The 72089-nt window shown below is 35.5% G+C and overlaps 3 protein-coding genes and 1 pseudogene across 4 annotated transcripts; 2 read left to right on the forward strand and 2 right to left on the reverse strand.

Moving 5' to 3' along the window:
* The first annotated feature begins 969 nt into the window (after nt 1-969).
* Nucleotides 970-1899, forward strand: LOC124959978 (olfactory receptor 149). Its single transcript, XM_047518484.1, has one exon. It carries the CDS (start codon nt 970-972, stop codon nt 1897-1899), a length of 930 nt encoding a protein of 309 aa, XP_047374440.1.
* Nucleotides 1900-11151: 9252 nt separating this feature from the next.
* On the reverse strand, nt 11152-16892 carry LOC124959689 (superoxide dismutase [Cu-Zn]-like; annotated as a pseudogene).
* A 10747-nt stretch (nt 16893-27639) lies between these two features.
* Nucleotides 27640-28572, forward strand: LOC124960029 (putative olfactory receptor 10D3). Its single transcript, XM_047518552.1, has one exon. It carries the CDS (start codon nt 27640-27642, stop codon nt 28570-28572), a length of 933 nt encoding a protein of 310 aa, XP_047374508.1.
* A 21172-nt stretch (nt 28573-49744) lies between these two features.
* LOC124960166 (olfactory receptor 150-like) lies at nt 49745-54596 on the reverse strand. 2 transcript variants are annotated; one of them, XM_047518736.1, is made up of 2 exons: nt 54574-54596; nt 49745-50654 (listed from the first exon to the last, which is right to left on the reverse strand). In XM_047518736.1, exons 1-2 carry the CDS (start codon nt 54594-54596, stop codon nt 49745-49747), a joined length of 933 nt encoding a protein of 310 aa, XP_047374692.1. The 2 variants fall into 2 exon arrangements, with proteins under 2 accessions (XP_047374692.1, XP_047374693.1); XM_047518737.1 differs by lacking the exon at nt 54574-54596 and having other exon boundaries at nt 49745-50686.
* Nucleotides 54597-72089: the final 17493 nt, after the last annotated feature.

Below are 72089 nucleotides of genomic sequence, written 5' to 3' on the forward strand. Positions count from 1 at the left end.
CTTCCTAATTAGTGTTTTGCTTTGCTAGTTCTACATTTTGTATTTTCCACTTTCTCACAGTAACATGAATTTGATGCTTTCCTTTTTGTTACTATTTCTTTGGTTAATATTTCTGAGTTAAGCTTCTTTTTCCATGTAGAAAAAACTTAAAGCACTGGAAGGGCCAGAGCAGTATCTTGTGATAGAATTGGGGATCTTAGCACTCTCAAATACAGAGTAATGTAATCTGAAGAGAATGTGATCTAAGTCTACTCAATAGTACTATTTAATAAAACATTTGTTTGAAAATAATTACAGAATACCAGCATTAATGGAAAATACTTAAAGAAATAATTTTAAGATATGTAAAATGAAGGGAAACTTTTCCTTAGAATATAGAGATTTGCCAGACACTTCATAAACTTTACTGTGATACCAGGATATTTTTGTGCAGATATTGCTGTTGTAATAATTTTGGTTTCCACATAGGAGGCAATAAAATCAGGCCTATGGAAGACATTGTGCCAGCTATTTTTAGTAGTATAGACAATAAGAGGCCAAATCCAGGATTCATATTGAGTGACTGCTTACTAATACAACCATTTTTTTTATTTGCAGAGTGTAGTGAATAGTTGGAGTTTGTTGCTTAAAGATATCATTAGAGTTCAAAATATGAATGTGCTCAAAGAGAATAAATCCACGAAAAAAAAATTCCTAATTCAAGGATATTTTGAATATATCTTTAAGTTTCTCCTCTTGTCATAGAAAATAGCCATCGGCCTTTATGAAATATTCCTTCCAAGATTGGATTGACTGATTCTGAAATAGCCATGTCTTATTAAATGAAATTGTTACATAGATTTCGCTCTTGCCTTTCATAAGAAGGCAGGTTGTTTCTTCTTAAAAACAGAGTCAAAGCTTGATAATGTGACATTGTTGTCCAGATTTTGGTCTTTCAGACCCTCTCTCAGGATCAGACTCCTTACAGCTATGAGGAATCGCTCAGTGGTGACTGAGTTTGTCCTGCTGGGCATCCCAAACACAGAGGGTCTGGAGACCATGCTCTTCATCCTGTTTCTGTCCTTTTACATCTTCACCCTCATGGGGAACCTGCTAATCTTGCTGGCAATTATCTCCTCCACTCGGCTTCACACCCCCATGTACTTCTTCCTGTGCAAGCTGTCTATTTTTGACATATTTTTCCCATCTGTGAGTTCTCCCAAGATGCTGTTCTACCTGTCAGGGAACAGCCGAGCCATCTCCTATGCAGGCTGCGTGTCCCAGCTCTTCTTCTACCATTTCCTGGGCTGCACTGAGTGTTTTCTGTACACAGTGATGGCCTATGACCGCTTTGTTGCCATATGTTACCCTCTACGCTACACCATAATCATGAGCCACAGAGTGTGCGCCATCTTGGCTGCAGGAACCTCGTTTTTTGGCTGCATTCAGGCCACCTTTCTGACCACTCTCACCTTCCAGCTGCCCTACTGTGGCCCCAATGAGGTGGACTACTACTTTTGTGATATCCCAGTGATGCTGAAGCTGGCTTGTGCAGACACCTCAGCCCTGGAGATGGTGGGGTTCATCAGTGTTGGTCTCATGCCCCTCAGCTGCTTCCTCCTCATCCTCACCTCCTACAGCTTCATCGTCTGCTCCATCCTGCAGATCCGCTCTGCAGAGGGTCGCCGCCGTGCCTTCTCCACCTGCAGTGCCCACCTCACCGCCATCCTGCTTTTCTACATGCCAGTGGTCCTCATCTACCTAAGGCCAACCCCAAGCCCCTGGCTGGATGCAACTGTTCAGGTCCTGAACAACCTGGTCACCCCCATGCTGAACCCCTTGATCTATAGTCTGAGAAATAAGGAGGTAAAATCATCCTTGTGGAAGGTCCTCCACCTGCTGGGCTTCCTTCCTGAATAATTGTAAAGAGAGCTCAATAGCTAACACTTTAACCACACATCATAGCTGATGAAATACTTTTATTTGATTTGCATAAAATTTTCTCCATTTTACAACATGGGGGACTGAGATGTTGAAGAGCTGAAGTGTCTTGTCTCAGGACATACAATGAGCAAATGGCAGAATAAAAACTCCAGGGCTGTCTTCTGACGCTGGGATCCATGCTCTCTTATAGACATCACAGGGCTCATAAAGAGGAAGGGAACATCTCCCAGTAGATAGAAAAAACTGGACCTTCTTTTTTTCAATCTTAATCATTTTCATCCTTTTTCATCCCTCCACCTCGTCTTCTCACTCTGATGCTGTTTTATCTTGGCTACAGTGATTGTCTTCTAGAAAGTCTATATTGGAAAAGACATCACTTTATTGGTCTAGAGGTTGTTGATCAAGTGAGAGAGATGCATCCTTATGCATCCTTTCAAATAACATCCTGGTACTTAAGAACCATAAAAAATTGTACAAAGAGAAAGACTTCTGGCTAGGACCTGAGACTGGTCTCTCAGTGAAGCAGAGGTACCAATATTCTCTATCACTTACAAATACTGACTTTGGGAATTGAACCTGGAAACAGGCATTGACTGTGGAAATGCAGTATGTGAAGGGAAAGCTTTTCTGTTTACTGAAAAGGTTTGATTTTGGTTTACCTTCCTGTGTTTTTTGGTGTTTTTTTTTCTGGCTCAAATATCCTACAAATGAGAAATGTGTCATTTCAATCAGGACAGCTACAATTTTCATGACCAAATTTGTTAAATCTTATGCTTGGGGAATAATTTTGTTGTGAAGTTTTTGAAGTGTAAGTTTGCAAATTATGCTCTATGCATATATAAATATGCTGCAATAAAACCAAATATTTGTATAATTAATATGCCAAAATATACAGTTATATCTGCAAACAACTGAAATTTTTAAAATAAAAGAAAGAGATACGGAGGAAAAGACACCATGACCCTGGATAGAAGATGATGGAAGAAGAGGAGGGAGAGGAAAATGTCAGTGTATTTCTTTTGTCTGGCCCTTCTCAGAATCAGCAGCAAGAACCTGTCACACCCAACCAGCAGTGCAGGGTCTTTGCTGCCACGAAGGTAAACTGACTACTAGAAGGTAGGTAAAATTCTTCTGTAGCTACCCTTGGGTGCCTAAAAACCTTCTGTCAGTGCTGTTTTCCCCTTGCTTTTTAGTAAGAAAGAATCTAAAGGGCAAGTGGAAATTACTTAAATTACTCCACTTTTCCTGTATTGCAAACCCTTCTCATTACTCTCAGGGTCCACTCTGACATTCATGAGGTAGATGTACAACTAACTAGAACATCCTAGGGTTCATACTAAGACCAAGATAAATATAAAGCAAAGTAAGGAGTGCATTTTCTGGGCTAGAGAAAGATCTCATAGAAGTATTGAAGATGTGTTTGCTTGCTTACTTTATCCAGAGGAAGGAGATCTGAGTAGTATTATCCAGGAAGAAAGAGCATACTTCTCAATCTTTCCTATAGGGATCTAGGAGGAGGGTCAGAGAGAATTCCTCAGGCTGGCATCTCTTAAATATGTGCCATTATAAGGGAATGTCTTTGCAGTAAGGTCGAATTCAGCATAGCTTCTGATTTCAAGATTCTTCCCTAGTTCTTGGATTCGGGGAATGGTATACAAAAGGACTCCATCTGTATCTCCTTAAGCAAATTAACCTCTCTGCTTGTTGCAGCAGTTCTGAAGGATACTTATAGATCTTGTGGTTCCAGATAGAGCCTAAGTTCTCTCCAACTAAGCAGGGGCCCAGAATGCCAGGCCCGTGTAAAACTTTTATGGGTTCTATCATTTAAGGGACACTATCAGAAGCATTTGAGAAAAAGTTTCAGTGGAGGAAACCTCAAATCAGGTATCCCACCCCACAGACTATCCAAAGGACAGATGAAGACAGAGAATCAAAGTTTAAGATCAAGGAGACCAGAGAAGAACAGGAGTATTGGAGCAGAGATTCAGAGGACAACTTTGAGCAGGGTTGGCTGCAGTAAAGCACTTCCTGCAACACTGGCTTCAAGCATGACCCAGGGGCCATCCAACACCTAGCACCCCCCATTTCTAGATTCTTTAAAGGTTTCTCCATTTACCCCAGCAATTTCTGCAAGATACCACAGTACTCTCCACTCATGCTTACTTTTTGTTCCTCTCTACATTCTTTACAAAACCAAAGCTTGTTCTGACTTTGACCTGTGTGTTTTTTTTTTTTTTTTTCTTTCCTGCAGCACCCAGACAGCAAATTGGTGATGTGGGTGCCCATGGAAACCTGTGACACAGACACTAAAAATGAAATGCAGATGATGGTACTGACAAGGCAGAGGGAGGCCATGGAGAGAGCCTTTCAAGGGAGTATCCACAGGGATCCAGGCCTGCGCTGGTCATTGCCTGCTCTCTCTGGTGATTGGTTCCCCATGAAACTGACTGAAATTAATGAATAAAAAATCAGAAATTAATGTTTTAAGTCACTTGCTCTGCTTTTTCTTGGTGAAATGCTAATTTTACCTCTACCAGAATAATCATTCAAGCTAAAAGAATATCACCGCTGTGTAGCGTACCAGTTGACTGAATGTCGGAGGACAATAATACCTGTCATTATTGGAATGCTAGATGGGTGAGAAACAATCTAGCCTATTCTATATCATTCCTCTGTTTCACAGTTCAGCATGCAGAACATTATTTTAGTTCTTATCTCAGTGATATCTCAATGACAATATCACAGAGCTCTCTGATATTTTCATATTGATCTTTTAAATGTTTTATCAGATATTAAAAAGTTGGAAAATAATAATGGAAAACCTATTTCAATGAAAAATAGCTTAAGTGTAAAGAACTACGATACAGTCAGTGCACTTGTCCCTCTACTTACTGTAAAGAAACGAGTGATGCCATGGAAGTCCCAGGAGGTCCTGGCCGGACCCCAGCCACTCTTCTTCCCCTAGATAACATCATTCTCCTGAATGTTTTGTTCTCTTTGAGTTTTACCTCATGTGTTTGTGTCCCTAAACACAATATGGCAAGGTTTTCTACCTTGTATTCATGAAAGTCTACTGAAATTTGCTTTTTTCATTGAAATATTACTCTTTAGGTTTTTTGTATTTGCATACCCGAAATTATTTCCAAAGTGTAGCAGCCCATTATAAAAATATGTCAACTTTGCCACTATGTAGTATCACATTATATGAATATATCAACATTTATGTTTTTATTACTAAATAAATAAACATGAATCTCCTAAATGTAAGAACCTCTGCCTTTTGAATAGCCACTATGTTTTATTGAGTTCTTATGCCTATCATATATATATGACACAAAGATACCATCACCAACCTCTCTTCAAGATTTCTTTCCACAAGGAAAAAGAGAAAACAGGAAAAACTATTTAGTTTGGATTTTCCCAACAATGTACACTGATCCAAAGCTTGGATATAAGCAGTTTATTTTGAAGTATTCTCCCAAGAAGCATGGTAAGGGAGTAAGTGATGTAAGAAAGGACGGTCAATGAAGCATGTGTTTATGGTTCACTTATGAGAAGGACTGGGGCTCATTCCCATTGAAAATCCTCTGGAAGACAGTATAAAATCACCTCCCATTATTTGAAAAGAAGCTGGGTTATTTTTGTATCAACTATTGCCCCAAATTTGTTAATGGATGGTCTTGGAAGCATTAATGATCAGGCACTTCTGGCCTGCTCCACATATATAGACTGAAAAGTCTTCCTTGGCCAGAGACTACTTCAGGCAGAAGATATAGGGATCCCTCAGCATGCGACTGACGCTCTTTGAAGGTGACCTTTGTAGTGGGCTGAGTGGAGGTGAATAGAAATCTTAAGATGGGTTATGGTCATAATTTAATTTCTAAAGTACTATCTTTCTACAATGTATACCACATGATACTACTCTTTGTCTTTAAAATTTCAATAAATGTTTTTATAGTTGAATTAAAATAACATTAATTTAGCATAATACCTGTGGATTTAATAATCCAACCCAATCTACCTCTTTAGACTCCCCCAAACTATATAGTACTCCAGAAAATCATTCATCTCTTGCTTCTTTGACATCCTCTAAAGAGACCACCTTGCATTTTTTTATTCACCAGCTAACTTATATAAACCATTATCTACGAAGTACTTAGTATGCTAAGTACTGGAATTTAAAAAATTATGGAATTATGAATATCCATAGAATAAAATTTATGGATATTCATAATTCACAGAAAAAAATTTATGGATATTCATAATTCCACAAATTTTATTCTTAAGTAACTCATAACTCAGCATGGGAAGCAATTAATTAAAAGGTAGATAATATTTAAAGAAAATATATAAAATATAGACTAGTAAAATGAAAGCACAAATGATTACTCCTATTGGAAATGATTGGAGATGTTGAATACAGTTTTAGAAAATATTTTAAATGATCCATTAACAATTCTGTGTCTTTAAAATTTTTGTTTTCCCCTCTTGGAATAATTTTCCCTAATTCCTCTGCTAGATAAACTTCTCTTCATCTATCCAGACCCAAGTGGAAAGGTCCTTTTCTTTGTAAAATTTTCCTACCTCAAGCAGTACTTAAGCTCCGATTTCTCTCTGCTTCAGTTTTATATCATAGCCCAGATTATCATCTCATTATGTTAAAATAATATTTGCAAAGTTACTTGCAAGAGTAAGAGTTAACTAGGTATAGGAAGGTGAAGAAAAGGGACAGATGAGTTATCACAGTTCAGAACTGTCAGATCTTTGTTATTGACATAATACATGGAAGCATGACTTCTGGATGGCATTACTTTGATGGTCAGGACCTCAGTTTATGCATTTGTTCTATGTTATTAAGTGTCTGATAGTAATGGACTCAGGCTTGGCTTTGAGAAAGATAGTGATGGTCTTGTTGACAAAGGTGAATGAATCAGATGGTCATTTTAATTTTGATTGAACCTGTACGCATGTTATGACTGTTAACAAGTTACCCAACTGATTTAAATTGCTGTATTTTGATAAAATAGAAATATATGAATCTACTTTGTTGAATTGTAAAGATCGATTTAGTTCTTTAATGTACCTAAAATTACATTTTGAAAGTAAAAATGATTTGATAAATACATTATCTTCCCTATTTTCTATTTTCCAAAAATACACTTTAAGTAAAATATAAAAATAAAAAGCAATAGAAAAGCAGTGTTCAATTGACAAGATTTTTCTTTGGAAACAATTCTTCTGACATACAAGTGACAAAGAATAGTTTATAAACTGTGTGTGCCAAGCTTTAAAGTCAAACAAACAGGAGTTTAAATTCCCAATCAGTCACATCCCATTGGTGTACCTTTAGATAAGATCTCTGAGTACAGTCTTATCAAATATATTAGGAGGATGAAAGCAGCTAAGTCACAGGGTTGATATATTAAGTGATGTTATCCATGACAGGCGTTTAGCTCAGGGCTTAGCATACAGTTAGAAATTAACAAATGATAGCCAGTGTATGAGTCATGCTAGTCATGGTTCTCCAAAGAACCATCGCCTATAGGAAGGAGGGTCATAACCTGGGACTTAGGATAGGGTCACATCCTGATAAAACTATTATAAATCAAAATATTGTAAATGGAATATGCATTTAACGCAGGGAGCCTCCTGAACATCAGCTTAGAAACCAGCACACTGTAGAATATTGGCGGTTCACCCTGGTGATCCTATGGCTGACTGGGAGCTTGAGACTACCTGTCACCACACAGCATCATGATAGACTAGTATATCACAGATTGATAGTCCAGGAAAAGATCAAAACTCAAAATTCAAAGTACAGTTTTTATGAATATGTATTATTTTTGCACAATTGTAAAGTAAAACAACCATGAGTCAAATCATCATAAGTCAAAGAGTATATGTTTGTGTGAGTGTGTGTGTGTATGTGTGTGTGTGTGTGTGTGTGTGTGTGTGTGTTAAAAAGAACTGGCTCCAACTATGAAGGCTGAGAAATCCCAAGTCTTCAGTTTCAAGCTGGAGACCCAGGAAAGCCTATGGTGTAAACTCAGTGTAACTCTGAGGACTTGAGAACCAGGATAGCCAGTGGTGTAAATTTCCGAAGAAGGGCAGAAGAACCAAGTCCCAGCTCAATCAATCAGGCCTCCAGTTTTCTCTCTTACTTACTACCATCATTCTATTCAGGCCTTCAAATTAATTGGATGAGGACCACCCAAATCAAGGAGGGCAACGCCCTTTACTCAGTCTACTGATTGAAAACATTTTTGCAGATGCATTCAGAAAAATATTGAACCAAGTATCTGAAAACTTGTGGTCCAATCAAGCTGACTCCTAATGTTAACCATTACACCCAGTATTGTGTATAATAAAGTATTTTAATTTAATTTAATACAAAATACTTTATAAATTAATTTATACTTAATATGTTGAAATAAAGCAAAATAATCGCCTCTGTTTCCCATTATAATTCACACAAATTTTCCTTCATTTAAGGCTACTTAAATGCTGAATCATTTAATATATGGCCCCATAAAAATAGTAGATATTGAAATTAATATTGGAACTACACAGTGAATGTCATTTCAATCTGTATTTATCATATCAATCAGTTAGCAGTAGCTAATGATTTATAGACTGATATAACAAAGATTTGATAAGGGGAAAAATGTACAGAAAAAGACCCTGTTCCCAAATTGCCCCAAATTCTCAGGAAACATTAAAAATATCAATGCTCCTGCTTGTAACCACTATGAATTAAGAATTTATCAAAGTAATTTAACCAAAACAAAAAACACGAAATGAAAGGTTATTATAGATTGAATAGTATTTAGATTAGACGAACAAGGTGAGAAATTTATCAAAAGTATACCTATAGGTGGACAAGATAAACTACCACCAGGAAATGGTTGTGATTAGCCAAGATTTAGAGAACATTTAATATGAGTTCCATGCTGTCTTTTACATTCTCATCCCATTTTATTCTCACAGTATTTCCATGAGATGAGTACTCATTCTTATTATCTCTATTTCACATTTAGGAAAGTGAGACTGGCAATTTGAGCAACTTGCTGAAAGTATATCAAGGCATTCAGCCCTGAGTTTGTCTCACTCTCACACCCACTTCTGCCTTCGGGCCTCTCATGTACAGTCTACCTCATGAACCACTGCTACCAGCGTGTGCTTCCCAAGGTCATGCTCATGAACATCATTTGTCGAAACTCAGAAAATGATCCTTATGCCTCAAATGAAGGAAAGGAAAACTCCTAATAAGAAACATATTTTCAAAATCTTCTCTTACCAGTCACATCAAGCTATAAAATCTCTCAGAGGAAATCACCAAGAAGAGAACTTTTTAAATTGATTAACCTCAAAGGAATCATTCCTATGAGAGGCTTCTCAAGCTCATTATGACTTTGATTCTTTCCCTCTAGCTTTTGGTTCCCATCTGTGAGCTGTGTCATCAGAAGTGGATTAATGAGACTGGGATTGATTTAGGCAATGAAAAGGAGCTTGTTAAAGTGTTTATGTCTTAGATTCTCTCTGCAATTGTTACTCCAAGGAAAAAGCTAATCATGAATGAAACACACACATGTGAATAGACAGCTTCCTTCCCACACACAGGGCTCATGGACAGTTTCATCCACCTTAGTTTCTTCAGTGTGCCCATGATGAGATGGACACTTCTGAAACCCCTGCATTAAACACATTCCTCTCACGTTGCCCCTCCAAAGAGAGTTAGCAATAAAGATGCCACTTGCCACTCACAATGTAATTAAATAACTTTGACTAGAATTGACAGAACAGTGGAAATAAGGAGTTATTCATGTCAAGGCTTCAAATGGCTACATAGTTTGAGGGCAGAATCCTGTCATCTCCATGAAGTAACAATGGAATTTGTCAATCATATTTCAATGGTCAGAACTAGGTTTGCCCAGCATAAGGTGAAAAGCAGAATGAATTTCATGAAGGAATACAGGGGCCCAGTTTATCCACCATGACGGTTCTCATGGTTTTATTCTTCATGTGTGGGATTTATTTATTTATTTATTTTGTATTTCTTATCTGTGGTACTAAGGACTGAAACCAGATTCCTTTAACACTGAGCAACATCTCCAGTCCTGTCAATTTTTTAAAAGTTTGAGACAGGATTTCAATAATTTCTGAAGGTCTTGATAAGTTGCAGAAGCTGATCTGGTACCTTTGATCCTCCTGACTCAGACTCCTGAGTTGCTGGGATTATAGGCATGTAACACTTCACCTGGATTCATGGTTTAAATTAACCAGATGTTTGATGATTCTTCTCATCAGTACATGATAAGATATATCATATCTCATATCAATACTTCCCTCTACTTGGAAACCCCAAAGATAGATATATTTTACATTCATAGTTATTTTCAGGAACTAGGGTATATTTATTTTAAATACATACAAAAAGCATGCACATATGCACTTACATACACACAAACAGTATAATCAATAGGAGTAACAATAATTTGCAACAAATAAAGTTTATAACAAATAGAATACAATCTATTGTTTTAAATAGCATTAAAATTTTCAGGATCCACAATAATTATCTACATCAAAATAGATCAATAAATGTTTATGTCCTGTTAAATGTAAGAAGGTAGACGTGAATGGAATCTTGAAAGTCACTTAAAGCAATTATTTTATACACAATGAGACAACAGGCCAGAGAAAGGTCAAACAGCACACAGAAAATAACAGAACAAATGAGAACTAATTGAGGTACTAAAACCTAATTCAGGATTTAAACCTTCAATTAATCTTGTCTGCTTTCAAATAAGTCTTGTAATTGTCTTTATACTTCTCTTCTGTGGAGATGGAAATTTCCCCAAGAATATTCACTCTATGCCTCCATATGTCTTTTGCCACTAATTGCATCTTCATTTAACCTTCAGTGGTCAGCACAAGAGCCTGAGCATAACTGAGATTTTATCTACGAGTACTGTTGAGTTGCATATCTCCTTGTAAATGATATCCTTCTGTAGCTGGCCTTTGGTCCTCTCCAGTTTCTTTATGTACAGTGCAATACCCAACAACTTGGAAGTCAATGATGAGCAGAACTGAAGAGAAACACGTAGACTAGGCCCCATAACTCTATCATATTTTTGATTCTTGATTATTAAAGAGAAATTTTAAGCTAGAAGGAACCTTGGAGATGATCAGTGTAAGTACATTTGTTTTTTTTATATTACAATGTTTAATGTTTAGCAAGTTAAATTTCTACAGCTAGCAGGATAACAGATGAGTTACTGGGACTCAGACCACATGGAAGGGAATGTTTACTGCGCGATCCCAATTACACCACAAGCCAGCCGACTTCCAGCATTTCCCGTCTTTGTACTTTCTTCATTTCCACCTTTGCCCAAGTCATCTGGTTTTTCATGGACCACCATTGTGCGGCCAAGGATGGAATGCTCTCCTGAGAGTGAGATCAGAGAATCTTCAATGGTCACATCGGCCACACCATCTTTGTCAGCAAGCAAGTTGCCCAGGTTTCGACATGCCTTTCTTGATCCGTTGGCCCACCATGTTTTTTGGATTGAGGATTAAAGTGAGGACCTGCACTTGTACAGCCTTGTGTATTATCTCCAAACTGATGGACGTGGAATCCGTGCTGGCCTTCAGTCAATCCCGTAATGTGTCCTGATACCACAACTTTATTTGCCTGCTGCTCGAAGTGGACGGTGCCCTGCACCGGTCCATTGCCCTTCAGCACGCACAGGGCCTTCGTTGCCTTAACTCGCTGAAGAAGCGCGCCAGTCCGACCCGGAGGTCGGCTAAGACCACAGCAATGATGCAAGAGACGACGGCGCCTGTAAGTACAATTTTTAAAAGTGATGAAAAATTCCTACATAGTGAAATGAATGTGGATGAATGAGCGCACTGAATTGAGAACTCTGCATTCCGTCAAGGGACCTGGACCATTCTAATTAACTGAAGATTAATTTAGAAACATTCATTGAAGATTAACCAGGCCACTTATCAAGGAGTCATGAAGAATAAAAGATATAAGAAAAAAAAAACAGTTGAAGCTGGAGGGGTGTAGCTCCAACTGACAGAGTGATTGATTGCCTAGCATATGAGGCTCTGGGTTCATTCCTCATTAAAAAAGGGGTGGGGGCAGTTAAAATACTAAATAAGAAGTTAGTTTGATTTGGGAATATTTGGATAGATCTGAAGAAAGAGGTAACATATAAATGGAATTTTATTGACTGATAGGATTTTAAAATTTGGAAAAATTTAGAAATAGAAAAAATTTGTGTACTAAAGAAAAAATTCAGGAGAGGTTAAGACAAAGAAATGGCAAAGAAATGAGGAAAAGTGCTATTTTTTCTTTTATTCATCAGTGTAAAAAAATCAATGATGTAATTAATATTATATTACATGTGGTATAGCACTTTATGATTAAATATTATACCATATGTGGTCATGCATCACATAATGTTTCAGTCAATCACAGACCACATGTATGATGATGATCTCATGAGATTTTAATGACACTAAAAAACTCGTATTGCCTGGTGAATTTGTAGCTGTCTTAACATCAAATACATCATGTTATTCAAGTGTTTGTGGTGACACTGGCAGCAAGAAATCTAGTGTAAGGCCAGCCCTGTAAAATTACAGCACATATAACACTGATAATGATAAGAATCAACAATGCTACTGGTTTATGCATTGACTACACTAGTGTTTTATGCTTATTTTGCAGAGTAATTCTTTTACTTACTAAAAAAAAAACAAGTTTACTTTTACGGCTGAATGCCATGTTAGGCTGCTGCCTGATTTGTCTCGTGTTCATATGTATTTTGAGTACAACAAAGCAGCTGTACCTGGTGATTGACTTATGTAATCTAGGTTTGTCTAAATGTGCTCCATGATCTTAGCACAATGATAAAACTGCTTAATGAGGTATTTCTCAGGATATCTCCCATGGCTAAGTGATACATGATAGTGCATTATTTTGATTTCAAACTATTTTTATACGATAGAATTTTATAGCATTTACATTATTTATAGCAGGGTATTAGAGAACAGATTTATATGCATGTAGTATAGTCCATGCTAAAAACAGTGGCTCTATTGTCAGCAACCAAAGAAAAGGAAGCAGCAGGCTTAAAATTAATTGTTAGACTCTCTCCCTCTTGTAGTTCCCTTTGCCTCTGCATTTGGTTTTTATGGAGACCTTTTTAGAGAGGACTTGTAAGTCAACAACAGACCAGAGCTAGTACAGGGAGTCCTGTGAAATGAGGTGTAAATTTTAACTCAAGGTCAGTTGGGACAGTTACCATTGAGTAACACATGGTCAAATAAATTTCAAAGTCTATTAAATGTAATGAGGGCTATTATCCTCCACACATAACGCTACATCTAGATTCCCACTCTTAGACTCTCCATTCATGCCCTGTTGTATGTAATGGTAAAACTGATGTCACTACTGTACGTCTTGAGAGCCCACAGTGCACTATGTTCTGTGATTGCAAGGGGTGAACCAGCTCCATCTCCACATCTGCAGGAGAACCAATTTCTTCTGTGGTCTCCACATTGACCCCCAACACAACTTTCCCTTGGAGAATTTCCTCATCAAAAACCCATTTGGAACCTGGTGTGGTGATGCAACCTGTAATCCCAGTCGCTCAGGAGACTGAGACAGGAGGATCACAAGTTCAAAGCCAGCCTCAGCAAAAGGCAAGGTATTAAGCAACTTAATGAGACCCTCCCTCTGAATAAAATACAAAATAGGACTGGGAATGTGCTCAGTGGGAGAGTGCCCCTGAGTTCAATCCCCAGTACCAAAAAAAGAAAAAAAAGTGAAATTACAAGATTACAAATGATGGTTTCAGTGATGGTACCCTGAACTATAGAATTAAGTTCACCAGTAAAACATAGACTCAAAATGGGAATTTCTTTTTATTAAATTTAGAGTCAATTAGTTGGTTTTAAAAAGCAATATAATCACATCAAATTAATGCTGCAGGCTGGAATTTTATTAGTTCTGTATTTGCTTTTTATTAGTTCATTTTTCTTTTATTCCTGTAGAAAAGTTAAAAGCAAGCATTTATATTGAACTTTATGCTTGAGATAACATAACATGTAAGAAAATCTATATTTCAATTTAAAATATCAGTAGTTTAAATGTAGCATTTTACCTCTAGGTATGTACCCAAGAAAATTGAAGACATATATATAAACACACAGAAAGAAATGTACACAAATTTTTATGATGACATTGTTATTATCCCAAAGTGGAATAACCTATACATTCACAACCTAATAAATAATAAACAAAATGTAGTATATTTATTCATGGAATATCACTGAATCTTAACAGGGAACAAAGAATTGAGAGATACTACAAAATGGATGAATCTTGAAAACATTAAGCTAATAGAAAGAAATCAGACACAGAAAGCCACATTTTATCTGTTTACATGAACTATCCTAAAAAGACAAATCCATACATAGTGTGTAATAGTGGATTCCAAAGGCTAGGGGTGGAAGAAGAATGACTGCAAAAGGGAATGAGGAATTCTTTTGAAATGATAGAAATGTTCTAAAACTGTTGATATTATTCCAAAACCCTGCAAATTCAATAAAAATCATTTAACTCTATGCTTTAAAAAGAGAATTTATAGCATGTGAATTATATCTTAATAAAATTGTTTTTAAAATACCAAATAGTGTAGGTCTTTTCATGACATTATATCAACCTTTTTAATAGACCTTATAAAAATAAGTGTTAGTTCTTCACATTTGTAGAGATTTATATTTCAGAAAAGCCTGTGCAAACGGTATCTGATTTGAAATTCAAAGAAACATCTATAAGACATTATCATTATAATTTTATTTGATGCTTCTCAGACAATTTTATAATTTGCATGCTCTTATAAATCAGTAATTACATGGACAGGATTTGAACCCAGATCTTATGATTCAAAGCCTCATGCTCTGGCTGCCAGGTAGAAATAATTGGTTTGGGGAACAAGAAATAAATAGAGTTTGTAAATGTGTCAGAAATAAAATTTTTTTGAAGTAACACTATCTTCTGCTTTTCAGGTAAAATTAACCCAGTTGAGGTAAGTTGAATGTCCCCCAAGGATTCCCATAACTCTTCCAAAATAGTCTGAACAAGTTTTATCATACTGTCAAATGTGTACCTAGACCAATTGGTTATGATGGTAATAGTAACCTGTTTAACTATTATATACTATGGGAACATTAATCAAAGTGTGAGGGGCACAGGAGACAGTGAGACATATAGGGGTAGATTTGACAAACTTCTGTAGAAAACTATCTTCTATTAGGAGATTGTCCTTGCAGTGTTTAATCTTGGTGCTCTGAGTTCCATGTTGAAATAAGGCTGACTTCTCTAACTTCTGAAGTGAACGAATTTGTATTTATGATCAAAAGTTGTGACCAGTTACCATCATAACCAATTGGCCTAGGTACACATGATGATGAAACTTGCTCACCAAATTCTATATGTACCTGCCAAAATAGCAAAGGTACACTTTTAAAATATATTATTAATAAACAAAAGCACATTAAGGAAAATATTTTAATGCATTTTTTTTAAGTAAAACTTTCCGGGCACCTCTGTGTGTCTGTGTGGTGTGAGGAAATGAGTACATTTGAGGACCTTGGGGTATGTGCTCTTATTTTATTCAGTGATTTGGTAGCAATATGCAAAAATAAAATATCTGCTTACATTAATCTTTACAGTTTTAAGGTGTTTGTATCATTTACACCCATATTGGACTTAGACTTAAAAAGAGGAACAGGAAGAAAACTGATAATTGAGATTTTTTTTTCTAGTTTTGAAATTTGTTTAAATGAACAGAGCTATGATTGTCTTTGTTCCCCTTAAATTTATTTTTAAGATTTATTAATCTCAAAAATACATATCTGTTAATTTTACATCATGTTTTTCTATTTCTTCATTTATACTTTCTGTCAGATGTGGGTGATTTCTACTTGTTATCAATGTTTTTCTGCATTTCTCTGGGCACAGGTTTAAGAGTTTCTCCAAAAGATAACATTTAGAAGTGGAATAACAAATAGCTTTTGAAAATGAAGTGATTATGAAAAATGCATTCATACCCTCAATGATGAGAATTTCTAGAACATTCCTATAAGCATTTTATATTGACACCTTCCTTAATATTTTCCAAATTGATAGTGTTAGACGTTTCCCATTCAATTTAAAAATTCAGTCCCTGTTAACTACTAAAGTTGAACATTTTCTCATATGTTTAATGACAATTTAAATTTCATCCTTTGGGAATTTATATTATATTTTTAGTCTTGTATTCCTTTGAGTGTCTCAACTTTAAAAAAACTGACTCATAATATTTCTGTATATACTCTCAATATTAATCTCTTGTTGATTCTATGTACTGCAAATGTCTTCTCCTAGTTTGCAGTTCCTCCCTTTTACAGCTTTAAGGCATTTTCTTGATAAAAGCAATGCCTTCCTTTTAATATGTATGATTTATCAGTTTTCTTTTACAATTAGAGATTATTGACTCTTATTTAGAAATAACATACTACCCTTACTTATGGCTTTAATTTTTTATGGTTTTATTTTTTCACTTTAAAAGTCTTCATCCACCTGGTATAGGTTTTTGTTTGTGATTGACATAAGAATTCAATTCCCTTTTACTTTTAAAAAATATAAATAGCTGTCCCAGAACAATTTACTATTAAATGGTTCATTTCCCACCCCCTACAATGTCTTCAATGTCCCCGAATTCTAGGATTCTTGCTCTTGTGTAATCGTCTACTTAAATTTAGTGACTCATTCTAGCAAACAGAATGTGGTAAAGGTGGTGGAATGTCACTTCTGAGGTTACGGCACAGAGGGCTATGCATTCCATCTTGGGTTCCTGCTCTCTATCATGTTTCTTGGCTTGATTGCCTTGGGAAATGACAGCTACCATGTTGTGAAGAAGTGCTGGGGACAGTCCTAGGTTGTCCTAGGTTGGGGACAGTCCTAGGCTGTAGCTATCTGAACAAGCATGGAAGCAGATCTTCCCCAGTCGAGCCCTCAGAGGAAGACTGAAACCCCCGCTGGTAGCTTGAGAGCAACTTCCTGAGATACTCTGAGACAGAGGCACCTGGTTAAGCTGTGTCTGATTCCTGAGCCACAAAAAAACCACAAGACAACAAGTATCTAGGCCACTAAGATTTGGAATAACAGGTTATTCAGCAAGCAATGGCAAATAATGCATATAGCTGCTCTTATTTTCTGTTTTTGAGTCTATTCTCATAACTTGTTTCATAAAGTTTTGAGATGTTGTTTGTCTTGATAAAGTCACCTAAATTTACTGGTAAATATTGGCAAAAATCTTCTTAGGCCATAAGCTTCTGTCTTCCCTGTCATTCTTCATGTTGCTTATATGTGCTTTCTATCTTTTCTCCAGAAATCATCTTTACAGAGCTACTTTTATTTTATTGCTCTTTGCAAAGTACCGTATTTTTTCATTATTGATCTCTCTTCTTATTGTTTTCACTATTTCATTAATTTATGCTTTTATATATCCTTTTCCCCATATTTTTATTGGTGCATTATTGATCAACATAATGATGGGATTTGTTGCTACATATTTGTACGTGTACACAATCTAACAATATCATTTGGCCAATATTACTTCCTAGCACTTCCCCCTTCCTCCCTATCTCCCTTTCCTTTATGATCTTCCTTTGATTTTCATGAGATATGCCTCCACCTTTCTTTTCCTTTTTCCTTTCTAGCTTTCACATGTGAAAGAAAACGTACAATCTTTGACTTTCTGAATTTGGTTTATTTTATTTAACATAATAATCTCTAGTTCGATCCATTTTCTGCAAATTATATAACTTCATTTTTCTTTATGACTAAATAAAACTCTGTTGTAGATGTACCACATTTTTTTTTATCATTCATCCATTGATGGATACCTAACTGGTTTTATAATTTGACTACTGTGAATTTTGCTGCTATAAATGGATATGCATGTATCACTTTAGTATGATGTATTAGTCGGGGTTTTCTAGAGGAACAGAATCAACAGGAAGTATGATTATAAAAAGGGGGATCATTAGATTGACTTACTAGATCAGAAGCTGGATAGTCCACAATGGCCGTCTGCAGTTTGAGAGCTGTAAGAACTAGCAGCTGCACAGTCCAAGACACAGAAGCTCCAGAACAAGAAAGATCAACTGAGACCAAGGCTTCTGGAAAGTACCTGGAGAAATACTGGCAGAGTCTACTTTGGAAGAGTGAAGAAGAGAGAATCTGACATCCTCAGATGATGGAAGCTGCAATCAAGAACCTGCTCAAGAAGAGTGGAGCTTGCATCTGCATCTGCTTCCTTGTTCTTCAAGCTTTTATTCCATCCTATTGGGCGGTGCAGCCCACGCTTAGGGAGGGGCTCCACTTCAGTTCCTATCCCACATTCCAGTCATTCCCAGACACGCCCTTATGGGCACACCCAGAAGCCTCTTAAACATCGGCATCTCTTAATCCAATCAAGTTGACAATTCAATTTAACCATTACCTATGATGACTTTAATTCTTTAGGATAAATATTGAGGAGTGGTTAAGCTGGATTATATGGGAGTTCCATGTCAAATCCTTGGAGGAAACTGCATGCTAATTTCCATAGTGGTTGTACAAATTTACAGACCCACCAATACTGTAAAAGTGTTATTTCTCTCTACGACCTCTCCAGCATTTGTTATTGTTTGTATTCTTGATGACTGCCATTCTAACTGGAGCAAAATGGAATCACAGTGTAATTTTGATTTTTATTTCCCTGATTGCTAATGATGAGGAACATTTTTCATATGTTCATTGGTCATTTGTATTTCTTGTTTTACTTGGGAATCGATCTAACTAAAGAGGTGAAAGATCTCTAAAATGAAAACTACAGAACATTGAAGAAAGAAATTGAAGAAGACCTTAGAAGGTGGAAAGATCGCCCATGTTCTTGGATAGGCAGAATTAATATTATCAAAATGGTCATACTTCCAAAGGCACTAAACAGATTTAATGCAATTCCAATTAAAATCCCAATGACATCTCTCATAGAAATAGAAAAAGCAATCATGAAATTCTTCTGGAAGAACAAAAGACCCAGAATAGCCAAAGTAATCCTGTGCAGGAAGAGTGATGCAGGAGGTATCACAATACCAGACCTTAAACTCCACTATAGAGCAATAGTAACAAAAACGGCATGGTATCGGCACCAAAATAGACAGGTAGACCAATGGTACAGGATAGAAGACATGGAGACATACCCACATAAGTACCTCATACCATACAAAGATGCCAAAAACTTACAATGGAGAAAAGATAGCCTCTTCAACAAATGCTGCTGGCAAAACTGGAAATCCATATGCAGTAAAATGAAATTAAAACCCTATGCCTCACCCTGTAAAAAACTGAACTCAAAATGGATCAAAGATCTAGCAATTAGACCTGAGACCCCTTCACCAAATAGAAGAAAAAGTAGGCCCGAATCCCCATCATGTTGGCTTGGGAACAAGATTCCCATAGTGCAAGAAATAAAAGCAAGAATCAATAAATGGGATAGATTGAAACTAAAAAACTTTTTCTCAGCAAAGTAAACAATCAATAATGTGAAAAGAGAGCCTGTGGAGTGGGAGAAAATCTTTTCCACACATACCTTAGACAGAGCACTCATCTCCAAAGTTCATAAATAACTTAAAAAAACTTTATGCCCAAAATACAAAGAACCCAATCAATAAATGGGCTAAGGAACTAGGCAGACACTTCACAGAAGAAGATATACAGGTGATCAACAAATATATTAAAAAGTATTCATCATCCCTAGTAATTAGAGAAATGCAAATTAAAACTACCCTAAGATTTCATCTAACTCCAATTAGAATGACTATTCTCAAGAACACAAGCAATAATAAGTGTTGGCGTGGGTGTAAGGAAAAAGGCACACTCATACATTGCTGATGGAACTGTAAATTGGTGTAGCTACTCTGGGAAGCAGTATGGAGATTACTCAGAAAACTTGGAATGGACCTAACATTTGGCCCAGCTATCCCACTCCTTGGTTTATACACAAAGGACTTAAAATCAGCATACTACAGTGATGCAGCCACATCAATATTCATAGCAGCTCAATTCACAATAGCTAGATTGTGGAACCAACCTAGATGGCCTTCAATTGATGAATGGATAAAGAAACTGTGGTATATATACACAATGGAATATTATCCAGCCATAAAAAAAGAATAAAATTATGGCATTTGCTGGTAAATGGATGAAGTTGGAAAGTATCATGCTAAGTGAAATAGGCCAAGCCCAAAAAACCAAAGGCCGAATATTTTCTCTGATATGTGGATGACGATATATAATGAAGGGGGTGCAGGGGGAAGAGAAGAATGAAGGAATTTTGGATGGTGTAGAGGAAAATGGGGTGGGAGAGGGTGGGGGACGGAAAGATAGTAGAATGAAACAGATGGTATTACCCTATGAATATGTATGATAACATGAATGGTGTGAATCTATATTGTGTACAACCACAGAAATGAAAAGTTTTACCCCATTTGTGTACAATGAATCAAAATGCAGTCTAAAACTAAAAAAAATTTAAATAAAAAAAACAAACTAAAAAGGAAATACCTGTTTAATTCATATGCCCATTTATTAATTTGGTTATTTGATCTTTTGATGTAAAGAGTTTTTGAGCTCTTTATGAATTCTAAATATTAATCCTCTCTCGGAGGAGTAGCTAGAATAGATTTTTCTCCCATTCTGTAGGTTTTCTTTTTACATTCCTAGTTGTTTCCTTCACTGTGCAAAAGCTATTTAATTTTATGCCATCCCCTTCATTAACTCTAGGCATTATGTCCTAAACTTGGGAGTCCTACTGAGAAAGTTGTTGCCTGCACCCATATGCTGGAGTATTGACCTCAAATTTTCTTCTAGGAGTTGCGTAGTTTCTAATTCCTAGGTCATTGATCCATTTTGAGCTTCTTTTTGTGCAGGGTGAGAGATAAGGGCCTACTTTCATTCTGTACATATGGATAACCAGATTTCCTAGCACCATTTGTTAAAAAGACTTTCTTTTATCTGATGTATGATTTTGGCACCTTTGTGAAGGATCAAATGACTGTAGATGTGTGGGTTTTTCTCTGTGTCTTTTATTCTATATCACTGATGTATGTTTGTTTTTCTTTAATTTTTAAAATTTGTTCTAATTAGTTATACATGACAGTAGAATGCATTTATGGACTTTAGTATACCATACAAAAATGGGGTATAATTTCTCATTTTTCTGATTTTACCTGCTATAGAATCACATTGGTCATGCAGTCATATATGTATATGAGGTAATAATGTCATTTCTCTCTACTATCCTATCACCATATTCCCTCTCATCCCTCACTCCTCTCTGCCCAAAGTAGCTATTCTTCCCTAGCGCACCCATCCATTGTGAATTAGCATCCACACATCAGAGAAAACATTTGGCCTTGGTTTTTTGGGATTGGTTCATTTCCTTTGCATGATATTCACCAACTCCAGCCATTTATCAGCAAATGCCATAATTTCAATCTTTTTTAAAGCTGAGTAATATCCCATTGTGTATATGTAGCACATTTTTTATCCATTCATCTATTTAAGGGCACCTAGGTTGGTTCCACAGTTTAGTTCCTATAACCATTGAGGTGGACACATCACTATAGTAGGCTGATTTTAAGTACTTTGGGTATAAACCAAGAAGTAGAATAACTAGGTCATATGGGACTTCCAGTCCAAGTTTTCTGAGGAGCCTCCACATTGCTTCCCATAGTGCACCAATTTGCAGTTCCACCAGCAATGTATGAGTGTAGCTTTTTCCCCACATCCTCACCAACATTTAATGCTACCTGTATTCTTGATGATGTCTTTCTGATTGGAATGAGATAAAATCTTAGATTAGTTTTGATTTGCATTTCTCTAATTGCTAGAGATTTTGAACATTTTTTATTATATCTATTGATCAATTGTATTTCTTCTTCTGTGAAGAGTCTGTTCAGTCCCGTAGCCCATTTATTAGTTGGGTTATTTTGGCTATTCTGGGTCTCTTTTCTTTCCAAATGAATTTCATAATTGCTTTTTCTAGTTCTACAAAGAATGTCATTGGGATTCTAATAGGAATTGCATGGAATCTGTATAATGCTTTTTGTAGTATGACCATTTTGGTAGTATGAATTCTGCCTGACAGGAGAATAGGAGATCTTTCCATTTTCTAATGTCTTCTTCAATTTCTTTCTTTAACTATTTTGTAGTTTTCATTGTGGAGATCTTTCCCCTCTTTTGTTAGATTGATTCCCAAATACATATTTTTTTCTGAGTCTGTAGTGAATGGGGTAGTTTTCCTAATTTCTCTTTCAGTGGATTCATCACTGATGTATAAGAACATGCTTGATTATGGCTATTAATTTTATAACCTGCTACCTTGCTGAACTCATTTATTAGTTCTAGATTTCTGGTGGAATTTTGTGTACCTTTTAAATAGAGAATTATGTCATTGGCAAATAGTGATAGTTTGAATTCTTCTTTACCTATTTGTATTCCTTCAATTTCTTTCTTCCTTCTAATTGCTCTGACTACAATTTCAAGGATGATGTTGAATGAAAATGGTCAAAGATGGCATCCTTGTTTTGTTCCAGTTTTTAGAGGGAATGCTTTTAATTTGTTCACATTTAGAAATATGCTGGCTAGGGTTTAGCAAATATAACTTTCAAGATGTTAAAGTATGTTGCTACTATTCCTATTTTTCCTAGTGTTTTGAGCATGAAGGGGTGCTGTGTTTCATCAGATGCTTTTTCTGCATCTATCAAGGTGATCATATGCTTCTTGTTTTTAAGTCTATTGATATGATGAATTACATTTATTGATTTCCATATGTTGAACCAATTTCATCCCCAGGATGAATCCCACTTGATCTTGGTGCACTACCTTTTTAATATGTTTTATATGCAAATTGCTGGAATTTTGTTAAGAATTTTGTATATTTGTTCACCAGGGATATTGGGCTGAAGTTTTCTTTCCTTGATGTGTCTTTGTCTGGTTTTGTATCAGGATGATACTAACTTCATAGAATGAGTTTGGAAGGGTTTCCTCTTTTCCTATTTCATAGAATCCTTTGAGGAGTATTGGTATTAGTTCTTCTTTGAAGATCTTGTAGAACTCAGCTGAGAATCCATCTGGATCCGGGCTTTTCTTGGTTGGTAGTCTTTTGATGGCCATCTTGTATTTCATTGCTTAACATTTATCTTTTTAAATTTTGTATGTCCTCCTGAGTCAGTTGGTGTGAATCATATATCTCTGGAAATGTGTTGATGTCTTTGAGATTTTTTTCATCTTGTTGGAGGATAAATTTTCAAAATAGCTTCTAATTTTGCTTTGTATTTTAATAGTGTCCTTCATGCTATTTCCTTTTTCATCATGGATTTTTTGTAATTTGAGGTTTCTAGCTCCTTATTTTCATTAGTGTGATTAAGGGTTCCTTGGAGTCAGCATATTGTTGTGTCTTGTTTTATAGTCCAATATGCTAAGTCTATTATGTATTTTGATTGATGAGTTTATACCATTAACATTCAATGTTATTATTGAGATGTAATTTGCCTTCCCTGTCAAATTTTGATTTAATTTTGGTTCTTAATTTGACTTAGTTTCTCCTTTGACTATTCCTTTAGTGTAGTTCCTCCCTTTTCTGGTTTGCACTTTTTTCTTTTTTCACTTCATTCTCATGGAATATTTTGTTGAGAATGTTCTGTAGTTCAGGCTTTCTAGTTGTGAATTATTTTAATTTTTGTTCATCATGGAAGATTTTAATTTCATCTTCAAATCTGAAACTTAATTTTGCTGTATATAAAATTCTTTGTTGGCATCCATTTTCTTTTAGAGCTTGAAATATATTATTATTTAAGGACCTTCTAGCTTTGAGGGTCTGAGTTGAGAAATCAGTTGAGATCTAAATTAATTTTCCCCATATGTAATTTGTTTTTTTTTTTTTCTCTCATACTTTTAAGATTTAACCTTACTCTATATTTTAGTCATTCTCACTATAATACGTCTTGGTGTTGGTCTGCTCTGATTTTGTACATTTGGGATTCTGTAAGCCTCTTGTTTCCATTCATTCTTTAGGTTTGGGAAAGTTTCTGATATTATGTCATTGACAAGATTGTATCTGTGCTCCTTCATTTCTGCTCCTTCATCTATCCTGATAACTCTTAGGTTTGGTCTTTTCATGTTATCCCATAATTATTGGAAGTTCCATTCATGTATTCTTACCATCTTCTCTCTGTGGTCAAGTTTATTTTTAAGATTATACATTTTGTCTTCATTGCCTGAGTTCTGTCTTCCAAGTGGTCTAGTCTGTTGATGCTTTCCATTGAATTTATAATTTGGTTTACTGGTTCCTTCATTTTGAGGATTTCTGTTTGTTTTTTTAAATTTTTTTAGAATTGCTTTCACTTTCTGTATTTTCTTTGATTTCACTCTTTATACCATCCTTTACTTCACAGATCAGTTCAACTACATACATTCTAAATTCCTTCTTGGACATTTCTTGTGTTGTCAGTGGGTTCTCCTGTTGGAGCTTCTTGTTTTGTTTGGGACATTTCATTCCATTTTTTTCTTTTCATGTTGTTTGTGTGGGGGTCTATTTTCAATACAGATAGTTCTTTGATAACGATGAAAGATAAATAAATCTTAGATTACAAACATCTGCAAAATCAAGGAGAACTGCCACAGAAGAAAAACTCCAGACTCAGGTAACTTTTCTTGTTCATGGTTGTATAGGTTCTTAATTAATCATTTTTTAAAATATCTTAATATATATAATTATAGAAAACTCATATGAAGAAAAATTCCTGGCTTAGGGTAGTCAATTTACCAATTGACAAAACTGTTAAGAACTTTGGTAATAGAAACTTACATATCCAAATTAAAATAATAGAAAATGTAGTCTGAGAAGTAGAACTACCCTAGTCTGCTAAGGCTGCCATTGATTCATACAGTCTAATGAATATAGTAGGACTATATTGAGACCCTAGCTTCAATATATTTGGATGCACAGGAGGTTATGGCTTAAACATATGAATTTGTGGACAAGGGGAGCACAGTTCAGACCACAGTAAGAACTGTTGAGAAACTGAGATTAAAGTGTTTGAAATTATGTGTTCCTAAAAGCCTGAGAGATATGGGTGTTATTTCTTATTCTAATAATGTATCTTCAAATTGGTAAGATGGTTTGTACATGTCCTAAAATTGAATTCTACCCCTCACCTTTTCTCTTAGTCAGAAAGTATAGATATGAGCCAGGCACAGTAATGCATCCCTGTGATCTCAGTGACTCAGGAGGCTGAGGCAGGAGGTTTATGAGTTTCAACCACCCTGGACAACTTAGCAAGGCCTTATCTAAAAAGAAAAAAAAAATTAAAAAGGACTGGGGATGTAGCTTAGTGGTAAAGTGTCCCTGGGTTTCACCCCAGTATCAAAAAAAGAAGACAAAAAAGTATAGACATGGCCCCATCCTGTTTATATCACACCACCACCACAAGGGAAAGTATTACTATATTGTGTTTTGACCCATTTCCAACTTTTAATTACTCCCTTTGCTCAGCAACCTGCTTTAATAGTATTCATTCAGGTTATGGAATCCCAAGGGCTCCAAAGACATTTAAATTTCCACCTATGTGGAAACAATGTAGCTATTATTGTCTTGGAAAACATCTTTGCAGAAAACCAAAGCACAGTCAATTTTATGTAATTTATCTGGATTAATTTGCCTAAAAAGAAAGAACCTTGGAGATTATGGGAGAAGATTCCTGACCTTGGTTCATACTGTAATATCAAAGGAAGGTTTGGACTTTAAATCCTAGTTGGGTAGATGGGAATAGCACCAGACTTCCTCCTTGTAAGTAACACGAGTGTGTCTTCATTCCTTTTCTTTTCCTATTTGTTGACCCCTCTTTCATGCCTCATATATTCAGAAAAGGAGAAATTAGCAACTTTGGTTTACAAATATTTTGAGTTCAGGATAAAGAGGATCATGCAGCTGATGGGCACAAAAATATATCATGATTTGCTTGGTTTGAGAGAGTTTTCATTTTTAAAAAAATCATTTTGAATCTGGTCCATCAGCTTACAAACCCCATTTTTATTGTTACCCCTGATAAGCAAGAATTTGAACTGGATATTAAATGATTTTTAGAAAAGTGAAAATCCTATATGAGTATATGCCTGAATAGCTTCAGCTCTATTCTTTCTATGATATGTGATGGCCAAAACTTTAAAAGGTGATACAGATTTTGCAAAGCATTTGCCTTAGATCTTGTCACCTTCTGAAGGTACACAGAAAAATTCCAAGTACTCAGTGGAATGGAGTAAAGGGGGAACAGATAGATAATCAAGCTGTTTTACACAATTGTTTGGGAATATTGGGGAAGATTGTTACCTGAGAGTATCACGTTAAGTTATTGTACAGCACATATGAATGAAATCCAGTTTCTGCTGGACACTGATTGAATTCATTCTTTCATTCACCCTTTATGAAGGACCTACTCTCCTATTCTATGCCAGGCACTGCTGTTTGCATTGATGAAATAATTGTAAACATGAAAAAAGGATTTACTTTCTCCTAGGGGTGTGTGTGTGTGTGTGTGTGTGTGTGTGTGTGTGTTTGTGTGTGTGTTAGCTAGAAAGACAGATTCATTTTCATTGCTTAATAGAGAGGGAGAGGAAGATAAATGACCTTGAGGCAAAGTTCAGCAAGGTCAACAATGCCTACCATGCATCACAAATGCAGTGAGATGGAGAGACTGACCTCTAATTTATATGTTGATTCCCATTCTGCCATTCACTAGCTACCTTAAGTTAAAAAAACGATTTAGACTTTCTCCTGTGCAAATGTTTTCCTTACTATAGATCCACAGTAAAGGGCTATCATGAGAATTAAATGAACAGAGATCAATGTATAAGTGTTTTGAACTCAAAAGTAGTGATTGTTAAACCTTTCTTTATGACTCACTTTAAAAGGGATGAGCTATAATGCTGTCAGTAATAGTGATTGACAATTATACTAATTTCCCTCTTTTATGAGGAAGGAATAACATTTATTGTGTGGATCTTTATCTTCCCTTTAAACACCTTTGCTTTGCTTTTACAGTTTTCTTTCTTTTTTCTTTTTTGTTTCTTCTGGTAATGGGGATTAAACCCAGGGGCTCTCTCTTCACCACTGAGACACATCCCAGTCCTTTTTTTTTTTTTTTTTTTTTTTGAGATAAGGTCTCTCTGAGTCTCACTAAGTTGCTGAAGCTGCCCTCAAACTTGTGTTCCCCCTGCCTCAGCCTCCCAAGTTTCTGGGATTATGGGCATCCACCTCTGTGCCAGGCTTGTTTTTACATTTGTTTTTAAATGTTGTAATTAGAAGCATCTGCATTGGGGATTGGTACAACAAAACTATTTGCTGCCGAAACTATTAAGTTGTCTGTGGCAGTTCCATTCTAATTATAATGCCCTGAATCTTGGGGCACAAGCTGTCTCTCTATAACTTAGAACCCAAACATGCATTCAAATTTTATTTCCCCTGTAAGGTCACTCCCTGGAGAGTGAGCCAGGGCATCCTTCCTGTCCTCCGCTTCTTCTTCTTTCCAGGACTGACTCTCACGGATATGAAGAACAGCTCTGTGGTGACAGAGTTCCTCCTGTTGGGAATCCCACACACAGAGGGGCTGGAGACTTTGCTTTTTGTCCTCTTCTTGCCCTTCTATGCATGCACCCTGCTGGGCAATTTGTCTATCCTGATGGTTGTCATCTCTTCCACTCGCCTTCACACACCCATGTATTTCTTCCTGGGGAACTTGTCTGTTTTTGACATGGGTTTCTCCTCTGTGACCTGCCCCAAAATGCTGCTCTACCTTGTAGGACTGAGCCGGCTCATCTCCTACCAAGACTGTGTCTCCCAGCTCTTCTTCTTCCACTTCCTTGGGAGCATTGAGTGTTTTTTGTATACTGTGATGGCCTATGACCGTTTCGCTGCCATCTGCTACCCTCTTCAGTACACAGTGATCATGAACTCCAGAATCTGTGTAGCCCTGGCTGTGGGCACGTGGCTCTTAGGGTGCATTCACTCCAGCATCTTGACTTCCCTCACCTTCACCTTGCCCTACTGTGGTCCCAATGAAGTGGATCACTTCTTCTGTGATATCCCAGCACTCTTACCCTTGGCCTGTGCTGATACATCCTTAGCACAGAGCGTGAGCTTCACCAATGTTGGCCTGGTGTCTCTCATCTGCTTTCTCCTCATCCTTGTATCCTACACTCGAATCGCGGTCTCCATCTTGAGTATTCACACCACTGAGGGTCGCCGCCGCGCCTTCTCCACCTGCAGTGCTCACCTCATTGCTATCCTCTGCGCCTATGGGCCCATCATCACTGTCTACCTGCAGCCCACACCCAACCCTATGCTGGGAACTGTGGTTCAAATTCTGATGAATCTGGTAGGACCAATGCTAAACCCTGTGATCTATACCTTGAGGAATAAGGAAGTAAAGACTGCCCTGAAAAAAATATTGTACAGGACAGGAAATATCCCTGAGGGTTAGTAAGAGAATGAATAGAGTAAATGTTAAGATGAAGTGTTTTCTTTTTCTTCCTCAACTGCCTGGAAAAAGAGCAATTCATCAGCAAGAGTGCTCTTCCATCTATCTTATGCTTAACCTTATGCTTAATTTCTTTGCTTGAAGGTACCTGGGCAAATGGGGTTAACCCCTAACCTTAGGATGATGAAAAATATTGCATTACACACACACACACACACACACACACACAGAATCTGTTTCCATCTATCCACAAACTAATAATGTGACTATTCGTGTGCTAAAACACTGAATTGATTGCAAGGTTTCCACCTTAAGTACAGTTAATGAGAATTGCTCTTTTATCTATCTTATATATTAGATTACTAGGCAAGGTTACACTGGAAGAGTTTGAAAGCCTCTGGACCATGCAATCCTGATGGTACCCTTTAGGACTAAAAACATGACATATATTGTTCTTTCTACATACAACTTTCAGGTTCTTCAACACCTAAATTTCAGTCTTACTTCTATGAGATTCACTTAGGTTTTTTACATTTTTGAAGCTTCCAACATTCACTCTGTTGTCTACCAAAAATTTCTGTTATTTATAATAAAAAAAAAAACTGAGTCTGGGGACATAGTTCAGTGGTAGCACATGCATTTTGAGAGACCTTGGGTTTGATTCCTACCAGAAAGACAATCAGAATGGCATCAAAAACAACAAAAACTGAAGGAAATATTTATGATTATACTCAGCTCTATGTAATCTCTTTTTTTGATATGCATCAAAGCTAGCTATTTTGTTACACAAATAGTCACAGAGAAGCTCTATGGGGCCATGATTGACTCTGCAATACCACATAATTAATTTAGTGTAGCATAATTCTAGTTACCAGATGAGGGATAAGCCACATGAGAAACCCAGTGTCCCTGTTAAAATATGTTCCCAATGAAAAACAGTTCCCACCACAGAAGATCAGATAAAGAGATGTTCTGTTTTATTGAGTGGAAAGTCTCATGGTCAACAGGATGTGGCTAACACTTAAGCTTGTGAGACATGACCAGGAATGGTTGAAACTCTGAAGTCCTCTGCTCGTAGGCCCAATGATCATTATCACAGAGGTCTTTTTTTTTTTTTTTTTTTTAATACTATGAAGCCTCTCTAGTCAATGGTCAATCTGAATCTTTAGATCTACTTATTTATTTCCCCTGTTCACTCTACTGGAAAAAAATATCAAATAGGACAGGACATATTCTTTTCAACATCACCCAAAGAAATAAATATGAAGCCTGTCTTCCCTCCTAGATTTTTTAATACTATCTTGTGCCCTTATCTGATCTTTTATCTATTTTGATTATTTCTATAGGAAATTTGACAGTATGTCAGTACTTCATCTTATAAGATGACTTTGAAAGGAGGTAAATGATTAGATTTGGGTTCAAAGATGTCTATGTCTTCATTCTAGGAACCTGTGATTATATTAGGATACATGGCAATGGGGAACTAAGAATGCTCATAGAATTAAGGGGCTCACCAGTAAACCCCCTGAGGAGATTATTCTAGGTTGGCTCATGGTAATGACAAAGATTCTTGTCAGTGGAGTAGGGAGGCAGAAGAGAGAGACAGGGTAATTGGGTTCAGAAAAAAACGAAGCTCTACCAATACCTATTTTTAATACAATGGGACCTATTTTGGATTTCTAAACTTCAGAACTGTTAAGATATTAAGTCTGCATTGCTTAAGCCACTGAACCTTTGGTAATTTGTTATATCAGAAATGGGAAACTAATACAGCTGGTGTACCACTAAGCTTCACCATTGATTCAGAGCTTCCCTATGACCCTTCCTTCCTCAGCAGAGGTCTGAGAGCTGGAGCTCTGAGGGCTGAACTGATCCCTGTGAACCTCTAAGCCTCACTGGGCAGGTTTGTATGTCTGGGCAAAGATCCATAGACTTTCACTGAAACAGGTCCTAGAAGAATATTGGAGTAAATACTCTGTTCTGACCTGCTCTGGGAGCACAACAGTATGTTGGCCCTGAGCAGATAGACATTCCCTGGCCTCACAAAACAATATACTTTTAGTGCCAGAGTTTTAGTCTGTCTGAGAATAAGAAGATAAAACTGCAACAGAGAATTATCACACCTTCAGTGTGCTTCAAAAAAGTTCAAGTATTAATTGTCGAAACTAGGGATAGTAATGTATCTAATGAAAGCTAGCACACCAATCACTGAAAGAGGAGTCAGAGTTATAATAAACAAAAATATCACTCTTATAACTTAGTATTTTAAGAACTAACCACCATAAACCAGTTAAAAAATGGCTTATACTAATTTTGGAAAACTGATATCAGGATGAAACATCTATATTCATAATATGTACTAAAATAAATACTAGATAAATGAAGAATTAAATAATAAGAAAAAAAGAAAAAAGGAGAGACAAACAAAAATAATCCAGTTGAGAAATTATTCTGTGTATTTATTTTTTCTCATTTGATAAAGAAAAACCAAAGGACCAGAGTTGTAGCTCAGTGGTAGAGTGCTTGCCTAGGATGTATGAGGCCCTGGGTTCCATCTTTATCACTGCAAAATACAGGAAAGGATGGAGGGAGGGAGAGGGAAAGGAAATAAGGTTAGAAAGAAGGAAAGAAAGAAGAGAGGGAGGAAAAGGGAAAGAAAGGGAGGAAGGGAGTGAGTGGAATGGAAAGGAAGGACGGGAGGGAAGGAGAGAGGGAGGAAGGATGGAGCAAAGGAGAAAGAAAGGAAACCTCCAAAAGGGCCTCACTAGTAAGTCTGTCAGCCACCATCTATTGCCAAGTTCACTCAAATTATTATAATTCACAACAAGTAAGTACCCTACATTTAATTGTGGGAACATCTTTGATTGATTTGCCCAGTCTATGGGACTGACAATTAAAAATTACATAACACAAAAGTACTTTCATTTTTGGAAAATAGGATAATTTTGGTGTAAGGAAAGTTTGCAATACTTCAAGTTTATTTCAAAATTTCTTTCATTAAAGATATTCAGAATGAGGCTCAAAGACTCTATCAACAAGTTTCATCTTCATGCCTTTCACTTTTATTTGTGGCCACTAATGACTACAGAAAAGTGTAGCTACATTCTCCTCTCATTCCATTCTGAAAACCTTCCTCATCAACAGCTTCATGCCACTTCCAGAAGAGTATAGTTTTTAAATCTATAAAACAATCACAACTTCATGTTTATTATGTCCCTATTTTGGAATTGAATCTGTGGAAAAGTTTAAATGCTTCTATTCATTAAATTCAGATGGGAAAATGACTCTCCAAATAAGAAACAATTCAAATAACTTCATCATTTATTTAAGCTGATTAATACCTACCTCTATTGCAAAAATCAACTGACACAGCACAGAGAATAGAGAACACAAATAGAGGTCAAGGAACTCACAGTATAGAGTATCCTGTACCTACTGAGAACCAATAGTGCATAAAAAATCCCTCCTTTCAGTTAAACATTTCCCACGAACTTCCCTGATTTTGTTGAGAAGGTCATTATTAGTTCCAAGGTAGAATTGCATGGTTATGACCTTATACCCTTAGTATTTCCTAGAGAAATTACCCCAACCATGATTCTTCTGTTAAAGAGAATAGAGGTGGCACACAAATAGTAAGAGTAATACTCAACTCTTGAAAGTTCTTAGGTGAAAAATGAAAATCCACATTTTTAACACATAGAAATAATCATAGAAAATTTCAAAGCAAGAATTGCAATGCATTTCCCAAAGATGCAGTGCTGCTGTTGACCCCACCTAAGATTCGCATTCTTCATGTCACAGGCTATGGAAATATATAACCTTAGGAGAGACAAGGATGGTGGGGTAGAGGGAGGATGCAATTTCCAGTTGCCTGCGGCTCTGGATTCAAGAGGCAGGAATCCTTCTTTGCAGTTGGATGGGTGACAGAGGGAATTTACTGAAATCCATTATCAGAATCACAGAGACACAGAATTTCAGTTGCTTTGAACATAGGACAGGAAGGAATGCCTTGAGAATCCAGTCCATAAGCCTATCCAGGCGAAGGTTGACACAGGCAGTAAGAGAGACTGAATCTGTGAAGAAAATTTGCATGGGAGGACCTGTGGAACAACGGGGTGAACCTGAATTTGGGTGACCCAGAGGCAGCAGGGCCAGTTGGTGTGTGAAGGGTGCTCTCATGTTTCTTGAGTGAACAAGACGCTACTTTCAAGCAGCCTCACTATGGTTTTCTGCTGTAGCAGTGTGGGAGTTTATAACAAGCATTAGCGACTGGCCCTCCATGTGCCTTCCATGAGATCTAAAGTTCCCCTGGTGAGGTGTAACTGAGGCAGGGACAGAAGTTATCGCACTCAGGGAGACTCAGGTCAGGTATATGCTGCAGAGGGTGGCTAACTTTCCTTATGGGTTTGGTCCCTTATAGGATTAGATGGAGAGACCCCAGAAATAGGACAGGTGGGTGTTGGGAGTCACAATGAGGCAAAGTGCTTGCCATGAATGACTCCATCTTGTGGGAACATTTTGTGGGAAACAGCACACGAGGAATGGATTACATCAGGTTAAGAAAGTTCCTGCACACAGAAACAATAGGTTTAGAAACTATGCTGCAAACAGCAAGCATTTATCTCCCCAGTTAAGGAAGCTGCTGCACACAACAAAGATTTATCTAAGCTCTGCAAACAGAATGTCCCGGAAAGATAGAACATTGTCCCAGAGGGAAAGATTGTTACATATAAAATAATAACATATCATGTTGATAAAAATAGAGTTCCTGATTTCTGGCACATAGGACTGCTTGCTTATACAATAAAAGATGAGGGGCCAAACCTGAAAGAGGTCCACTTGTTCGTGGTTTAAGCACTCATTGAGGTAGTTTCTCTTTGAGTCGTAATCGACTTATTTTTGTGATGTTACTTTGACAGGTAGGCACATTTGTATCAGGGGTCTGATCCTAGGGAATCCACATTTACGTAAATTGGGAATGTGTGAGACCAGCAGAGAGGTAATTTCTTTGCCTCAAGAGGGGGGTTCTCAAGAGGCCCCCCAGGTTCCACGTGCCTAGCAGACATCAGCATCTGCCCAGAAATCGGATGGGTGGAGCTACTCTCTCTAGAGCCTATACCTCAAATGGCAAAGTTAGAAACTCCAGCCAGTCACATGAACTTTACATTTGGAACTCTCCTGGGAGCGCGTCTACCTAATTTACACACACGGTACTCCAATTGTCACTACCTCCCATTCTAGTCTAACTTGAACTGGAGGGAAGGGAAGCTGAGACTAGCACCACCAGGTTTGGTCCCCCATCACCACTCCAACTGACAGCTTACTGAGAAATTCCAACCCCCATTCCTTGCTCTTAAGGCAAGGCAGTGAATAGCCATTTTTTGTCAACAGTTTTGACCTCCTCAGCAAAGGCAATCCCTTCATTTTTCATCAAAGATTTCTTTCTTTTCTTTCTTCTTTTTCCTGTGTGTTTGTATGTGTGTTCTATCTGTGCTGATTGTTTTATGGATATATATATTTTTGTTTTCTCTTAATTTTTATCACAGTTTTTCTTTTCTTTCTTTCTTTTTTCTTTTTTGTTTTTTTCTTCTTTTCTCAACTCTTATTCCCCATGTTTTGACTAGAGGAGTAGGAGTTTTCTGTTGTTTATATGTTTTGGTTTTATTTTTTGTCTGTTTGCTTTGGCTCCTGTTTATATTTATTTTCTTACTCCTCTCTCCTCTCTTTCCATTTCAATAGTCAAATTCACTTTTTCTCTTCCTCTTTCATTATCTATTTTATCTCTTTTAGTTAATTTAACTCCTCTGTTTTTATAGCTATCTCTTGCTGCTTCTATCCTGCTTCAGGTTAATCTGAATATTTTAAGCTTCCTTTTGCCTTCCTACCCCATTTTATTTTTTCTTAATGAACTGCAATTTTACTATCCTTAAGAAAAAAATTAGTTTACACTGGAAGGCAGAGAATTTGAATTGGAACACTCAGCAGACAGTTTAAAAAGCATGATCAAGATATATAAGAACTCAGGGACAGCATTAAGAGATCAAATGTAAGAGTCATTGTGATAGACATGGGCATAGAAATACAGACTAATGGCATTAAGAAACTTTTCAGTGATGTAATAGCAGAAATAATTAAAAACATTAGGAATGAGATGGACATCCACGTTCAGAAAGCATGTAGAATCCCAAACAGATAAGATCCAAGACATCATAATCAAAATGGCTAACATATACAATAAGGATAGAATATTAAAAACTACAAGAGAAATAATATATCATACTACATTTAGAGATAGACCAATTAAAACTCAAGACTTCTTAACTCAAACTTTTAAAGCCATGAGGGTTTGAAATGAGATAATCTAAGCTCTGAAAGAAAATAATTGTCAGCCAAAATTGCTAAAGATATTAGTCCAAATCAAAGAAGAAATAAAAAATTTGACATGATAAGAATAAACTAAAAGAATTTGTGACAACTAAACCTGCACTACAGAAAACGCAGGAAGATATACTTCACAAAGAAGAACTGAAAGATGAACTCCACAGCTCTCAGATATATAAAGTTCTTCACAAGGAAAATTAAACAAATGAAAATTATGAAATTATACCTGTGAAATAAACCAAAATGATTAGAAATAATATCTCTCCATAGTAACTCTGAGTGCAAATGGTCTCAATTCTCCTTTTAGAATGGCAGAATATATTTTAAAAAACCAAGATCCAACCATGTACTATTTGGAAAATATTCTTTCTATAGGCAGAGATATTCACAAACTGAAAGTAAAAGGGTGGAGAAAATATTTTCCATGCATATTGAGTTCAAAACAGTCAGGAGTAACTTAATCTCTTATCTAACAAAGATTTCAAGCCAAAAATTAATCAAAAGAGACAAGTAAGGTCAATACATTTTGTTAAAGGGAACATTTTGTTAAAGGGAACACTCCAACAACATTTAATAATAGTAAATATATAGATCCCAAATATCAGCACATCTGTACATAAAGAAAATACTTCTAGACTTTATGTCCAAGATAGAACCAATACAATATCACTTGGTGAATTCAACACACTATATTCAATGGGAAATATTATCCAGATATAAAATTAGCTGAGACACTTCTGTATTAAACAATGCTATAAATCAAATGAACCTAACTGGCATCCACAGAATATTTTGCTAATAGCAGATGAATGCACTTTCTTCTCAGCAGCTCATGGAACCTTATCCAAAATAGACTATAGTTTAGAAAACAAATCAAGTCTTAGAAAAATAGAACAAAGTCAATATTATTGCACACATGTTATAAGATCATATTAGATTGGATTCAGATATCAACAGTAAGAAACTTATAGAAACCACAGAACACATTGATATTGAACAATACTCTTTTCCATGAGGAATGGATCATAGAAGAAATAACAAGAGAAAGAAAAAAATTCTAGAATCAAATAAGAAAAGTAGTAAGACATACCAAAATCTTTGTCAAATTATGAAAATGGTACTAAAAGAAAACTTTACAGCATTAAGTGTCCACATTTTAAAAACAGAGAGAAAGATCCCAAATAAATAATCTAAAACTACATCTCAAGAACCTGGAAAAACAGAAAAAAACTAATTTTAAAACCATGAGTGACAAAAAATAATCAAAATCAAGGAAGAAATTAAGAACAAAAGAATACAAAGGATCACTGCAACAGAGATGGTTATTTGAAAACATAACAAATATTGATAACACTTCGCCAAACTAATCAAAGAATGAGAGCACACAAAAATAAACAAATATAGACATGAAAATGAAGATACCACTCAAGACATTTCTGAAATCCATAGGTTCATTGGGACTATTTTTGAAAATTTATATTCCAATTAATTGAAAAATCTAGAAGTTATTGCAAAAAAATTCTAGATATACATGACCTATCAAAACTGAACCAAGAAGAGATAGAAAACCTAAACAAGTCAATATCCATGAATAATATTGAAGCAGTAATAATAAACTTCCCAACAAAGAATGGCCTAGGATCAACTGGGTTCTCAGCTCAGTTTTGCAAAACCTTTGAAAAAGAACTAATGACAGTGTTCTTCAAATTATTCCATGAAATAAAAAGAAAGGGAGCATTCTCAAAATTATTCTATAAAGCCAGTAGTACCTTGATACTGAAATGAGATAAGACACATCAAGTTAAAAAAATTGCAGACCTTAACTCCAATGAATGTAGATGCAAAAATGCATAGAAAATATTAGCAGACCACATTTAAAAATACATTAAGAAGATTGTGCACCAGGATCAATTTGGATTCACCTAAAATGCAAGAGTGGCTCAATATATCAATATATGTAATTCATCACATAAATAAAATCAAGGTCAAAAATTACATGATCACCTTAATAAATACAGAAAAGCCCATGAAAAACTTCAGCACCCATTCATGCTAACAATGCTGAAGAAACTAGGAATAGAAAGAATTTACCTCAGTATCATAAAGGCTATATATGACAAACTCAGAGCCAATACTGAATGGAGAAAAACATAATGCATTTCCTTCAAAATCAGGAACAAGACAAAGATATCCACTTTTTATCTTTCCATTCAAAGTAATTCTTGAAACTTTAGGTAGAGAAACCAGTCAAGAGAAGAAACTTAAAGGGAAACAAATTATTAAAAAAGAAGATTATTTTATTTCTGTTTGCTGATGATCTGTAGAAGACACAAAAAATTCCTCCAGAAGGCTTCTAAAGCTGATAAACAAATTCAACAAAGTAACAGGATACAAGATCAACATACAAAATTAATTTATTTCTTATATTCTAACAATGAATCTGCCAAGAAAGAAATCAACTACTCCATTCATAATTGTCTCAAAAAATTACTTAGAAATAAATCTAACCAAGGAGGTAAAAGATGTCTAAGATGAAAATTATAAAGCATGCAAGACAGAAATAATAAAGACCCTAGAATATGGAAAGACCTACCATGTTCATGGATAAATAGAATTAATATAATCAAAATGGTTATATTATCAAAAGCGATCTACAGATTCAATGCAATTTTTAATGCATTCCAGTACAAATGCCAATGGCATTCTTCACAAAATTAGAAAAAAGTCCTAAAATTAATATGGAAGAATAAAATATCCAGAACAGCCAAAGTAATCCTGAGCAATAAGAGCAAAGTTGGAGGCATCAAAATACCTGATATTGAATTATTCTACAGAGTACTAATATCAAAAACAACTAGTATTGACATCAAAACAGACATCAAAACTGGTGGAATAGAAGACAGATATAAACCGACATAAATATAGTCATCTGATAGTTGAAATATAGTGGAGAAAAGGTAGCCTTTTCTAACAAATGGTGTTATAAAAACTGGATATTCATATTTACAATGAAACTAGATCCTTACCTCTCACCCTGCACAAAAATCAACTGGAAGACTTAGGAATTAGACCATAAATAGTTAAACTTCTAAAAGAAAATATAGGGGCAACCCTCTAACACATTGGCACAAGCACCAACTTTCTTAATAAGACTTCTAAAGTTCAAGAAATAATATCAAGAATTAATAAACGGGATGTCATTAAATTAGAAAAAGAATTTTTCCACATCAAGGAAACTATTAAGAGAAGTCTAGAGACTCCTTTGAAGAGAGTCTAGAGAATTCTTTGCTAGCTGTTTTCCTGACAAAGGAGTAATATCCAGAATATTTAACAAACTCAAAAAAATATACCACCAATATATTAATACTCCACTCAATAAGTTGGCAATAGATCTAAAAAGACCTTCCTCCAAAGATTAAATACAAATAGCTAACAAATACATGAAAAAATGTTCAACAACCTTAGCAATAAGAAGCATATAAATCAAAACAACATTGAGAGTCCATCTCAGCACAGATTCATCAAGAATTCAAATAACAATAATTGCTGGTCAGGATGTGGGGGAAATGGTACACTTATACATTGTTGGTGAAATTGCAAATTAGTACAAAAACTTTGAAAAGCATCATGGAGATTCCTCAAAAGACTAGGAATGAACCAACACATGACCCAGCTGTGCCACTATTTGGTATTTATCCAAGTAACTAAAATCAGCATACTATAGTGATACATGCACAAGTTTATAGCAACACAATCTGCAATAGCCAATTATCGAAACAGCCTAGGTGTCCATCAATAGAAAAATGGATATAGAAAATGTGATACACAGAACACACTAGATTTCTACTTAGCCATAAAGAAGAATGAAATTATGTCATTTGTAAGTAAATGGATGGAACTGGGAACATTATGCTAAGTTAAATAAGCTAGACTCCGAAAGTGAAGGGTTGGAATTTTTTCTCATATTCAGAAACTACAGAGAAAAAAGGAATAAAAAATGAAAATAGAATGTAGAGTAGAAGTGGCAGGGAGGTACAAAGGCTAGGAAAGGTGAAAAATTGTGGAATGTAGTTCACCAAATTATACTGTGATATGACTATATGACTATATCACAATTTATTCCAATTTCACGTATAATTATAATGCACCAATTAAAAAATAAATACATAGAAACAAGACCAATAGTGTTGATGAAGAGGATAAGTGGGGGTGACAGGGAGGGAAAGTGGAAGGACTGGGAATTGAAATGAGGACAATTGTGTTATATGCATTTATGATTTCCATTGTATATGTTCATGAATATAGTCATATGCAAAATGAATTACATTCAATGTATACCTATAATGTACTAAATAAATTAAATATATACCTTTAGAATATGTTGGATATTATGAATCATATGAAGTCTATAAAGCTTCAGACATAATGATTTTTAAAAATCAGTACTTGTTGAATAATTGAATTCTATATGATGTATATATAATGAACGATTACATAGAATGCATATAATATACACATATGATGTATAATGGATATATATAAGTATAGAGAGATTGAGAGAGACAGATTTTCAAAGGAAGAAGTCTTCACACATTTCCAATTCACTGAGATTAAGCTCTCTTCTTTTGGGGAAAGCACAGAGTAGAGAATGGCCTGACCAGTTAGGCTTTTGTTCATTTATTTTCTCTCTTAAATAATTAACCAAGACTAAGAGTAGCCGCTATGGGTAAATGGCAGAAAGATAAAGGGAAGGGAGCAGGGGCTGGGGAAAGGGAAAGGAAAGGAGAGGTACTCAGGTCTGAAATAGAACAAGATACATTCCATGCTTGTATAACTCTGTCAAAATGGATTCTACTGTTAACTATATAATTGAAAAGAACCAGTAAATGAGAAGCCAACTTGGTTTCTCAGCAAATAATTTCAGTGTTTTATTTTTTACTTTAAACCACTGTTATTCACAGATATTTCTAAAAAGAACAAACAATGGAATATATTCTCAAGTCATGCTTTTACTTTTGCGAGTTCACTTCGTTTGTCTGAACTGCTGCCAGTTTTGCTTTGTAAAAGGTTGACAAAATCGACCTTGCTAAAAGGTTCTTCAGTAGGTTTCCATTTTTTATTGACTTCAAGACTGATTATGTTGTTTGTCATTCAAAACTTTTAGGAATCTCATTTCAATCCATGCTACCAATTTTATTCCTATTTCCCTTTTAGACAGGACTTTTCTACAGGCCAACTCAAAATACTCTGTAATTGCTCAAAGCAATGTGATAACACAGCCTTGATTCTCCACTTCAATCCTAACTGAAACTACTCTGTTGCCATATTTGACCATACAGTAATTGCATGCACTAAACTGGGTCATAGATTCTAAATTTGGTGGTTGTCTTGCATGTATGCCCTGCCTTTGGTGACTCTACATGTTGGTCTTCTTCCTCCTACAGTTCTGCATATCCATTTCATTCACCTCCACATGTCTAGATCATACTTTCAGGAAATAATCTGAACATCATCTTTTTTTCCAAAAACCTTCCCTGAAACTCTAAGCTAAGAGTTGATTTTCTTCTTTGAAATCTTATTTTCTCTATAAAAAGACACAATACCCCTAATAACTAATAACCAATTGAGGAAAACAGCATGAATGCAGGGAAACAGGATCACAAAGGTTTTTACTTGAACTAAATAACTGATACATCAGCATTAGCACCTACAAACATCTAGAAATGTATATAAAATAATAAAACCAAACTGGAAATTTTAACAGAGGAGTTGATTTCAGTTTCACAAAATTGCACAAGGGATTTGAGGTCTACTCATAAACTACTCAAAATTATAAGCAATTATAATTTTGACCACGAAACCTAAAGACATAATTGGTAACTTTCCTAGAGTGGTTGATGACTGATTTCACCACTGGATTATACTTATGTTCAATATGGATAAACTGAGTGTCTCATTTTAGAAAACATTAACTCTTTATATTTTTCAAAAAGTTCTAAAGTAGCAGACATACATTTTATCAGAAAGTTCTAAAGTAGCAGACATATAAGATATGTTAGATTTTGGTACATTTAAAGTTGTAATGAAGCTGAGATTTAAACTGATTTACAAATCTTGGTCATAAAAATAGTTTCTTATGTTTTGATTCTTATCAACTCTAGAATCTAGAGAATTTGGAATTTCCCTTTGATGGGTGTGCCAGGAATAGGATTGAATCCCCTCCGTCTGTGTTCCCATAGGGTAAGAGGAAAGACTACCATACTGGGCTCTGTGTCTCCAGATAGCATTTATACACTTTCCTTATCACAGCAAAGGATTGCAAAGCCAAATGACAGACATGCAATGCCATAGTGACCCAAATTGTTACCTACACTACCCAACTGAAAAGAGTCAATGGGTCAGTGTTCACGGCAAGTTCTTGGGGGTGTAAAGGGAGTCTGATAAGAAATGCAGGTCTTGTTTTTTACCCACAGCTTCTCTTTTGGCTGTGATTCTAAAGAATGGAGCACCCAGGCTCATCAGATCACTGGGTCTTCTGATCTGTTCCTTGTTTTCTGCACTGAGATGGAAGCTATTGTGACCCTCTCCTTTTTAGCTTAATTTTACAGATAATGGGAATTCTGGTCTTATTATAGATCTATGATGCGATCTAAGAAGTCAATAAACGTCAACAATAAATCGCCTCTGTTGGAACTCTGCACAGAATCTGTGTTCTGCAAACTGTTCCACTGCCCCCAGGTGGAGGCAGAAGCACCTCCAGTATTAGCACACAAAACGGGCTGTTCTCCCTGGCTTTAGGCATCATGTCATGTTTGTGTTTGGAGGGTCCAGGATAGGACTGTAAGTTTGTTTTAAAAACTCCTTGGTGATTTGGAAAAAATGACAATTTTTTTATAAAAGTTATTCATAAATATTGATAATAAGATTTGAAAAAAAAACAGAAACAACTGAAATACTGAACAAAGACCAAACTGGAAAAAAGTTATATCCAATTATTTGAGTATTAAGTCTTTCTTACAGTATGGAATTTTTAATTGCAGTGAATAAGTGTGATCATTGCCATCTGATAAAATATGCTTTCATTGAAAAATAAAATTGCAGAATAAATTTCAGTATTTGAAAAACTCAGTTATATCTGTTATGTAAAATTGATGATGTTCCTCCAATGTTTTAAAATCACCTCTATCTACCTACTAACTGTAGAGTATTATCTAAATTTTTAAACATAATATACTATGATTTTTACACTCTCCTGTGTTTACATGCCTGACTTAATGTCCATATCTATTTTCCCCCATTAGTCATTATACTATAGAATCACCAAGTTACCTGTAGTTCTGCAAAAGAAACTATCAAACCTCAGTACCTTTGGATTTACTGTTCCCACTCTACAATGCAATTAGTTCTTTATACCTGTCAAAATTCCCCTTCAGAGGTTCTGTCCTTATTCTCATGTGAAGACACACACTATGTTTCCTTTGTGTTCTTAGATAGTAAAATACATAATATTACAATTGTATTATATTGTACTCACCAAACTGCTTAAGAACAGATGTGGTGTTTCTGATTTCCACACATGTACCTCTGTGATATGCTAAAAGAACTTCATAATAGAATGAAGATAAGTTCCACACACCTTATCAAATGAGCAATATGAAAATATAAAATGTATATTCTGAAGTATTACAAATAATAAGTGGTCTATATTGAACTTTCTCTTTAATTTCTTTGATTTGTCTATTCTTATGTAGATTATGGTAGATTTATGGAAAATGTTTTCTATTTAAAAACATTTTATTTTACAGGCCATAAATTTCTTCATTTTACACATTTCAGGTACACCAATGTTCTGATATCCATGGTAAAATGATTATTAAAATGAAGGGAATTAATGTATCTATCTTTATGCAGTTTCTTTGTGTGTTTGTGTGTCTAGACAGAAAGACTCGAAATTGTTTTCTTGGCAAATTTCCTGTGTATAATATAATATTATTGATCATAGTCATCATGCCACACAAAAGATCTTGTCTTATTCACCCTATATAAAACTAACTTTATGTCTTTGCATTTTATCTATCCATTTTTCCACCTCTAATAAGTACCTCTCTACCCTGTTTCTATGCATCCAAACGTTTTAGGCTAAGCATGTAAATAACATTATGCAGTGTTTTTATTTCTGGGTGTGACTTCTTTCTTTTCTCTTGCTCCTCAGCTTCATTAAATTGTAACTGATAAAAGTGTAGTTCTCTGGCAATATGCAGAGTCTAAAGAAACAGTCTCAAACTTTGTTTATGGGCCTCTGGGCTTGCCTTTGTGCTAGTCACACATGGACCTATTCATAAGCAGTGTACAAAAGGTTTCAGTAACAGAACTGGGGGGTCAACTTTCCAGGTTCTCAATGCACAAGTTGGTCCAAACACAGGAGGACCAATCCAAAGATAAGTGCAGTTGCTTCTAAAACTGATTTGACATTAAGGGCTATAACCTACAGGAGGTAGACCTAGACTTGTGATAACATTCATAAAAGAAAACCAACTCTCATAAACAACCAAAATTTACTCAAGAAGAGATAGGCAAGGTCAATAGACTGGTATCTATTTTAAAAATTGAGTTTATAATGAAGTATTTGCCAAAAATCATAACTCCAAGTCCAGTTGTAGAGAAAAAAACAATTTCACTGAACTTTATCTTCTTCATCTATGAAGAATTTGAAAGTCACATAGTCTTTTCACAGGAATTCACTGAGATTATACAGTACCTGAGAATGTGTTCATATAAATGCAGAAGTTCCATGTAAAAGGGAAGAAATAGATAAATGAATAGCCTACACTTAAGTACAGCCTTTGGTAGAAGCAGAACTAAAGATCCTGAAAGCACAGTCCTGCATTGCTTAATGACAGGCATTTTATGAGAAGATTAATTAGTTGATTTCCTCTTTGTGTGAACATCATAAAATGTACCCAACAAACTTAGATGAGTGTGACATCACCAGATGTCATAAGCTTATGGGACCAACATAAAATATGTGGTCCATTGTTGGCTAAAATGTTACTATGTCGTGCATGATAGTATGAATCATCTATCATTTCTTCTTTCCTTCTAAAATGGGCAAATTTCTGAACACACTTCCTCAGTAGGTAGAGGGCAGTAGAGGGCAGCCTATGGTCTAAAGTTGACAAGAAAGACAAACTCTTTCTTTCTCCAGCTGGTGACCACCCAGGTAAAACAGGGAATAACAGAGAGTGACAGAGTCTCCCTTTCCATCCATACCAAGGAGACGAGTGGTCAAGAACAACAGAGAGTGAATTGGGTATTACTGTGGATGGATGCTCTGGGGTTCATTCTGAGTGTACGAATCAGATGACTATAAACAGAACTGATTTTAGCCCACAAACAGAAAGAGTCAAAATAAAGATATCATAACTGCATAAAGATAGATGCTAAGACTAACTTATAAGTAAATACTCTTTTCCTGATTTCAAATATACCCTGAGAGAACTAAAACATATGGTACTTGTTATTTATAAAGACTCAGAATTATTTTTCATTAATGATAATCTCACTCAGCATCCTCTAAGAATCCAAGAAAGACAACACAGCATAACAATCAATCTCACAGTTCCAGGTCACCTGAGAGTCCAGGACATAGCACTGCAGTTTGCTTCTTGCAATAGGTCTCAAAAGTGAGTTGGGGGTCTATTGGAATAGAACATTTTGATCCCAAGGAAATAATAAAACAGAATAGATGTGACTATGACCTTGGAGGTGGGTTGATAGAAAGTGCTCCATATAAAATATGTGAGGAAAAGTCTTAGAAGCACAAAACAGGAGGTCAACAGCCAGTCAGCCCACTGTTTCTAGGCAGAGATCAAACTAAATCACCAACTGCAGCCCTTTCAAACTTCCAAAAAAAGTGAATTTTTATTCTGTTAGCCACTAGACCAGTGTGTTACTGCCCTTAACAATTAATTCAATCCCTTGTTCGGCTGATTCTAATTTTACTGAAAGCTTAAAAAAATAGAAAAATCTTGAAGACAATAAGGTTCAAGTCTTTATGTTTTTGTTTGTTGTTTTTATCATGTAGCAACAGAGGCCATAGTTTGCCTGAAGTCATTTGAGAAGCTATTTTTGCTTGCCTCTTCTTCACTGAGAGTTACACATCATTGAAAGGAAGTTGGTCACTGTATTTCAAAACCAAATATACTTGAATTTGAATGTAAGCATATCCCCACACAGATTTAGGCAATCAAAAGTATGCCTCTGTCTAACTCAATTCATTCCGCTTTGCAGTCATTATTAACATGCCCACATAGCCTTCTCTGATTTCTAGGGTACATAATGAATGCTCACATGGACTATCATTCACATTCTGACTCATTTGCATACTGATTTGCATCATTCACTCTTTCTTTTCTGAGCCCCAAAAGCTCACAACCATCTCACAATGCAAAATAAATTTTGCCCCTTTCCAAGAATCCCTAGAGTCTCATCAATTCCAAGATTGCTCATAGTTCAAGTTCAAAGTCTTCTCTGAGACTCAACAATCTTGCATTATGAGCTCTTGTGAAACTAAAAATAATTTACAATATCTAATATAAAATGGTACGTAGTAAATATTTCCATTCACAAAATTAGGGGCATAGAAAGAAGCAATATGACTGAAAAAACCCTGAAATTCAGCTATGCAAATGAGTACTGTAGCTCCATGTCTGGCATCTGGGGCACATGGCATTGTGATGTTCTCTCCAAAGGGTTTGTGTAGCTCTGCCCCTTGTGGGTGTGGCCCATGTGGCCTTTCTGTTGGCTTCTCTCTGCTCAATTCCTGCAGATTTCCTAGGACATCTGACATTTCTTAATCTTTGGGGTCTCCACTGCAACTTCAGCTTCCTCCTAATATCGCCACAATTTGACTTCTCAAGGAGTGCCCACAGGGACTCCAATCCAGTTGCACTTTGCCTGGTTTCCTAGACCTTCCTTGGAAATCTTGGTGGAAGCCTCCGTGAACCCCTAACTCCAGCATCCTGCATTTCTTCAAAACCAGAACCACCTGATGCCAAAGTCTGTTGCCATCTCAAGGAGTAGGCAAGCCTCCGAAGACCCTAGCTACAGCATCCTCTGAGTGTCTGGGTGAGTGACCATGTTGAAAACTTTCTAGGCCTCCTTGTGCAAGAAGGTTTCCCCGCTGGTCTCTTCTCTAGAGAATTTTCACCTTACTCCCTTGGACCTGAGATGGGTGTGGTCGTGCCAGCTCCTGAGATGCCTTCAAGCCATCTTTCTTACTGTCTCTAGGCAAAGTCTTTAGCATCTCTTTAGTGGCAGTAATGACTTTAACAATAGCAACTTCCTTAGCCCCAGTTTTACTCCTGCTTTTCAAGTTCTAGTTTTCCAAATATTTCTGCTGTTTTGTGCTTCTGAGTATCACAATAAGTTTGGCTAAAAGTCGCCAGCAATATCCATGACACCACCTGAATGCTATGCTGCATAGAAATTTCTCCCACCAGATTAAGAAGTCCATTGCTTTTAAAATCAGCCTCACAGAAAGTGTCAGGACACTGGCAAAATGCAGACAACTTCTCAGTCAGAACATAACATGAATGATCTCTAGTCCAAATTCCAATAGTGTCCTCCTTTTCCTCTAAACCTTCTTGAGTCCTGTCTTTACTGTTCATGGTCCTGTTGGCATTCTGGTCTTCTGAGCTCCCACCAGAATCAGTCATTAAGTTCTGCTTACAACAACCTAAAGCATTTCCTGTTTGCACTGCTAAACTTCTCAAAATTTCTCCCACCAATTCAAAAAAGCTCAGAAAACTTTGGAACCACATGGTCAGGTAAGCCACAGCAATAACCCCACTTCTTGGTACCAATTTCTGTTATTTAAGTGTTCACAGTTTCAGAGGTCTCAGTACATAGAAGTCTAACACCATTCCTCAGGGCTCCAAGTGAGGCTTAATACTATGGAGGAAGAGTGTGACAGAGAGAAGCAATGCAGATGATGATCAGAAAGCAAAAAGTGAGTCCACACAGTAGATACAAATATATACCCAAAGCCTTGCCCCAATTTCCACCTCATCTCGCCAAACCCTACCACTTCCATTACCACTCAATTAATCTCTATCAGTGGATTAAATCTCTCTGATTGGGTTACAACCCACCCATTTCTTCTCTAAACCTTCTTGCAAAATTGTCTCACACATGAGCTTTTGGGGGACACCTCACATCTAAACCGTAACACTGACCTCCATAAAGCCATGTGCCCTGATTTTCAAAGTGCCATATCTCTTCAACCCAAGTCCCACTTTTGTTGTTTTCTACAAAGTATTTCACTGAATGATTATGTGACTTTTGTAAGTGGAGAAGAATAAAGCAAAGTAGAATAAAGGAATAAACTTAATTTTATACCAGAGGATCTCCATATTCATTTTACAATGTTTATTTCATTAAATGAATCCGGTACTCTTCAGGGACCTGATTCCTATCATCTGTTAGATTTATTTTTATCTATACTTTATAAAATAGAATTATCTATATATTTATATATGAAGGAAACAAGTATTTCAGTAATAATTAGCAAGATGATACCAATAAAGTAATGTCTGCAGTTTGGATGCCATTCTGTGAGCCATGAAGTACTTTCGGTCTCATCCCCTGAGTTGATATGATTCATTTGCTGGATTCCTATCAGGTTTGATGCACTTGAAGTACTAGTGATTTTTAGCCATGGTTCAGATGCAAAAACATAAAATCAAGAGGTGGAAGAACTGAAAAATAGTTCATTTAAAAAAGATATTATAGTCTGAAACAAAAAGAGGACTGATTATAGAAAGATATAAACATGTGAAACGTGAAGACCAAAAATTATGCACAGAATTTTTAAGAATTTTTTCTTTTCTCCACCTCCCTTCTTCCTTCTTTCCATCCCTCTTTTCTTCCTCCCTTCTCCCTCCCTTCCTCTCTTTCTTTCTTTCCTTTGTTGTTAAAGCAGCAGTCTTACATTGACATTATCTTTTTATTTCAGAATATTTTTAAGTGTATACAAAGGTTGTAGGGTTATTACAAAATTTTTTCCCCATGCCTTGCACTCTGTTTACCCTATTATCAACATTATAATGGTGAACTTGTCAAAACTGAGAAGCCACTATTGACTCATCATTATTATCTGAAGGCACACTTAATTTTATTAGTTTTCATGTCTTCTTAGGTTCTGCTAGACTGTCAATGTCTCAGACTTATTAATGATGATATTGACAGTTTTGAGGATATTGGTCAGGTAGAATGTCACTCAAGTTAGATCTGGATAATGTGTTTACTAATGATTATATTGAAGTTGCTTTTCTTTTGAGAAAGAACCCAGAAGAAAAGTGCCATTTTTATCACATCATATCAAAGGTCACTATGTGCAACTCACACTTAAGGGATAGGTAATTATGCTACATTTACTTAAAAGGAAAATACCTACATAAATCTACATAGAGTTTTGGATTTTTATGTTTGTGTGGTGCTGAACCTTTGAAATAAAAGCAAGAATCAATAAATAGGATGGACTCAAACTAAAAAACTTTTTTCTCAGCAAAGGATACAATCAATAATGTGAAAAGAGAGCCTACAGAGTGAGAGAAAATGTTTTCCACACGCACTTCAGATAGAGCACTTATCTTCAAAATTTATAAAGAACTTACAAAACTTTACACCAAAAATGCAAAGAACTCAATCAATAAATGGACCAAGGGACTGAACACACAGTTTAAAGAAGAACACATACAGGCAATTAATAAATATATAAAAAAGTTTTGAACATCTCTAATAATTAGAGAAATGCAAATTAAAACAACTCTAAGATTTCATCTTACTTCAATTAGAATGGCTGTTATCAAGAACACAAACAATAATAGATGTTGGTGTGGTTGTGGGGAAAAAGGCACAATTGTACATTGCTGGTGGAGTTGCAAATTGGTGCAGTCACTCTGTAATTAGTGTGGAGAATCCTCAGAAAACTTGGAATGGACCCAACTTTTGACCCAATTATCCCACTCCTTGGTTTATACCCAAAGTACATAAAATTAGCATACTAGAGTAATGCAGCCACATCAATGTTTATAGCAGCTCAATTCACAAATCAACCTAGATGCCCTTTGACAGATGAATGGATAAGAAACTCTGGTGTGTATATAAATATATGTATATATAATGGAATATTATTCAGTCATAAAGAAGAATAATATTATGGCATTGGCAGATAAATTGGAGAATATCTTGCTAAGTGAAATAAGCCAATCCCAAAAAACCAAAGGACAAATGTTATCTCTGATAAGTGGAGAATGTTATAAAATGGGAGTTACAGAAGAATGGAGGAACTTTAGATTATGTAGAAGAAAATAAGAGGTAGCAGGGGTATAAAAAAAGGTGGAATGATACAGACATCATTATCCTATGTACATGTATGATTACACAAATGTTATGAATCTACATTGTGCACAACCATAGAAACAAATATATGTACTCCATTTGTGTATAATGAATAAAATGCAGTCTGTAAAAATAAAAAAATTAAAACAAAATTTAGATGTGATAATGGGTTATTTGTAGTAGAAGGACTCTGGGGCTTCCAGGAGGGGCCTGGGAATATAATTTAACCTTTATAATCCTGGAAATATAATTTAACCTTGTTTCCATTCTTTCAAACCCTGGAGAACTATAAATAATTCTATTAATTGCAGACGTTCATTAGTCTCTCTGCACTATTTCACTACATAATCCCTAGGAACTGTACATTGTTTTAAAGCAAAATACTATTTTCCTACAGAAAATTTGTTTTTCCAAGGAGTTTACTTAGGGCAATTTTGACATCCTTATTCCTCAGGCTGTAGATCAGAGGGTTCAGCATGGGCACGACAGTTGTATAAAACACAGAGGACACTTTCCCTTGGTCCATGGAGCTGACTGATGTTGGCTGCAGGTACATGAATGCTAGCGATCCAAAGAAGAGAGCAACAGCTGAGATGTGGGAGCTGCAGGTGCTGAAGGCTTTGGCTCTGCCCTCAGAAGAGTGAATGCGCAGGATGCTGGTGATGATGAAGATGTAGGAGCTAAAGATGGTCAGGGTTGGAACAAGAATATTAAAGGCACTGATGCACAGACCTACTACCTCATTGATAAATGTGCTGGAGCAGGAGAGCTCCAGTAAGGGATAAAGATCACAGGTATAATGGTTTATTATAGCCTCACAGAAAAGCAGTCTCACCATGCAGACTGTGTGAGCTGTTGCACCAATCGAGCCCATGCTATACACCCCAACTACCATCCAGGAGCAGACTTGAGTAGACATGGTTACATTGTAAAGCAAGGGGCTACAGATGGCAACATAGCGGTCATAGGCCATTGCAGCCAGCATGTGACATTCTGCAATTGCAAAAGCTGCAAAGAAGTAGAGCTGAGTCATGCATTCAGCATAGGAGATGGTGTTTTTCTCTGTCACAAAGTTCACCAGCATTTTGGGGGTGATCACAGTAGAATGGCAAAAATCAATGAAGGAGAGACTGCTGAGCAGGTAGTACATGGGTGTGTGCAGGTGAGAGCTGAGGCCAATCAGTGTGATCATGCCCAGGTTCCCCAGGACGGTGAGCACATAGATTCCTAGGAAGAGGAGGAAGAGGGGTAGCTGGAGCTCTGGTTTGTCTGTTAATCCAGCCAGGATGAATTCAGTCACTCTGGAGTGGTTTCTTTCTCCCATTTTCTTCTGGGAATTCTAAACAGAGAATTTCTTTGAAACACATGTTATTAATCCACTGCACATGAAAGTGTGAAACAAAATTCGCATCTTTCAGCCATGTCTCATTTTCTCCCAGTACTTCATATATGTCATGAAAGACCTTGGGATTCCAGTAATATGTGAATTGTCAATAATTATCAAGTAGAACTATCCCTAGTTTTCTTCTGTACTTTATTTGTACTCAGTCCCTTATCCCCCAAAGAACTGTTCTTATAACTAATAAGGTAAAAAAAAAAATCATCTACATCAATCCCCTCAATCAATACTGCTCTTCATGCCAAAAGACTGAAAACATTTACTTAAACATAATTAAATTAGGCATGATGTCCACTTGCTTCATTGTTATTCCATATCGTACTAGGTGCTGTTGCTAGTGTAATCAGGCAGAAAATGCAATTAAAATATATAAAAATATAATAATACTTAAAAAAAAAAGATATCTACATTGGAAAGAAAGAAGCAACACTACTTCTACTAGTAAATGATATAGTTGCCAGTATGCAAATGCCACCAAAGTTTGTAAGAAATCTGCGAAAAATATATTAACAGTGATTAAAATTTGAACATGGTAGCAGACAAGAAGCTCAATATAATAAATCAATGTAGTCCTACAAACTTGCAATAAACAATAAAAAGCCATTTACAATACCATGGAAAAGAATAAAATACTTAGGAATAGATTTAAAAGATCAATGCAAGACATTGTATTTAAAATTACAAGTATTTTAAATGGAATTAAAGACAAGTATATGGAAAGACAAACCTTCTACATGAAATGAAGAAGAAAACCTTGCACAAAGTGAAATTTCCCAATTTTTTCTACAAAAATCAGTTCATTTCCTATCAAAACCCCAGCTCTGTTATTTTAAGATCTTAACAGGATGACCATAAAATTTCTATGAAAATGCAGGAGAATCTTGGTAATTAAAGCAAAAATGAAATAGAAAAAAAGTCGAATTTCCATTTTCTCAACAAAAAAAGGCATATAAATGGATAACAAATATATGTAAAAAATTAACATCTTTGAGAATCATAGAAATCCAAATCAAAATTACCCTCAGATCTCATCTCACTCCAGTTAAAATGCCAATCATTAATAACAAAAACTTTTAAATTAAATGCTGCAAGGATGGTACTGTTAATTAGTACAAACATTATTGTGATCAATATGGAGTTTCCTCAAAGGAATAGCAGTGGAACCACCAAATGACCAGCTATATCACTTCTGGATATTTGTCCAGAAGACTTAAAGTCAGCACACTACAGTGATATGTGCATACACATGTTTATAGCAGTGCAATTCACAAAAGCTAAATTATCAGTCAACATAGGTGTTCATCAAAAGATGAATGCACAAGGTACATTTGATATATATATAATATATATATAATATATATTATATATATATAAACAGTTTTAGTCTGCTGTAAAGAAGGAAGAAATTTTGTCAATTGTAGGAACATGGATGGAACTGGAGAACATCATAGAAAGTGAGATAAATCAGATGAAGGAAGTCATGTTATCTCTAACTTGGGAAAACTAGAGAGATAAAAAAAAAGGAAAGGGAACTATAAAAACAGTAAAACCTCCAATAGTGTAGACAAAGGGGATTGAGGGAGGGAAGGGGGGGGGAAACAGGAGATACTAGGATTGAAACAGACTGAATTATGTAATGTGTATATGTTAATATTTCTCAGCAAACCTCACTATTATGTGTAGTTGTAATTCATCAATAAAAATTAATAGAAATAAAAAAATAAAGTTTGAAGGCTCACATTTACCCATTATCAAACTTATAACAAAGTTACAGTAAGCAAGACAGTGCTATATTATTGTTTTACATACATCCAGATCAATGGAATATAATTGGAAATTCAGAAAAAAATTACATCTGTGATGTATGTAACTTTTAAATATTTTTGGAGATAAAATAGAGAATGAATAAGGTTTTTTTAAAAAAGATTCAGGCACAATTTGATAGTTACATGTAAAAGAATTAATTTGGACCTCTTTCTCACATCATCAAATTGGATCATAGAATTAAGTGTAAAACATTTTAAAAACTATGAAATAAATCACAAGACTAAGTCTTTGTGACATTGGATTTGATGATTGTTTCTTAGATAAGATGACAAGTCTGGAGGCTAGCATAGAAAAAGATTGGACATGAATATTAATTTATTTTCTTCTTGTTTATTTTTTTGCTTTAAAGAACTCCACATAGAAAGTGAAAAGACAAACCCAAGAATTGGAAAAGTCGATTTCAAGTAACATACATGAAGGAAACTCTTACAACTTAGCTATATGAACAGAGTAAAAAAGGAATATCCGTAGGATATTCTGATTCAGTACATAATATTTGCAGTGGTCTCAGGGACAGGGCACTGTTATGTGGTAAAGGTGAAACAGAGGACAATGCCTCATAGTCATGTGAACTCGGTAAGCCTCTAAAGACTACCTGCAAGTCAGAAATCTTGATTTATTTCTCCAAAGAACTATACTTAACCTGTCCTTAAGAAAAACATTCTATCAAAACTTGGAGGATGCCTTAAAGAAATTATTGTGAATTTATAGATAATAGTAATGAACATGTATTTGGTGAGAAAATTTCAAGAAGATATTGCTAGGCTGTGATTATGCACTGATATTAAAACAAATTTAATAGTTCTAAGGAAAAAATTTGCTGTGGGTATTTGTGTGCAGAGATGAATGATATAGAAAACTTTATCTTCAGAATGTTAAAAACTAGAAGGGAATGAGGAGACCTATTGGATGCTGTGGTAAATACCTTGATTGAGCAGGAGCTACAGGACACAGTTATTATAGTTCTAGATCAGAATGGGGTTCAGTGAAGGCTAAGGTAGATTAACAACATGATAGTTTTCCTTCTATGTCCAAACACACATGATATGAATATTACCCGAAAGGACCTTTGGTAGGTCTTCAGTTTTAACCGATAATTCCTTTGGTTTCACTTTTTCTCTACCATTTTGTCCTATGAAATCCCATGTAATGTTTAAGGTCCTTTACTTACCATCTCTAATAGTGACATCACAGTTAATAAACCAAATTTTGTGCGCCCATGGGCATGTTACTTTGTTTCAATGTAGCATGTACTAATTTGGGATTGTGCTTTCTTCTACACTCAATTATAAGTTTATTATAGTGCAGGTGCAGTGCCTTGCACTTAGCAAGTCTCAGTAAGGATGTGATTAATAATATCATTGCAAGAGCTTAGAGATATGTTCATACAGAATCCAAATGAATGAGCCAAACTCTCACACTGCTTAGGTTGAAATGAGTAAACAAAGGAGCATTTGCCATGATTTCATACTACAGGAACCTGGGAGATGATAGGGAACCTATGATCAACCAGGAGGCTTGATTCTTACATTGAGGACAGGGAGAAAGAAATAAAACAACCATTTGCATTTCTATTAAGTCTGAGTGAGAGACTTCAGGAGAGATTTTAAAAGTTTGAAAGTCAAGGTCTGGGGCTCAGACTTACCCTTTCTTCTTCCCAGAGAGTTCAGTAATGTTTATTTTTTCTTAGTTACTTTGGAGGAAAAATGACTTTGATGGTATGAGGAGTTGATAGACCAAAGAATTCTTTGAGTCAGTAATCATGATCTCTGATGAAGTTGATGCCCAAAGATACTTGGCCCTCTGCAAAGGTTGACTGATGTGATGTTGACTTTCATGGATGATGACTCTTTTGTATACTGCATATAGATAATAACAGTGTAATTAGGAGTAAGCAGTGATAACGACCTCCCATGGGAGTCTCGTCCCACAAGTGTCTACTCTGGGGAATATCCACCTATTTTCTTTTCCACATTGATTCTCATGCATTGAACATGGTAACATTTGTACAATCCATTGTTCTTGGTTGATTATGAATTTAAAAGGAGGAGGTAAGAGATATTGTTAGAACTCAGTGAATTTTATGACAAGACATAGAAAAATTAAAAGTTTGGTAAGATTTTGAGATATGCACAAAAGGAATTTTCTTAAGTTATTATCCTACTGATACTGCTAGTTATCAGTTAACTTGATGTGTCATACTTCCTCAGATGTTAACTATAACAACAGAGAAGGACTCTGAGCCAAGCATAGAAGTAGAAAGTAAGAAACTTTATTAAAGGGTAGTGAAACATACTTTTCCCAAATGGAATAAGGGGATCCAAAGGCGGAATGCATGGAATGAGGAATTCCTGTTCCTTTTATACATCTCAAGTTTTCCTTTTTCTCCTACATTCTGCTCTGTCATCTTGTTCATTTTCCCTATCCAGCATAGTGACTGGGAAATGTCAGTGGAATGGCCAGATGGTGAGCAGGTGGGCTGGAAGGGCTAAGGTGGAGTGCTAGGTAGGAAGGGAGCAGCAGCCCAGGGAGCATTGATTAGTAGCCTCTGTCTGCTCAGGAGGTGCTTTGTTAACAACCATTTTGGGAGGGGTGGTATCCTAGGGCTCTGGAGACTTGAACATTCCAGTCTCCCAGGGGTGGTTTCCAACTTTCCAACTCAGATGTGTGTCCATTTTCTCCATTTTACCCCATTACCTCTTCTATACCAGCTGCCTGTCTTTAATTCTGGCTTTACTACTAGGGAAAATAGAAAAGCAGGAAATAACACCATTGTCTATACATTTGAAAAATTTGTTTTTTTTATCTCTAATATATACATTCAGATAATGTACATATTCATAAACCAGGAATTCTAGGGATGTGGTAACCTGGGAGCTGAATAGAACAGTTTCATTCAGACATAATATTAACACATTTGGATATTGCTGATGTCTCAGGAGAAGTTCCTAACTAATGTAGAAAAATAAAGAATTTTTTTCCATCTATAAATGAGAGAAAAAAATTGCAGAATAATGACAACATATATGATACAGAAGTTATTTTCACAGTAAATTATTCATTTGGAAGCAAAATTACATTTAATGTTGTTATCATTATTATGTAATGTATACATTTTGAGATAGAATGGCAATAAACTCATTGTATCCATTTCTAGGCTCTCTCTCCTGTGCTCAGGAGGCACAGGTTCTCTGCTACACAGTACTTGAGATCCAAAAGGAGAATGCTGAGCACCTTGAACACCAGGATATGGAACTACTGACTTTTAGGCATGTGGTCACTGATTTCTCTCTAGAGGGATGGGAATGCCTGCACTCTGCTCAGTGGGATTTATATAAAGATGTGATGTTATAGAATTGCAGAAACCTGGCCTCCCCGGATTTTTCTGCCTCTCCACCTTCCCTGGCCACCTTTCTGGAGCAAAGGAAAGAGTCCTGGAATTTGAAGAAGCAAGAGAAAATAGCCACATTCTCAGTTTCTCCACTGAACATGGCAGGGTGGATCTGGGCAGCATCTCTTGACCGCTCTACAGCCCAGAAAGGAAGCAGCAGAAGAACAGCTGACCAGAGAGGCTCCACAGGAGCTCAGGCAGAGGGGCAAACTGACATTCTAGACCCATTGTGTAGATGGGTAAAACACTGGTGAGCTACACAAGCCTGTTCAGAGGCTTCTGAACCATAGATGGCCCACAGAAAGCCAATACCCATGGGCCCTGCAATTTGATAGCAACACTCAAAAAAAAAATAAATAAAAAAGATTCTGTGTAGGGTCATGGGTATCAGAAATTCACAAACATATTCACTAGGAGCTCAGATACAGGTGAGCCAACGGACTATACTTCCCACTAACAGGGACAGTAGCCTAGCAATCTACATTGCCAGGGAGGGGAGGCTTCTGTTCCACAAACTGGCCACAGAGAGCCTGAAATCACAGATTCTATGCTTGCAGACAGCCACCAGGCTTTATTCCACATTAAAGAAAGCCCTGTGAAGGGGAGCAGCTACCCAGCATCCTTTGGCAGGTAGTGCAACAGCCCTGACCCCTGCATCCAATAGGAACAACAAGCAGATGCAGCTCAACACCCCATAAGCACATAGCCTCAGACCTGTGTGCTAACAAGGAGGAAACAGGTGGTGAGAAATTCAGAGCCACCAGTGAAATTAGCTCCTGTGCCCCAGCACCTGAAGAAGAATCCAAAGCTGAACGGTGATGGGTATCTTCTGAAGGTCCCAAAACCTGATGAAATTCAAGTAGGAAGACTCAATAAGAATTTTCTCCATTTTGGAATCAATTATTAAAAATATCTCTCACACCCATTTTGATCATATATATATATATATTTGTGTGTGTGTGTGTATATATATATATATATCTTCATTTTGCATTGATAGTAGTTCCCTTTGTATTTGACATTGTACCTTCATACCATTTTAATATGGTTCTCAGTTGAATTCTCAATGCAGACACTCAAAGTTAGAAGGTCTTGGAAGGAGGTCATAGATATGTCTATGAAGCTCTGAAGCTCCGAAGGATGCCAACCAAGAATACTATACCCAGAAAATTAAATTTCAAATTGATGATGAAATGAAAACGTTCCATGATAAACAAAAGTTAAAAGAATTCAGAACTAGAAATCCTGCACCATAAAATATGCTTAATAAGATATGTCATGGATAAGAAATAAAAAATAAAAGTGAAAACCAGCAAAGGGAGAAACTATACTAGAAGAACAGTCAATCAAAGGAGAAACTAATTCAAATTAAAAAACAGAAATAAATTAAAATGACAGGGAATGAAAATTATATCTCAATAATAACATTGAATGTAAATGGCTTAAAATCATCAACCAAAAGACACAGAGCAGATGAAAAAACAAGACCCAACAATATGCTATCCCCAAGAAACCCACCTCATAGGTAAAGACTTCCACAGTCTGAAGGTGAAAGGATGGGAAAAAAACATACCATTCACATGAATCTCAGAAACAAGTAAAGGCTTCTATCCTCATATCAGATAAAGTGTACTTCAAGCCACAGTTAATCAGAAGGGACCAAGAAGGTCATTTCATACTACTTAAGAGAATTATACTTCAAAAATAGCAATTGTAAATATTTATACCACAAATGGTGGAGAATCTATGTATTTCAAACAAACCTTTCTCAACTTCAAAAATCAAATAGGTCATAGCAGAATAATACTGGGTGATTTTAACATGCCTCTATCATTACTGGATACATCCTCCAAATAAAAAGTGAATAAAGAAACTAAAGAACTAATGAATCCTATTAACAATATAGATGTAACAGGCATATATAGAATATTTCATCTGAGGACTGAATTCACTTTCTTCTCAGGAGCACATGGATCCTTCTCTAAAATAGACCTTATGTTAGGCTACAAAGAAACTCTTAACAAAAACAAAGAAATAGAGATGATACTTCAAATCCTATCAGATCTTAATGAAATAAAATTAGAAATCAATAATAAAATAAAAATAGAAGTGACTCTACCACCTGAAGACTAAATAATATGCTACTGAATGACCAATGGGTAGTAGAAGAATTCAGGGATGAAATAAAAAAATACTTAGAGTTCAATGAGAATCACAATACAACTAGTCAAAATCTTGGGACACTTTAAATGCATTTCTAAGAGGAAAGTGCATTGCAGTGAGCACATTCTTTAAAAAAACAGAAAATCACCAAATGAATAACCTACAATTACATCTCAAAGCTCTAGAAAAAGTAGACAAATCAAAACTAAAAACAGTAGAAGACAGGAAATAATTAAAATCAGAGCACAAATCAATGAAATTGAAACAAAAGAAATGATACATAAAATCAACAAAACAAAAAGTTGATTCCTTGAAAAAAATAAATAAAATCAATAAACTCTCAACCAAGTCAACAACGAAAAAGAGAAAGAAAACTCAAACAACTAAAATTTGTGATTAAAAAGGAAATATCACCATGGACATTATTGAAATGCAGATGCTATTTAGAAACTATTTTGAAAATCTATACTCCAATAAAAAGAAAATCATATGACATCAACAAATTTCTACAGACATATAACCTACCCAGACTGAATTAGGAAGACATAGAAAATTTAATCAGATCAATTTCAAGCAATGAATTGAAGACCATCAAAAATCTAGCAAAAGAAAAGCACAGAACCAGTTGAATTCTCAGTCAGGTTCTATCAGACCTTCAAAGAAGAACTTACACAAATTCTTCCATGGAGAAAAGGAAGGAACCCTTCCAAACTTACTTCCACGAAGTTAGTATCACCCTAATATCAAAACCAGACAAAGACACATCAAGGAAAGAAAACTTCAGAACAATATCCCTGATGAATATAGATACAACAATTCTTAATAAAATCCTGCCAAATTGCATACAAAAATATATCAAAAAGGTAGTGCACAGTGATCAAGTGGTGTTCATCCCAGTGATGCAAGGTTGATTCAACATTCATATATCAATAAATGCAATCCACCATATTGACAACTTAAAGGCAAGAACCACATGATTATTTCAATAGATGCAGAAAAAGAATTTGACAAAATTCACCATCCATTCATGTTCAAAATACTAGAAAAATTAGAAATAGTAGGAACATACCTTGACATTGTAAAAGCCTTATATGCTAAACTCAAGGTCAACATCATTCTAAACAGAGAAAATTAGTACTTCCTCTGAAACCTGGAACAAGATAGGGATGCCCTCTTTCACCACATCTATTCAACATAGTCCTCAAAACCCTAGCCAGAGCAATTAGTCAAAAGAAAGAAATTAAAGGGAAACAAATAAAAAGAGAAGAGCTCAAAGATTCCCTATTTGTTGATGACATGATTCTATATTTAGAAGACCCAAAAAACTCCATCAAGAAACTTCTTGAACTCATAAGTGAATTCAGCAAAGTAGCAGGATATAAAATTAATACCTATAAATCAACTGTGTTCCTATACACCAATGATGAATCAGTAAAAAAGAAATCTGGAAAACATTTAGAATAACCTAAAAACAATATTTGAAAATCAATCTAACAAGAGTTGGAAACCTATACAATGAAACTACAAAACACTAAAGAAAGAAATTGAAAAATACCTTAAAAGATGAAAAGATATCCCATGTTCTTGGATAGACAGAATTAATATTGTCAAAATGGCCATAATGCCAAAACTGCTATACATATTTAATGCAATTCCCAATGATATTCTTCATAGAAATAGAAAAAGCAGTCATAAAATTCATTTGGAAAAATAAGAGGCCCAGAATAGCCAAAGCACTCCTTACTGAGAAAAGTAATGCAGAAGACATCGCAATACTTGACCTCAAATTATACTAGAGAGATATAGCAACATAACCAGCATGATATTGGCACAAAAATAGAATTGAAGACCAGTGGAACAGAATAGGAAATGCAGAGACAAACCCACATAAATTCAGTTATCTCACACTGGACAAAGTGTCCATAAACATAAATTGGAAAAATGATAGTCTCTTCAACAAACGGTGCTAGGAAAACTGGCAATCCATATGTAATAGATTGAAATTAAAGCCCTTTATCTCACACTGCACAAAACTCAAGGTGGATCAAGGACCTTGGCATTAGACCAGAGACCGCGCACATACTAGAAGAAAAAGTAGGCCCAACTCTCCATCATATCTGCTGAGTAACTGACTTTCCCAGTACGAATCCTAAGAACAAAAATAAAATCAATAATCAATAAATGGGATACTATCAAACTAAACAGCTTCTTCACAGCGAAGGAAACAATCAAGAACATGAACAGAGATCCAACAGAATGGGAGAAAATATTTATCACTTTCACCTCAGATATAGTAATAATCTCTAGGATATACAGAGACTCAAATATTGAACACCCAAAAACCAAATAACCCAATCAATCAATGAACAAAGGAACTGAACAGGCACTTAACAGAAGAATAAATATGATCACTCAACAAATATATGAAAAAAATGTTCAACATCTCTAGCAATTAGAGAAATGAAAATTAAAACTGCACTGAGATTCTACATCACTCCCGTCAGAATGGCAATTATCAAGAATACAAGTAACAATTAATGTTGGTGAGGATGTGGGGGAAAAATGTACACTCATACATTGCTGGTGGGACTGCAAATTGGTGCAACCACTCTGGAAAGCAGTATGGAGATTCCTAAGAAAACTTGGAATGGAACCAGCAATCCCACTCCTCGTCTTGTAACCTAAGGACTTAAAATCAGCATACTACAGTGTACAGTCACATGAATGTTTATTGTAACATAATTCACAAGAACTAAGCTATGGAACCAATCTAGATTCCCTTCAATAGACAAAGGGATAAAGAAATCATTACACACACACACACACACACACACACACACACACACACCATGGAATATTACTCAAACATAAAGAATAATGACTTTATGATCTTTGCCAGTAAATGGATGGATCTGGAGACTGTATGCTAAGTGAAATAAATCATTCCCCAAAAAACAAAGGTCAAATATTTTTGTAGGTATCTGGAAGCTAAACCACAATAAAGGAGAAGGGAGAGAAAGAAGAGATTTTCAGTATATTAAACCAAGGAGAATGAAGGGAAGAAAGGGGATTAGAAATAGAAAAGACAGTAGAATCTATCTAACATAGTATTTCTATGTTTACATATGAAAGTACCTAAGTGAATCCACAACAATGGGATCCTAATTAGAATAAGATATATTCCATGCTTGTATAATTGTATCAAAATGGATTCTACTGTCATGTATAACTAAAAAGAACCATAAGAATATCAATAGGAAACCCTCAGTTCTGAGTTTACAAAGTCAGCAATAGTTTGGCTTTATTATGCGTTCACATTTTCTTATTCACAACATTCTTCAGTTCTTTTAGTATAAAATTGGCCCAGAATTGATGATGGTTATCCTCTTCAGGAGGTGGTCACTAACGAGTCAGAAGAGAGAAGATGTCAAGAAGCAAATTCCTCATATTTCACTTGGTATGAGGTATTTCAGACAATTTCCTCAATTATAATGTGAGTTAGTTTTTCTCTATTATATTTGTTTTTATTATTTGGTACTTGATTTTTTTCTCTAATAAAAGACAAAGGAACATGTTAAATTGATTATGTGTCTGCAACTTTAGTCAGTAGCTGGAAAGTGCTAGGCTTTTCTAAGTATTAGAAAAAAATAGACTATGATAGGGAAAGACATCATTTCTTAATCAATTTAGCATATTTTCATTTGCTTTTGGAAGGAGAGACAAATGCTACACTGCTTGGGGGAAAACATAGCAGGCATATTTGGCATAATCCAGAGGCATACACAAGGCATAACCCAGAAACTAAGTGGGGCAGGACTATCGATGAGCAGGTTGTGAGCAGATGTTTTTTGTGGTCAGCATGGTGTTGTTATTGTTTTATTGTGGTAAAAATTTTTGAAACAAATTCATTGAAATGACACTGGCATATTATAAAAGTTACCATTTTCAACTGTATAATTCAGTGATTTTTATTGTGCCCACATAGTTGTACAACCACATGCTCCACTTGTAGAATATTCTCATCAATCCCTAAACAAAGCTCAGTACCCATTAGCATCCAATCCACCACCTCCTTCCCACAGCCCCTGGCAGACATTGAACTACCCTCTGTCTCTATAATTTGGCCTATTCTGGACAGTGGAATGAATCTGACACGACTTTCCTATGGACATATATGAATACACCACAATGAAGATCTCATTATATGTAACTACGAGACTGGGATCCCAGTCAGAAAAAAATACATTCCATGTTTGTATAAATATGTCAAAATGTATTCTACTGTTATGTGTATCTAAAAAGAACAACTTAAAAAGGAAAAAAAAAAACCCTTAGAACAATTCATTCATCTTAGATGTGAATTTACTTCTGAATTCTCAGTTCTCTCCCTTTAATTTCTCTGTGTGTATGTATGTGTGTGAGAGAGCTTGTTCTCACAACAATACAATACTGCTTGAATCATTGTCTAACTTTATAGTAACTTTTCTAATGGGGAAATGTGAGATCCCCAACTTGTTCTATTTGCTTTGATTACCTGTTTTCTTGAATTTATGTAGGATTTTGTAATCAGTCTGTAAAAATCTGGCAAAAAAGGAGCAACTAGAATTTGATAGAAATTGTACTGAATTTGTAGATAAGCTGGAGAATTTTTGCCATTTACACAAGTTTGAGACATTTGATTCAAGAATATGGAATGTCTTTCTATTTATGTATGATGTTATTCAATAATATATTGTAATTTCAAGTGCAATGCTGTGCATGTCTCTTTTAAATGCATTCCTGAATATTTTCTTATTTTTCATGTTATTGCAAAAGGATATTTTGTTGCTCAATGAAATTAGTAGGAATGCAATTTGGTTTTTATGTTAATATTTAGTTCTATCACCATGCTTAAATTTTTATCACTTATAATAGGTTTTTTGAAATATTCTATATGAGTTTTCATACTGAAGACTATACTTACAAATTCTAATAGTGTTACTTTCTGGTTTTCAACCTGAATGTTTTTTAATTTTATTTTATGCCTTAATTCCCCTTATAAGAAATTCTAGCATGAGAGTTAATACAGTTCAGGGAGTGGACATCTTGTCTTGTTCATTATCTTAGCAGCAAAGTTCTTCACTTCTACACTACTAAGTATAGTATTGATTATAGGTTTCTTGTGGATGCTTTTGATATTTATTAGTTATTTTATTTTGCGAGTTTTTAGAACTGTTGCATAGGAGTTCAGGTACCAGGTAATACTAACGTACGATTTTAAAGTTTAGAACAGAGATAGGGATATTTATATCTGATATTAATTTACATGACATGTATTCCTGGAATTACCAAGAATAAGATAACATAGAGTGTAAGAGTTGCCAATAATAAACAGGACTGAAACTGTTAGGTATATTTTAACACATATTTATGCAACTTTCCTTGCTGCACAATTTCAGGACTGTTACTACCTCTATTTTCTGACAATTCCTTACTTAGTTTGCTACGTAACAATAGGCTCATGCATTTTCCCACCCATAGAATAGAACTTCTGATTTAGTAGTGTCAGTAATTTACTGTTGCAGTCTTATGAGTAATTATTCCTATTAAAAGTCAATCTTTCCAAATTGTTTTCTAACTAAAGAACGATTCCCATCCTAACACAAACTTCCTATCTATTCTAGAAAAAAAAATGCTTTTTTGGGGGGGGGAGCGGGTGGCAGGGAAAACAACTTGCTAACAACAACAACAAAAATTCTCTTCTTACCTAATTAAAGCTCCTATAGGTGCTCTTGAAACAGCAAGCAGAAAGCTTTAGTTCTGCTGAGAGGTAAGCATTCACACTGGCAAATCTCCATCCCTCTTGCTGGTATCCACTGGTTGCTTATCTTCTAGGCCATCTACTCCTATGGTAGCAGCCTCCAGATGATTTTTCTCATCACTTCCTAGAAGAGTCTGTCATACAAGGTGGAGATCAGATGTTTATATTTTATATTAGAGCCACTAGTATGTGTCAGTTCATGGTTGTATTCTTAAGTCTTGAAAGAATGATGCAGTAGGAATGCAATTTGGTTTTTATGTTAATATTTAGTTCTATCACCATGCTTAAATTTTTATCACTTATAATAGGTTTTTTGAAAACAATAACAAAAAAAAACAATAGGCTCATGCATTTTCCCACCCATAGAATAGAACTTCTGATTTAGTAGTGTCAGTAATAGGTATCTCCAAATTGCACATGATCTTCCCTGCTTCTCTCTGTTATGTTGTGCCCAGAGGCAGAGCACCAGACATTTATTATTCTTATGCAGCTTGAGCATTTTAACTTAGCTAAGTTGCATTTTAAAAATCATCTGCCTCATTTAACTGGCATAAAAAACTGCTAGTTTTATCCTCAGTTTATCTTCCAATATGTGACATGAACAGTATCATCTTTATGTCACCCTATGAATCCAAAAAGTGCAATGAAAGAAGGGCATTCCCATTCTTGAAAACTAAGAGAAAATTTTTCATTTTCCACATAACAATGGGTATTTATTTTCTTCATACCCCATTTATTTTCCTAGAAAAATATCCTTATATGTGTGTCTATTGGTACATGATGTTCATGTATGTGATTCATATTAGGTATACTTTTGCTATTGTGTATCATATGTACATATGTTTGTATTACACTTGTCTTTCTTGGATATGTTTTTACAAGGTTTATGTGTATGTAATTTTTATTTTATCATTTTAGGCATTAAGTGCACAACAAGTAGAATATTTCTTTCATATTATTTATTTGGAAAAAATAACTGAAATTTTACCTTTCCAATTTTTTATGTATACATGTAAACTGTGAACAAATATTTAAAGAGTGAAAATGTCTGAACTGACTAGAAAGTTTACTGGATAACATTCTTTTAAAATATTAGCATAGTTACCTAATAGATTCCATAGGAATTAAATAAAGATCCTGTAAGAAGAACAACTATTACAAAGGAGAAAAGCATACAAATATGAAGGACTTAAACACAATTAGAAAATAATATATGTAATCACGTTTTAATAGTTGAAAAAAGAATATTCTTTCACTAAAAATGTGATAAACTTGGATAAAGTTATCATATACAGTTTATCTTTAATTGTTCTAATGCAAACATATTAGTTGCAAAAGATTGCTCTTATAATTAACATTATAAGCTGTATTCAGGGTGTCACAGGACCAGATTTTAGGCAACTCATACTTAACCTTTTTTGTTAGTTTGAATTACAATTGGATGAATATCACACAAATACACACACACACACATACACACACACACACACACACAATGTTGCCCTTAACCAGTAGATGATTTAGGGGTGGTTCTGTGGTTCATCAAACATGTAAGCTTATTTTGAATTACTGCTCTTCTATACTACAAATAGCTTCCATTTTTCATTTCAAATAATGACTCCAGATCCATCCTTTATCTCTACAAGCTAATCTTCTGAAATAAGTATACAGAAGGAGATGAGGATGTCCCCTGATTTGAAGAAAACTGCCTGTCAGTGATAGATTTCACATCAACCTATATTTCTTTCATAAGGAATAATACATGGACAAGTATAGTGGCAAGAAGTGTGAGAAAGAGCAGCACATCAAACTAAGAGTCAATGTATTTTTTATTGAGAAAGAAGGGAGAACTTAATTGGGAATTACTAATGATTTCTTCTATGTATTCCAACTTGTATTGAGCCATAGATGACTCAATTTTGTTTTCTTTAGAGTTTATTGTTTGGATTTAGCATTATATCTAACAGGGATAATTGTGATAACTGTCACTAAAATGAAATATCTAAAATAGGTAAAAGACCTCTATAAGGAAAATTATAAAACACTGAAGAAAAACATTGAAGAAGACCTTTGAAGATGGAAAGACCTCCCATTTTCATGAACAGACAGATTTAACCTTGTTAAAATGGCCATATTACAAAAATCCCCATAATGATTCAATGCAATACCCATGAAAATACTAATGTTTTTCACAGAACTAGAAAAACTTTTTAGTCCTGAAATTCATTTAAAATAAAAGATCTAGGCCAGGCGCAGCGATGCATCCCTGTTATCCCAGAGGCTCTGGAGACTGAGACAGGAGGATTACCAGTTCAAAGTCAGCCTCAGCAATGGCAAGGCACTAAGCAACTCAGTGAGACCCTGTCTCTAAATAAAATACAAAATAGGACTGGGGATGTGGCTCAGTGGTTGAGTGTCCCTGAGTTCAATCTGCATTACCCTCCTCATCAAGGAAAAAAGAAATAAAAGATCCAGAATACACAAAGTATTTCTAAGAAAAAATAAACAAAAATGCTGGAGGCATCACAGTATCTGACTTCAAATTACACTGCAGAGCTATAGTAAAAAAAACTGCATGGTATTGGCATAAAAACAGAGATAAACACCAATGAAATATAATAGAAGAAACACGGACAAACCCATAGAGACATAGTCAACTGATTCTTAAAAAAAATGCCAAAACCATGTTGGAGAAAATACAACCTCTTTAAAAAAAGATGCTGGCAAAACTGATTATCCATATGTAGAAGAATGAAATTAGATCCCTACCTCTAATGGTGCTAAAAATCAACTCAAAATGGATCAAAGACAGAAAATTTGTAACTCCTATAAGAAAATGTAGGGTCAACACTTCACCATGTAGGTACAGGCAATGACTTTCTCAATGAGACCTGTAAAGCTCAGGAAATAATGCTAAGAATTAATAAATGTGATGATATTAAATTAAAGAGCTTCTGCACAGGAAAGGAAACAATTACAAATATGAAGAGAAAACATACAGAATAAAAGGAAACTTTGTTAGCTATTCTCAGAGAAGATTACTATCCAGAATATATAAAAATTTAAAAGAAAAACACTGAAACTATCAAATAACACCATCAATAAATAACAAGTGAACTAAACAGACATTTCTCAAAAGGAAAAACACGAATGGAACGCAAATGTATAAAAAAATGTTCAATGTTCTTAGCAATCATGGAAATGCAAATTAAAACTAGAGATATCATTTCACTCCAGTTAGAAGGAAAGTCATAAAGAATACAGACAATAATAAATGATGAAAAGGATATGGGGAAAAAGGAACAATTTTTCCATTATTGGTGGGATTATAAATTAGTACAACTGTTATGGAAATCAGTATGGAGCTTCCAGCAAAGACTGGGAATGGAACCACATATGACCCAGCTATACCAATCCTCAGTATTTATTCAGAAGAGTTAAAGTCAGCATGCTATAATGATACACACATACCCATGTTTATAGCAGGACAGTTTACCATGGTCAAATTATGGAATGAGCCTAGTTGTTTATCAATGGATGCATAAAGAAAATAGGGTATATATGCACAATGAAAGTTTTACTCTGCTATAGGAAGAATTAAGTTGTGTCACTTGCCGGAAAATGGATGAAACTTGAGAACATTCTGTTAAGCAATACAAGTCGAACTCAGAAAATCAAGGGTCATATATTTTCTCTTACATATGGAAATTAGAAGGAAAAAAAAAAGACAGTTGGTGTAGATCTTATGAAAATAGAAGGGAGACGAGTAGAGTAAAAGAAGAGAACTGGGGGAGGGGAGGGGAGGAAGTTAGGAAAGGAAAAATTCCAGGCAATCATATTGACCAAGTTATGTTGTTGTATTGCATGCACGTATGACTAAGAAACAATGAATCTCACTGTTATGTACAATTATAATGTACTAATTAAAAATGGAAAAAATGAAATGTGTAAAGTATACCAGAAGATATTTTAACATCTATTAAAATCCACCAGAAAGGTGCCTGCCAGGTTGGGTGGAGTAGTCAATATACTATCTCTACTACTCTGTGTCCTTCCTGTGGTCTTGTCTTCATTCTCACAGCTTCCCCACCTTGAATGGCTTCCTGACTCCACCATTTCCATCCAAATTTCAAATATATTTCAAAGTCAAAGAACGGCTTAATTCTCATGCATTTCTTTCCAGTCCAGGTGACAATTGGGTGCCCCTCTGGTTCATTACACTTACTGTAGTGATGTGTCCACTGGTATAGTTTACTATTAATGATTGCAGTGGATTACACTTACCATTCTTTTTTTTTTTTTTATTGTACACAAATGGGATACATGTTGTTTCTCTATTTGTACATGGCGTAAAGGCATACCATTTGTGTAATCATAAATTTACATAGGGTAATGTTTAATTCATTCTGTTATTTTTTTCCCTTCCCCCCACCCCTCCCACCCCTCTTTTCCCTCTATACAGTCCTTCCTACCTCCATTCTTGCCCCCCTCCCTAAACCTAACTCTAAACCTAACACTAACTCTTCCCACCCCCCATTATGTGTCCTCATCCACTTATTAGCGATATCATTCTTCCTTTGGTTTTTTGAGATTGGCTTATCTCACTTAGCATGATATTCTCCAGTTTCATCCATTTGCCTGCAAATGCCATAATTTTATCATTCTTTATGGCAGAGTAATATTCCATTGTATATATACCACATTTTCTTTATCCATTCATCAATTGAAGGACATCTAGGTTGGTTCCACAATCTGGCTATTGTGAACTGAGCAGCTATGAACATTGATGTGGCTGTATCTCTGTAATATGCTGATTTTAAAACCCTTGGGTATAGGCCAGGGAGTGGGATAGCTAAGTCAAATGGTGGTTCTATTCCAAGTTTTCTAAGGAGTCTCCATACTGCTTTCCAGAGTGGCTGCACTAATTTGCAACCCCACCAGCAATGTATGAGTGTTCCTTTTTCACCACATCCTCGCCAACACCTGTTGTTACTTGTATTCTTGATAATCGCCATTCTAATTGGGGTGAGATGGAATCTTAGGGTGGTTTTGATTTGCATTTCTCTTATTACTAGAGATGTTGAACATTTTTCCATATGTTTGTTGATTGCTTGTATATCTTCTTCTGTGAAGTGTCTATTCATTTCCTTAGCCCATTTGTCGATTGGATTACTTGCATTCTTGATGTAGAGTTTTTTTGAGTTCTTTATAGATTCTGGAGATTAGTGCTCTATCTGAAGTATGATTGGCAAAGATTTTCTCCCACTCTGTAGGCTCTTTCTTCGCATTGCTGATAGTTTCCTTTGCTGAGAGAAAGCTTTTTAGTTTGAATCTATCCCAGTTATTAATTCTTGCTTTTATTTCTTGTGCTATGGGAGTCCTGTTGAGGAAGTCTGGTCCTAAGCCGACATGTTGAAGTTCTGGACCTACTTTTTCTTCTATAAGATGCAAGGTCTCTGGTCTGATTCCAAGATCCTTAATCCATTTTGAGTTTAGTTTCGTGCATGGTGAGAGATATGGGTTGAGCTTCATTCTGTTGCATATGGATTTCCAATTCTCCCAGCACCATTTGTTGAACAGGCTATCTTTTCTCCATTGCATATTTTTGGAACCTTTGTCTAGTATGAGAAAATTGTATTTATTTGGGTTTGTGTCCATGTCCTCTATTCTGTACCATTGATCTACCTCTCTATTTTGGTACCAATACCATGCCGTTTTTGTTACTATTGCTTTGTAGTAGAGTTGAAGATCTGGTATTGCAATACCCCCTGCTTCGCTCTTGCTACTGAGGATTGCTTTAGCTATTCTAGGTTTTTTATTCTTCCAGATGAATTTCATAATTGCTTGCTCTATTTCTGCAAGGTACATCATTGGGATTTAATTGGAATTGCATTGAATCTGTATAGCACTTTAGGTAGTATAGCCATTTTGACGATATTAATTCTGCCTATCCAGGAACATGGGAGATCTTTCCCTCTTCTAAGGTTTTCTTGAATTTCTTTCTTTAGTGTTCTGTAGTTCTCATTGTAGAGGTCTTTCACCTCTTTTGTGAGATTGATTCCCAAGTATTTTATTTTTTTCGATGCTATTGTGAATGGGGTAGTTTTCCTAATTTCTCTTTCTGAAGATTCATCGCTTATGTATAGAAATGCCTTAGATTTATGTGCATTGATCTTATATCCCGCTACTTTACTGAATTCACTTATGAGATCTAAAAGTTTTCTGGTGGAATTTCCTGGTTCCTCTAAGTATACAATCATATTATCAGCAAATAGGGATAGTTTGAGTTCTTCTTTTCCTATTTGTATCCCTTTAATTTCTTTGGTCTGTCTAATTGCTCTGGCTAGAGTTTCAAGGACAATATTGAATAGAAGTGGTGAAAGAGGGCATCCCTGACTTGTTCCAGTTTTTAGAGGGAATGCTTTCAGTTTTTCACCATTTAGAATAATATTAGCCATGGGCTTAGCGTAGATGACCTTTACAATGTTAAGGAATGTTCCCACTATCCCTATTTTTTCTAGTGTTTTGAGCATGAAGGGGTGCTGTATTTTATCAAATGCTTTTTCTGCATCTATCGAAATAATCATGTGATTCTTGACTTTAAGTCTATTGATATGGTGAATGACATTTATTGATTTCCTGATGTTGAACCAACCTTGCATCCCTGGGATAAAACCCACTTGATCATGGTGCACTATCTTTTTAATATGTTTTTGTATGCGATTTGCTAAAATTTTATTGAGAATTTTTGCGTTGATGTTCATTAAGGATATTGGTCTGAAATTTTCTTTCCTCAATGTGTCTCTGTCTGGTTTAGGTATCAGGGTAATATTGGCTTCATAGAATGAGTTTGGGAGGGTTCCCTCCTCTTCTATTTTATGGAATACTTTGAGAAGTATTGGAATGAGCTCTTCTTCAAAGTTTTGTAGAACTCGGCTGAGAACCCATCGGGTCCTGGACTTTTCTTTGTTGGTAGGCTTTTGATGACTTCTTCTATTTCATTACTTGAAATTGGTCTATTTAAATTGTGTATGTCCTCCTCGTTTAGTTTAGACAATTCATATGTCTCTAGAAACCTGTTGATGTCTTCGAAATTTTCTATTTTGTTGGAGTATAGATTTTCAAAATAGCTTCTAATTATGTTTTGTATTTCAGTCGTGTCTGTTGTGATATTTCCTTGTTCATTCTGAATTTTAGTGATTTGGGTTTTCTCTCGTCTTCTCTTTGTTAGTGTGGCTAAAGGTTTATCAATTTTGTTATTTTTTCGAAGAACCAACTATTTATTTTGTCAATTTTTTTGTATTGTTTCTTTTGTTTCAATTTCATTGATTTCAGTTCTGAGTTTGACTATTTCCTGTCTTTTACTACTTTTGGTGTTGGTCTGTTCTTCTTTTTCTAGGGCTTTGAGCTGTAGTGTTAGGTCGTTTATTTGTTGAGTTTTACTTCTTTTATTAAATGCGCTCCATGAAATAAATCTTCCTCTAAGTACTGCTTTCATCATGTCCCAGAGATTTTGATATGATGTTTCTTTGTTCTCGTTTACCTCTAAGAATTTTTTAATTTCCTTCCTAATATCTTCTGTTATCCATTCATCATATAATAGCATATTGTTTAATCTCCAGGTGTTGGAGTAGTTTCTGTTTTTTACTCTTTCATTTATTTCTAACTTCAATCCATTATGATCTGATAGAATACAAGGTAGTGTCTCTATCTTCTTGTATTTGCTGACATTAGCTTTGTGGCATAATATATGGTCTATTTTAGAGAAGGATCCATGTGCTGCTGAGAAGAAAGTGTATTCGCTCTTGGTTGGATGGTATATTCTATAAATGTCTGTTAAGTCTAAATTATTGATTGTGTTATTGAGATCTATGGTTTCTTTGTTCAATTTTTGTTTGGAAGATCTGTCCAGTGGTGAGAGAGGCGTGTTAAAATCACCTAGTATTATTGTGTTATGGTCTATTTGGTTTCTAAAATTGAGAAGGATTTGTTTAACATACATGGATGAGCCACTGTTTGGGGCATAGATGTTTATGATTGTTATATCTTGCTGATTTATGCTTCCCTTAAGCAGTATGAAATGTCCTTCCTTATCCCTTCTGATTGACATTGGCTTGAAGTCCACATTATCTGAAATGAGGATGGATACTCCAGCT

This window comes from Sciurus carolinensis, chromosome 11, assembly GCF_902686445.1.
Source record: "Sciurus carolinensis chromosome 11, mSciCar1.2, whole genome shotgun sequence".
In the NCBI taxonomy this organism is placed as follows: domain Eukaryota; kingdom Metazoa; phylum Chordata; class Mammalia; order Rodentia; family Sciuridae; genus Sciurus; species Sciurus carolinensis.

Coding starts and splice junctions, on each gene's coding strand:
- LOC124960166 (XM_047518736.1), bottom strand. CDS start 54,596: ATGGATTGTACAAATGTTACCAT. Junction 50,655..54,573: donor GATTGTACAAATGTTACCAT/GTTCAATGCATG, acceptor AAACCACTCCAG/AGTGACTGAATTCATCCTGG.
- LOC124960029 (XM_047518552.1), top strand. CDS start 27,640: ATGAAGAACAGCTCTGTGGTGACAGAGTTCCTCCTGTTGGGAATCCCA.
- LOC124959978 (XM_047518484.1), top strand. CDS start 970: ATGAGGAATCGCTCAGTGGTGACTGAGTTTGTCCTGCTGGGCATCCCA.